This window comes from Barbus barbus (genome assembly GCF_936440315.1).
Source record: "Barbus barbus genome assembly, chromosome: 15".
Lineage (NCBI taxonomy): Eukaryota > Metazoa > Chordata > Actinopteri > Cypriniformes > Cyprinidae > Barbus > Barbus barbus.
The window spans coordinates 16,568,782-16,640,870 of record NC_136743.1 but is presented as its reverse complement, the minus strand read 5'-3'; the positions used below and the strand labels follow the sequence as shown (position 1 = coordinate 16,640,870).

Below are 72,089 nucleotides of genomic sequence, written 5' to 3'. Positions count from 1 at the left end.
TGCTCCTGAGGCCTCTTCAGTCCACGAGTCTGCCCCAGAACTTCCAGAGGAGGCGGCGTCCACTGCAGAACCACCAGAGGTGGCAGCTTCCGCTGCAGAACCTCCCGAGGTGGTGGCGCCCACTCATGAACTCACTGTTTGCCCTGTCACGGCCACGGAGGCCGTCCCTGAACTCGCTGTTTGCCCTGTCACGGCCACGGAGGTCGTTCCTGTACTCCCTGTCTGCCCCGTCACGGCCATGGAGGCCGTTCCTGAACTCACTGTCTGCCCTGTCATGGCCACGGAGGCCGTTCCTGACGTCACTGTCTACCCTGTCACGGCCACGGAGGCTGTTCCTGAACTCACGGTCTGCCTTGTCACGGCCACGGAGGCCGTTCCTGACCTCATGGTCTGCCCTGTCACGGCCATGGAGGCCGTTCCTGAACTCACTGTCTGCCCTGTCACGGCCATGGAGACAGTTTCTGAACTCACTGTCTGCCCTGTCACGGTCATGAAGGCCGCCCCTGAACTCACTGTCTGTCCTGTCACGGCCAAAGAGGCCGTCTGTGAGCTCACGCCCTGTCCTGTCACGGCTAAAGAGGCCGTCTGTGAGCTCTCACCCTGTCCTGTCACGGCTAAAAACGCCGTCTATGAATCCTCGTCCTGCCCTGCCGCGCCCCCTGAGATCATGAATGCTCTCCCTGTATTGTCTGTCTCTGCTCTCCCTGTGTTGTCTGTCTCCGTTTCCCCCAGATCTCAGACTCTGCCATGGTTTCCTGCCCAGTCTGCTTCCTGGCGAGGGTCTTCTGCTCAGGTCTGGTGGTCCTCTGCCCCGCCATGGTGGTCTTCTGCTCGGGTCTGGTGGTCGTCTGCTCCGCCGTGGTGGTCTTCTACTCCGGTCTGGTGGGCTCCTGGTCCGTCTACTCCGCCCTGGTGGGCTCTTGCTCGGGTCTGGTGGTCGTCTGCCCCGCCATGGTGGTCTTCTGCTCGGGTCTGGTGGTCGTCTGCTCCGCCGTGGGGGTCTTCTGCTCGGGTCTGGTGGTCGTCTGCTCCGCCGTGGTGGTCTTCTACTCCGGTCTGGTGGTCATCTACTCCGCCCTGGTGGGCTCCTGGTCCGTCTGCTCCGCCCTGGTGGGTTCTTGCTCTGTCCTGGTCTCCGGTTCCGCCGGGGTGTCCTGCTCTGCCGGTTCTGCCTCAGTCCCCGGTCTTCCCACTTCCTCACGGACCTGGCCCTCCGTCCCTCCCCCTGTTCCGCCTCCGCTCCACCGCCCTCCTGGATTATTTGGAAGCGTCTGGAAGCCGCTCCTTGGGGGGGGGCTATGTCACGAATCTGGTCCATGCTCTTCCGGACAATCACCACCAGATGTCACTCACTCACCACATTGACTCTCACACCACACTTCTCTGGACTGCAATACCCACAATCCATTGCACTGACGACACGCAGCTGATTACACTGATCACACAGCTGAATTCACTGATCACCCCATCACCACACACCATATAAGCCTGGGACTTGCTCTTGCTCAGGGCCGAGTATTGTTTAGCATTTATCACTCCCCAAGCGATAGCTACTTTACAGAGCCTTAGTCTTGTCTTGTCTTGCCTTGCCTTGTTTATCTTGCCGTGTCTGACCCTGCCTTTGTTTACTGGATTTACCCCTTTGCCTCTGCCGTTTGGACTCTGTTCGCTCCCTGTTTGGATTATTGCTCTCGTCTCTGGATTATCTCTCTGCCTTGCCCCTTTGGATATTGTTCGCTGATCGTTGACCCACGCTTGCTCCACGGATTGCTCTGTCTTGCCTCCACCATACCTGTTTGCCGATGTCTGACCCTGCCTGTTTCTGACCATGTTTTGTAATAAAGCCTCGCATATGGATCCGCACGTCTCGTCAACCCCGTAACAGAAATAATACTTCTTTTAACTTATTTGACTGTGTCTTACAGTAAGAACTAGTTTGACCAACGATCATACTTTTCAAATTCAAATTAGACTGATCTAGCTTTTTATGCAACTGACTTTACAAAGTTATGACTTGTCCTGAGGAAAATAAAATGACAATACTAACTCTAAAACCAGTCTAAGCAGTTTATCTGACTGACACCTGAACTCTGTGTATGTGTGTGTGTGTTCAAGTGATAGGTAGTGTGTGTGTGTATGTGCATGCAATGGATGTGCATGTTTATGTGGTTTATGAGGACACAAATTTGTATAATGACATGGGTATGACAGAGGTATTACAATATGAAGGTGGTTTATGAGGACACTGCCTATGTCCCCGTAATTCAAAAGGCTTAAAAAACATACTAAATGGTGTTTTTTTTGAAAATCTAAAAATGCACAAAGTCTCCTGTGAGGGCTAAGTTTAGGTGTAGGGCAATAGCACACACAGTTTGTTCAGTATAAAAACCATTACGCCTATGGAGAGTCCCCATAAACCACAAAAACCAACATGTGTGTGTATGTGTGTTTAAGTGAATGTTGGAAAGTATTCAGTAGCCCCTCACTGCAGAACAAAGATCCAGGGGGTGGGGTTGGATCCACATCTAGGGGGTGGAGATGGGTGGGTTTAGGGATCAGGGGGTGGAGACGGGTAGGTTCAGGTATGTAAGGTGGGAGGAGTTGGATCTGGATCCAACCACGCCCCCTGGATCTTGTGTTCTGCAGTGAGGACCATCTCAAAGTATTCCAAGTTTGTATTTGGATATGCAGGTACGTCATTGTTTGTTTGTGTTTGTTTCTGTATTTGATAGCTTATGTGTGCGTGACAGAGAGAGGGTAAGAAAGAAGTAAGAACTGATTTTTAAAAAGGTATTTACTTAACTTAAAAAGAGGAAATAACCCGACCATTGAAAGTGTTTCTTTATTAATACATAAAATTAAATTTTTGCAATGTTATGGCAACTTGGCAAACTTTTACATCAATGTTGTGATAAGGGAGAGCATGTTGGGAAGGTTGCAACACACTGACATCCATGATAAACTATCTTGACACATAGCTATGCCTGTTAAAAGCAAGGAAAACACTTATTAAAATGACATAAACTTACAATACTTCACCAAACAGTTTAGACAGTATGACAAAAACTGTAATCATAAAAAAAATATATATATTTTAATGTAGAAAAGTATTTAAATTTTTGTTTATTTTTTTTTTTTTTTAGAAGAAATGGTCACATGCAGCTGCTTTCTTTCAGGCAGGTGTTACGTTTTAACCGGTTTCCGTGTTATCTGGTGACCAACTTCCTGGTTCAGGTCCTTCGCTCCAGATGTGATGGGACGACCGCAGCAGATTCACCGATTCTGAAAGCACAAACTGACGTGATATTAAGCTGTCTAATAACACTTGCTCATTACACGATTTTGGTATTCTTGTAATGATTGCAAATTAATGGTATGATCGCCCGCAGTATCTGAATTACAGAACAAACAAACAAAAAGTCTGTTTGGCATGGGTTTCGAACAAGCCCAAAAATAGTTGCGCTGGGAGATGCACCGAGCTGCATTGATTCAATCGTGGATTTTTGGATTCAAATAGGATTTTACTCTCTGCGTAACATTATGCAGCATGGCTGAATCAAGGAAATGTGCCTGTGTTAACTTGTGACCTGTCTGCTAGCCAAAATCTAGTTTTACTGTCACAATAAGTTAACGCCATTCTCCAGCCAAAGCACTTCTAATGCTGCTGAATGAATATGATTTGATCATACGATCAGAAAAATTGCACATCGTCACAACGAATCCCATTAATGTAAACACTGTTATTGCATAACAACACCCCGAAGTGTAAGTCTAGTTCTATGTTGCGATCCAGTGGATCATTGGCAAAACACATTCTTACACTGGCAGGCTGCCCACATACACTTCTTGTTTTACAATGTTAAAAAAACACACACAAAAAAACCCCTAACATCTGCTAACTATCCAAGACAACCTTTAAAGTGTAACTACTAGTACTAGTAAAACACTACTAGTAATAATCAGGATTTCGACATGGACAAATATCTGATAGGGCATTTTCCCCATGCAACCTCTTAGCCACAATGTTTACTCTTTCTTTATTTAATAACTCTTTCAATCAATGCTCCTCCACAAGTTCTTTCACAGTCCCCTTTATTGCCAGATACAATGGGTTTACATGTACAAGGAATTTGTCTTTGTGTATACTGGACAAAAATACAACAAAGAAATTAAATTATATAAATAAATAAATGAACGTTAATGCTCTAAGCAAATCCTGCTACAAAAGACAGTGTACACAGACGTGGTTTATTCCACTGGTTAATACATAAAAATACATTTTTGCCTTGCTTAGTTGGGGACACTTGACTGATTGCACACTATTGGAAGAGAGCTGAAGTGGATGATGACGATGACATCACTAAATCATCAATGAACTGACTTTAGCTGGAAAATGACTGTTGTTGTCCTCTGTTTTCCTGTTGACACTGTAAAGCTGCTTTGACACAATCAGCATTGTATAAAGCGCTATATAAATAAAGGTGAAAAACAATTCAAGTTATACGTCTATAGCACTTTTCACAGCTTTACAAAACACACACACACACACTACACACAAGCAGGACAAAGAAGCACTTCCTCAATGGTACACTTCAAGTGGTTGAATTAGATTTTAGAAATGTCTAATAATTGTGAGCAATTCTAAAGGAACACAGATGTTTTGTGGAACATTTTCCCCATGCAACCTATTAGTATGAAAAATGAAATAGGTAAATAACTTAAAGAATTGAAGATTTTTAAACAATTTTATTTAAGAATTCTGTGCTACAAAAGAAAATGTAAACAAATGTGATTCATTTTACATGTGATTTTATTATTACATTGGTGTTAGAACAGTTTTTTTTAAAGGCAAGCACTGGCCAACACATTCCCTGTGAAACCATCACAGGTGCTACAAATCTGCATGTTGGGAAGACTGCATGTTGCACTTTAAAGCCAATGTGCCCATGTGTGAAATATCTTGTATCTCATCTAATTTGTTTAATAAAAAATATATGAAATAGGATCAACATTCAGCTGAAAAATCTGAACAAAAACAACAGCAAAGTTTCATGAGCTTTAATGGTTGTAATATATTTTTATTGTTTACTACATACGTTGTCTTTTACATTTTAGGTTTACTTGAATGAATTATTTTGTATTTTGCTGTAATGAAAATATAGGCTACCTACCGTGACAACATGCCCCACTATTGTGTTCAAAAATGATTTTCTAAATGATAGCGTTGGAAATGGACAGCATGATGATTAATTCATTGTATTTTCTGGTTTAGGCTACTCTCTCTTAAACATCTGGAAGATTTACGTAGGCCATAGGCCACAAGGGTCTTGTGTTTGTTCAATCTGGCGAGCGATTCAGTCTACAAAGTTTTCTAGGTTAATGTTTGACGAAACTTGACCTGTACAAAGGTGAAAAAACATTAGTTGTTACTGGGATGTGAGGGGCTCATTCCCTGCCCCCTTTTACGTAATAGCTCTGCTCAGAAACCATAACATTCGATCGACTCGCGCAGATATGAAGTCTGAAGAAGTTGACAACATTGAAGAATTAAACAGTTTACCTGTTGATTCAATTCGGATTGCACCGTATTTGTTTGAACTTAAACAAAAAGCAGCAGCAGAAGTTAGCATTCGACACTTGAATTTGACAGAGACTTTTTTGATACGGTTTCTGCAGGCGAGAGACTTTGATGTGGCACTGGCGCTCAAGGTTAGTAACTACTATTAAACGATGACTGAACTCAACTGATATTAACTTGTAAACCAATCCACGTGCTTTCTGTAGTGATAGTGATACCGCTGGTGATACGTGATTTGATTAGCAATAATATTTACTGGTGACTGGCCCACTGACATACAAACTTCACACAGTGTATGAGTCTAACTGATCATTTCTAATTCATTTATGCAAATGAATTGTGTTTATATACTTAAGTTCATTTAAAATGTACATTATAGCCTAGAGTCAGATTTCCTGCCTCTTCGTTGTTTATTTAATGCAAATGAATGTAAATTTCTGGCTCACCAACATGTTCTTTCGTAAGCGTAATTATTTAAGCCACTCTAACATTAGCTATTTGATTTACAATAATGAATGTACACATTTCTAGTTGACATTGCATTCAGAAGTCAACCCAACCATAATCAATGCAATTACCAATGCTTATTTGTATTCAGTGTTAAGATTTTTCACAATAATATTCTTAAGTTAAAAAACTTAGCTGAGACATATCATTGATGTTGTATTTTTTTATCCAAAGCTTTTGATTAACTATCATAAATGGAGACAAGAATGTCCAGAAATAACAGCCGACCTGAGGCCATCATCTGTCATTGGACTTCTGCAAAACAATTACCATGGAGTTTTGAGATCACGAGATGATGCTGGAAGTCGCGTTCTAATCTATCGGATTGGCAAGTACATATACAAACAATTTTTTAAGCATTGTTTTGTTCAGTATAATGGAGAATATCACAAAATGTCAATTGTTTTTAGGTCAGTGGAACCCCAAAGAATTCACAGCTTATGAGGTTTTCCGTGTGAGCCTCATTACATCAGAGTTGATTGTTCGAGAATGGGAGACTCAAAGAAATGGACTCAAAGCAATTTTTGATCTCCAAGACTGGTGCTTCGCACATGCCCTGCAGATAAATCCTTTCTTGGCAAAGAAGATATCTGCTGTGCTTACAGTAGGTATTCATCAAAACATTTTCATGAAAAATTTAGAAGACATCACTTATTCAGATTTTTGAAGAAGATCTGACTTTAACATCTCTCTGGAAATACTTGCTTATCAATGTCATGGTTTTTGTAGATCCTCTTTTTCTTATAGGAACCTTTTAGTATTACTAAAAAAATGGAAAATACATTATTACAGTATTGATTAACTTAAAATGCATTGAACAAAACATCAAATCTGTTTTGCAGGACTCATTTCCTTTGAAAGTACGTGGCATCCATTTGATAAATGAGCCTATTTTTTTCCATCCCGTCTTTGCCATGATCCGTCCATTTCTTCCAGACAAAATCAAACAACGGGTTAGTCACGTTTAAGTACATACATGTGGAATTTTAAGGTGATTCACTTTAATTTAATATATGTGGTGTGTTTTTATGTATAGATTCATATGCATGGAAGTTCTTATTCCCGAAGTCTCAGCGATTTCTTTCCCAAGGCTATCCTCCCTCCTGAGTATGGAGGAACCGGACCCAGAATAAATGAAGTGTGTTGTGATTGGACTGAGTACATCATGCAGTCTGAAGACTATCTCCATAGGCTCTCTATAGATTCAGGTGGAGGAGATGCTTCTTCTCAGTCTTCTGCCTATGAATGATTACAATGAAGGCATTTTCACTTAGGGGTGTACTCACTTTTGTGGCCACCGGTTGAGACATTATTGGCTGTGTGTTGAGTTATTTTGAGGGGACAGCAAATTTACACTGTTATTTAAGCTGTACACATACATCACATTGTAGCAAAGTGTAATTTCTTTAGTGTTGTCATATGAAAAGATATAATAAAACATTTACAAAAATGTGAGGGGTGTACTCACTTCTGTGAGATACGGTACATTCTTTGAAAATCAGGATAATATGGCTGACTTAAAGGAATAGTTCACCCCAAAATTAAAATGTATTCATCCTCAGGCCATTCAAGATTCTTCACTGGAAAAGATCTGGAGAAATGTATTATTACATCACTAGGTCAATAGGTGCCATCAGAATGAGAGTTCAAAGAGCTAATAAAAACATCCATGTGACTCCATCAAGTAACATATTTGGAAGCAAAAAGCTGCATGTTTGTAACAAATTAATCAATACTTTTTTTAAAAACTTCAAACTGTTGCTTCCAGATAAAATAAGGGTCCTCTATCCATAATATTGCTTTCTCCATTGGAAAAAACCATCTAATCTGAATAAGGAGAGACATGCATAGATTAAGCTCTTTTTAGAAATGAAAAAAGTTCAAAACAGTTCAAAACAAATTCTTGATGGATGGCCTGAGAGTGAGTGCATTTTCGCTTTTGGGTGAAATATTATTGTAAAGCATATTAGTGTAAACATGTATGCTTTACTTATATACTTTTTCTTTACTTTTTTGTCATATTGTACATGAACTAATGGTGCAGTTGTTTAAATTGTCTGCCTAGTTCTCCTAATATTCCAGACTGGAAAATAATTGAAATTCATATTATTGAATAATGTGATTTTATTGAATTCATAACTCACAGACATTCATTGCAAGTACATGATATACCTCTGAAGATACAATATAGCACCAGATATCAGATGTTCTGTTACCTTTAGAAGAAGGATTCCATTAGTGTACAATGTTGTGGTGCATGACTGAATTATCAAAGTGCCTTTCTTCTTTTCCTTGTGAATTGTCAATGCTTTATTGTTGTATTTTCATAACAATGGACATAGCTCAGGATGTTATCTGTGTCTCTTAAGTCTCTGTGCTTCTGGAAATTTGACATCAATCATCATGAACTGCTTCATTATATTGATGCTCTTCAGTCAAATGATCTGTAATGTAACTGTAAACTGCAGCATTTATTAACATTTGCTGCATTTGAAATAAACAGCTGAAGACGGACTTATTTAGTCTGCACCAAGTGGGATTATAAAATAGCACTTTGTTCTATTGCCTTTTGCTCTTGACTCTTAAACAAATATAAACATGACCTTACTGGGACTCTTCGTGTTTACAGATTTCCTTAAATGTGAATTTCTGAAACCATGTAGTTCAGTTTATTGCATTATTTTTGTCAGACAGTGTGTCTAAAGACAGTAGAAAATAATTGTTTTATTATTTAATTGTTATCGAACTATGACTATTAGCCTATTCTGTTTGTTTTTTTTTTTTATTTATTTTTTTATGTAAATTGTTACAATGATAAAAAAGATATACACAGACATATTAATACACAATGTGCAACTCGAATAAACTTGGCAGCAAAAAAAATTGTAAAGGTCATTGTGTGAAATTCTTTCCCCAACTGATTTTTGAAATCTGTATTATCTGCAAAATCCAGTTGGTTGGCTATGGTAAGCACTCCATTCCTTGCTTAATCTTAAAAGTTTATTTTTAAATTTAAATCTAAAAAATATTATTGGAGCCCACTATCTTCGTAGTCAATTAAATTGTAAGATAAAAACAATAAGGGGATATATCATTAGTTTTTTCTTGATTGCTTAAATACATTTCTTGAAATTATGCCTTTTATTTGCGAAACACAAATCCATAACTTCTAACTCAATTCTCCAAACTTCCTATATTCAGGTCAAAATCCAACTCTCCACTCAAAACAACTCAATCTTGCTGAAAAAAATAATTTTTCTCTCAGACATGACACACAAACCCTCAAAAATACACACACTACAACACAGTCTTACACACTGATGAAATAAATTCAGAACAATATGGCGTTATTTACTGCCAAATGTCGAGAGCGCATTTTTGTAGCGAGAAAGTAGAATGCGCGAGCGCGAATCTCCCCGCTCGTGCTCGGATATACGCTGCTCTTGCACAGAGAGAGTGCGCGCACTTAAAACACGTCTCTCCTCTCGCTCAAGTGTGCGTGTGCGCGCTCAAACGTTGTCCTGTGCACTCGCACATATCTCCGTGCTCTTGCGCTAGATATTAATTCTTTTCACACCTGGATTAAACGTCAAAAGTTATCAACCAATCAGATTTTTCTACGACCGACCCGATGAAAATACTAGGCCTACGTGAAGTGGGAACTGATCCTGGAATTTATCTACAATTTAATAATATTTAATCATATCAAATGTATATTAGAAATGGATAGGAATCGTGTGCTTGGATAATTTATAAAAAAACAAAACAAAAAAAACTAGTTTGTCTAATAGTTTGGTCAACCCCCTCTGAGCGATTTATCTAAACAAACAAACAAAAAATATTTATGTACAAATCATCTAAGCACCTAATTTCTAGCCATTTCAAATATACATTTGATTAACACTGTTAAATATTATTAAACTGGAAAGAAATGAAAGATCCTTCTTTGATTGTCGAAATATTTCACAGAAAAGAACAAAATACAAACATAAAAGATATAAAGTAAAACAAAGTAGCCTACAATAACCAGTGTGTTAAAACAAAAATGCAACAATTAAAAAAATCAAGGAAAGGCCCTAATGAAGAAATCTGTTTCAAGATATTTTTTAAAAGTGCATAATGATAACTTTTGACAACGTTTAATTCAGGTGCGAAAATAATTAATCTTCATACATATATATATATATATATATATATATATACAGGTGCATCTCAATAAATTAGAATGTTATTTCAAAAAGTGAAACTTTCATATATTTTAGATTCACTACATGTAAAGTAAAACATTTCAAAAGTTTTTTTGTTTTAATTTGGATGATTAGAGCTCATGAAAGTCAAAAATCAGTATCTCAAAATATAAAAAAATCAGTATCTCAAAAGGTCTGGTAAAATCACTCTGGACCGCTCACATCCAGCACACTCCCTCTTTGAACTGTTACCGTCTGGTCGATGCTACAGAGCTCTGAGCACCAGAACGACCAGACACAGGAACAGTTTCTTCCCTCAGGCAATCCGTCTCATGAACACTTGAACTCTTAACAACAAACATGAAACACACAACACTATCATACTTTTTATTTTACACTCATACTTATTACATTTCAAACATACCGAATTGTCCATTTTTGTATATTTGTACATTATTTATTTTATTTTTATTTTGTATTATCTGTGTCCTGTCCTGTCGCACTGTGGAGCAACTGTCACAAAAACTAATTCCTCGTTTGTGCAAACATACCTGACAATAAAGCTCATTCTGATTCCGATTCTGATATTCCTTCACGTCTCTCTTGATCCATTGTTTCAAAACTGAATACAGTTTTTCTCAGTCACCTTGGTGCATTTCTCGAATCATCCTTACTGTAATATTTGCAAAGAAGTATGTGCATTTCTCAAAACAATTCTTACAAACAGCACCACACAATGGATTTCCTGAAAAAGCCTGTGAGCTCAAAATCTTTAGTTCATCTCTCAAAAGTAAGTATTTATGTCAATAAACATATCAGTGCCTTCAGAATGAAAAGTCATTGTGTCATTGTTCACAAACAAGACAGTCAAAATGCTTAGTCATATTGTCAATATAACAGTGCAACAGTGGCAACAGTTTGGATGACAGTTACTGTACTGAAAGCAGAAGGCTGCGCTTCTTATTTATGTCATATATCCATTTCAAAAGTACAAATTTACACATTACTGTATGTGGGATATTGATTGAAAGAGACTATTTCGAAATGTTTGAATTATTGAGGATATGGCCGATCTCCCAATATTTGGCTGCACCCTTCAACCCGCCTCAGCCATTGTAAGGCCATGATTGACAACATGGTCCACAATAGTGGCCCTTATTTAATCTGATTTGCACATCTGTCCTTGGCCTCTTCCTCTGTTTAGCCTCTGTACCCTTCCACCACATATCCTTCCTCCTCTTCTTCCTCTCGTCTGTTGACCCTGATGGTTTTCTGGATGTTCATCCACTATCAGAATTTGTAACTCTTGTGTTGTCCTCTGTCTATATGCTTTCCAATTGAAGGTTCATGAGATGCACCTTTGAGCTATTTCAGAGAACTGGTTTATAATTGATTGATCTATATTCTCCTCATTAGTGAAAGTCAAAATTCACTTGGACAATTCATGGCAAATTTACAAAAAGTCTAATAGAAATGTGTAAAATATATGCTTGACAGTTTATGACAACTAGATCAACCATTTTTCATTTAATGACTTATACGATTAACTAATGACTGGATGTTTTGAGGGGTAAGACAATTGCACAGAGAACTATATACATTTTATGCAACATGACAATAGCAACTGATAATGTAGGAAACTGCAGACAAATGTACATCAGTTGCATGAATTTTCCAAAGCATTCACAACTTGTTCAAAAGAACGAGAAACTTAAATAGACAGTGACTAGATGATGTGGAGGTTGAACAAGTAGTTTTGAGAATTTCATCTCTGATCTGAGAAATGCACCAAAGCCACTGAGAAAACTGTAAGCTGACTTTGGCCCTTTATCCACCAAAGGTTCTGATTGGTGTGTGATAAATTTAGACTCCTAGTGTTTCCACTTGGGGAATTGTGTGCTAATTGAGCTCAAACTGTGCAGACTTGAGTGAACAATATTGAATGCTAGTGCTTTCTAAATGACCACATGGTGTAAGCACTGAGAAATTTTTGCAGTAATAGTTCACCAAATATGATGCGTCACGTGTCAAAGCAGCGGAATAGTGTTTATCGTTAGGGAAATGGGTGTACTGTTTTAGAAATGGCATTGTGGTTTTGAAATTTTTGGTCAAAAGCCTCGTTGGCAATCAAGAAAAATTGTAATAGTAACAATAAGAATGTCACTAAGAAATAATTTAAAACCCCAGCTTTGTAGTTTGGTTTTAAAACTTGAATGTTCAATCTCCAGGGGGAACCAAGACGTTCCTAATATAACGATATCTCCTTACTGTTGAGAAAGGGCCCTTATCCTGTTTTTCTAGGGGGACTATCTGTGCAACTACTATGCATTTTTATTGTATTCATTCTGTGCACATGACCAAATCACACTTAAAAAAGCTCCTGGTAATGAGCCTGACACAAAGAAATGACGACTTTTATACGCCTGTTCTGTCATACACTGTAAGAATATTGTTGAATCTATCGAGGCTACGTTTTAGGCAATAATTGCCCTCTGCTGGTAAAAATACAAAATACACTATGACAGTTTTTTTATATCCAATATCCAAAGCGCTACTGCTTAACATTATATGGTGACAACTACCACTTCAGAATGTATAATATATAGGCAAATGTATCCTGAAGATTTACACCGTGAATTACAATGAAGGACACTTTGCCAAATGGTGGGAAAGGCCCAAATGGTTCCTACACCTCTATCATCCAAGCAAGCACTCATCTAAGAACATGCTAACACAGCAAGAGAATAGTGGCGTTTATATTTGAGTAGCACTAAATAAATGTATTACTAAAAGTACAGTTAGTTTTGTGCACACAGCTGCAATCTTTAATCCTGCCTGTAAATTCCTGTTATAACTATCTTGACTTTTAATTTTTTGCCATGAAAACATGTGGGACAAATTATTCATCAACTGTTTCATCACTTAGGTGGTGATGGTTGTTAAAAATAGGTTTTACCATTAACACTGATCTAATTAAGTCAAAGTTAATCTTGCTTTCTAATTTTTTTAGTTACTATGATTGACATGCATATGTATGGCAGCAGGTTAGAATAATTCAAATTCAACAAAAGCTTTTGACAAACAATTTAATTACAAATAAATTAATTCAAGTAGACATATTATATAATATAATATATATATATATATTCTTAAATCGTCTGATTCTTTTAAGAAAAAGGCACTTTCCCATTTGACCAACAGGACCTGGGTGTGTTTTTCAGCTGAATTTTATCTTTACATTACATCTGAAAAACAAGTACTTCATTATTTGTATTAAACTAATTACTGTTAATAATAAATTATGTTTTGTTCTACAGTTTTAAGGATGAGGTGGACAATAGCAGAAAGGGGGGTGGGGCACAACTTAAAGTCAATGGAACAATTTGTACCAAGACTAAAGTAGTTTTCGTTATTAATTTCACCCCTCACAGTATAAAGCATTATTATGACGAACTCGGTTGAATTAGTAAAATATTTAATAAAACTAGTGTAATTGTGTTTCCTTCATTGTGTTTCTACAGGCTAGTTTTGCAAGTAAATTGGAGACAGAACAGATTGCAGTAATTTAGCAAATCCCAACCTACACAAGCTTCATATAGATCACACATAACACGACCAAATCATTCAACCGTTATACGCAACGATAAGAATGATGATAACGTTGTGAATTGTTTTGCATTCCCCGCACTGAGTGAAAACACATGAATCTCGCGATAAGTCCAACCTTCCATCTTGCCACGTTCCAGTGCTGCTAGAGAAGAACTGGGCGGTCTTACCTCGCAGGTATCCACACGATTGAATAAGTTATCAGCCACTGATCAACGATTGGATGTCATTTTCATGTGCCCCGCCCACAACGGCTTTGTCTGGACAGTATTGGTCGAATGTTCAGTCACTCAAAAGGGGGACGGGTTGCTATGGGCCTCGGTGTATGAAGGCAAAGGGATTTGATTTTTGCAGGGCATCAGTACCAGAGCTGAGACTGGAATTACAGTCAGTTTATTTGTTACAGAACAAGAAACGCCGACGAAATTTCACTTGCAATGGCTAAGAAAAATGTAAAGGGACCAGTCAAAAAAGGTGCGTAATGTTTACATTTTGTCGACAAAAATACGTGCGTTTCTGCGAAGGCCTGAAAGTTAATCGGACGGCAAGATTGATTTTTGTTTATCTAATTTAAATGCCAAATTATAAACAAGTAAAATAATAAGAATGACCCTATATTGTGTCGGCTACAGTCGTGATATGTGTAACTTGTGTTAGACTGTAACCACAAACAGTTTTTGAATCGTTGCTACATTTGAGCGAGCAATAACTTTTCTGTCCGATAAAGGGGTGCATTAAACCCCCCTGAACGCGTCTATGCACTTGAAAAACTGGACGAAATGGTTGCAGAACCACTGCATGCTTTTAGTCCTACTTGCACGAGTGCCACAAGGCCTAGTTTATCGCATTGTTTGTTTATTCCGATAGCAGACCTATATTTTCAGATAAATGTTTGCACATCGCTGGAGCCAGAATTGTCCCAGTGCGAGCTCTTAAATGCTCACGTGTCAATATTGGGAGAGCGTGGGAGGGGTTACACGTGGCCTCTAGGGTCCCATGTCCCCACACACTCTGTAATTAAAATGAAAGTCTGCCACACTGCAGGACCCCACTGCTGGTTAACATCGTCCGGGCGCTGTGTTTAGCTCTCTAGCTATTGTTATTGACTTTAGTAACTGCGTGGTTATTATGTAAGAGTGGTAGATTAACTATCTGACTGTTGAGAGTATATGAACCTCTACAGTGAAATTTTAGACACTGGTGTATAGATTTATCAAATGTGCTGACTTTAAACTGTAAAAAGGTTATTATTACTACAGAAACCGTGTTAAATTTTGCCTTCACCTTTAAATAGGTTAACTGTAAATTACCTTCCCATATGCGATTAAAATACGTATAAATATATGCAATTATACGGTAGAATTATTTTCAGTTATATTTTTATTAGGGCCACTGTGCACTTTCTATTCATGTTTGTTAACTGTTCATGGTAAAGCCTGTTTTGTTCATGGAAAAGCTTAATTCATCATGTATTATGGTGGTTCTCTTTATATTTAGAGCCAATAAAGCAGACCAAGCAGATTTGAATAAATGCAGTTATGAACTGTATACCTGAATACAGGAATCAAATGCCATCACATTTTTACATTGTTGGTGTCAGTGAGGTGCCACTTGAACCATAATTTCTTATGCGCTGTAAGAATTCCAATTCTCTCCAGGAAACTATTACATTTTATGGTATTTATCCATTATGAAAAACTTTTCCTGTAATGATAATAATCTAGAGCCACACCCATTTATATATCTCCTGAAGGTTAACAGTTACAAAACCACTATCCTTAGATTGATGCTTTGTAAAGTGAACTCAGCTGTTCATAAAGGGGTGCAATGCTCTTTTATCAAATGTCAAAATCATTGCTTTCAGGGAACTTTTCATCTGCACAGAATAACTTGCTGAGTGCCACAGAAATGGTAAAGAAATGACAGCCTGTCATGATGTGCTTGCATTTTGTTTTAGTTTTTTTTTTCTCAAGCATTTCTCCATTGATTCCACCGTTCTGTCCAAATAACCTTGCATGTTTGTTTTTCCAAGGGCATTTAATCCAGTGCCATTCTCTGATATATGTGGTTGTGTAGAAAAATATTTTATTTGATTTTAGCAAATGCAGTGTGAACATTTCTCACAATATTAAATGTACTGTATCATGCATAGAGTGAAGATTGCATTAGTGTGTGTTTAACAAGCAACACTATTCAGTCCAGATTTTCTTATGAATGGCAATAATGTTTATATATGTAATGTATTTGAATTCCTGTTGTGACATCAGACAACTCACTGGACTTTTAAACCAGTGTATGATCTATTGTTCTAAAGCAGCATCAGCTTGCTGGTCATTCAAGATTTCAGTCGGGGGTGTATATGCTGATAAGATCACATAGGGGTTAATGTCCAGGGTTTGTTCGTTTGACCAGATGGGAACTGCTTGCTTTACACAATGGGGTGTGTAGGTATGACAGAAGAAGAGCGGGTAATTCAAGGCACACATTCCACTACAATGTTATGCAAGCTAGACGATGGAACATTGTGTACCACAAAGGCATAGTCTGAGCAACAACAAAAGCTGTGCATGAGCTACAAAAAGAGTTTGAAGCACTTTTTTTCATAGCAGGCATAAATGGGGGAGGGGAAGATGTTGATTAGGTCACAATGGCAGCCATTTGACTGTGTAGATTTAGAGACGTTAAGCGTGCGTATCTAGAGGGGTGTGTCTTGTCTCCAAATTTTGCATGCAACTTTGATCTAGCTAAAAGATTCAAATCCACATCAATGCAGTTTTAAATATTAAAAGTCAAAGATTTGGGGCTTTGGTTTGCATTAAATGTATGTATATGTAAGAAATTAATACTTTCTTTTTTTTTGGCAAATATGTATTAAGTATTAAGCAACATAACTGTTTTCATAATTGAAAATATAAGAAATGTTTCCTGAGCACCAAATCAGCATATTTAGCTGAGTAAAGAAAACTGAGGTTTGCCATCACAGGAATAAATGTAATTTTAAAATGTATTAAAATAGAAACCAGTTATTTTAAACTGTAATGATATTTCACATATAACTGTTTTGACTCTATTTTGATCAAATAAATGCAGGCCTAGTGAGCACAAGAGATATGAGAGATCTTTAGAGTAAATGCTATTCTTGATGAGGATAGAGGGTTACGTAAGTACATCATGGTAGTTTTACTTTGCTGATAATATTAGTTTGATGGAGGTTTTTCTGTTTTAGATATATGGCTAGTTTGCAGAAGCAAAAGCCACCATTAACATGCTTATTATTTCACCAAGAAACTCGGGAGACCGGTCCTTGTATGGAAAATAAATAGCTCTATGGCAGGAGATTCACTTGCCAGGATTTAAATGCTTCTCTGCCTGGAGGCTGGAAAACGCCTTCCAAAGTTTGATTTGCATGTCATTAAAAAGCATGTGTGTGGCGAAGCAGTGTATCCTCTATTGCGTGCTACTCTTCTGTTAAGTATATTAATTTGGATGACCAATCAGCCTTTTCAGCCTTCATATGTGACAAAGAACAGCAGGATGGAGTGGGATTTGCCTCTACCCTTTCGTATGAGTGCTTTCAAGTGGACAGTTCTAAAAATAATCCATTTGCTGGTCGAGTTCTATATTAAGTTCCGGCTCAATTCACAAGGAACAAAAAGGCAGGAGACCTGCTGTTGTACAGGGGTTTGGGGTGAAAGACGCTCTCTTCTTCCCCACATTGCTTGGAGGAATGGGGGAGCCGAATGCAGAGGTCAAGGTGGTGAACGAGGAAACTGGTATAGTATTTTTATGATTTGGAATAACCTTTTATGACGAGAAATGACATTTAATAAATCATGGGGGTGTGAGAGAAAGCCTTAACATTTGAAAATGAATGTAATAATGTAATACTCAATTTTTATGATACATTTGTATTTTGTGTATATGAGCTGAAACATTTTTATATATATATTTTTTTTTGGGTGGGGGGTGGCTTAAGTACCTTAGAAATGTATTGTTATAAAAAAAAAAACAAAAAAAAAACTTTGTCAATCAGTTATATATGCACCTGTACAAACTATAAAAAGAGAATTTTTGTCGTAATACTTTAGTATTGTTATTGCTCTCTATATCTGTTACTAACGTTTGTAGTATGCGTGTGCGCATGAACAAATGTGTGGTTTGACCTAGCAGAACGTAGCGGACAAAACACCTGTTCATTCTTCCTAGAGCTCTGAATGCAGATGTATTTTTACTGTGGTTCCATGAGGAGTGTCAACAGACCTCAGAATAACTGCATTTTTTAGACTTGTCACCTTGTGATTACTGTAGATGTGATTTAATGTGGAATATTGGAACATTTTGGAGGGAATATTTAATCTGAACCAGAAATCCCTTGGAATTTATACAGCATTTGAATATAGAAAGAATTGATTGGTCTCCAGTTTTTTTCAGCTTTAAAGCTAACGTTACATAGTCTATTAACCAGTGGCCTTGAGTGTATACTTGTGTGAACCGTAATACTAAAGGACTAATCTCACTTTCAAAGTCATGGTTTAATTTTGAGCATGCATTCCTCGTTCACATGAGGGTTTTGCTGTGCTGCATTGATTTGATTTTGTTACATGAAAATGTTTTATATTTAGAAACTTTAGTTTTATATTTCTTCCTGACATTGTATATAATCTGATTATTTTATCTTTCAGAGACCAAGCCACAGCAGGCACATAAAAATGGAAAGAAGGCAGAGGTTGGAGGAGGAACCTCGTTTTTCACCTGGTTCATGGTTTTGGCTCTCTTGGGCGTCTGGACGTCTGTAGCTGTGGTGTATTTTGACCTCGTTGACTATCAAGGTGTAATTGGTGAGTCTTTGGTTTCTATTATTTTATTATAAATGGTTGTAGTTTTAAAAATACTTATTACATAAATGTTATATGTAATTTGTTTTGTGTATCTGGCCTTAATTTGCATGCAGCCAAAGCAAAGGATTTGCGCTATAATCTTTCAGAGGTATTACAAGGTATGACATCTGAACCAATGAATAGAATCACCACCATAAACCAAATTTTTTTTAACCTCTCCTCTTCAGTTACAAAGTAGGGAAGTGAAATTGATTGTTAGTTCCAGTTTTAGTGTCATTTTTCATACTTTAATATAAACACACACTACATTTATATAAATGTACACTAAAAGTTTGGGGTCAGTGAGATGTTTTGAAAGAAAGAAATTTTATTCAGCAAGGATGCATAAAATTTATCAAAAGTGACAGTAAAGACATTTATAGATTTCTGAAGGATCATATGACACTGAAGACTGGAGTAATGATGATAAAAATTCAGCTTTGCTGTTGCAGGAATAAATTAAAATAGAAACCAGTAATTTGACATTGTAATAATAATAATTCACAGTTGTACTGTTACTGTATTTATTTATTTTTTTTAAATGCAGCCTCGGTGTGCATAAGATACTACTTTCAAAAACTGACACCAAAACTTTTGGACTGTAGTGTATTTTCTAATCACTTGAATTTGATAAAATGTTAATGTAATGATGTTTGTTAATGATTTCTTGAGGAAAGTTGTTATAACATGGTACCATGCAGGTTTATTTGTTACAGAATTATATCTAGTACAAGGTTTCTTGTAATACTTTGAACTAAGAAATGTCTTTAATCTAATTTTAAATTCACAAATAAGAGCAATTTAATAGCGCTATTTGTAGGACCTTTAGTTTCATATATGGCACAATGAATTATTCACAACCCATGTCAAATGACTAAATGAGGTTCACTTTACTTTACTAGGTAAACTCGTGTCCTATGATGCTGATGGTGATGGAGATTTTGATGTGGAAGATGCTAAAGTACTACTAGGCAAGTGCAGTGATTTCCAATTAAATTTTTACCACATGATGTTTTGCATGACTGACTTTGGTTCACTTTTGTGCAGTTTTGAATTAAATCAGATAGATGCACGTGCATGGTACTTTCATCATTTTGTTCAAACAACATACCATTTTGGAGAAGAAGTGATGAGAGGTTATTGCCTTATTGCATGAGTTTGCAAATTAGACCAACTTGCCAGTATTACATTTAAGGCAAAGTCATGTAGTAAGGAGAGAAAATGAAGCAATTTATTTTCTCATTTAGCATGTAGTTTAACTGATTTCCCAAGTAACTGAGCCGTATCAAAAACAGCCCCATTGGTCCTTCTCATGCATGCCCCCTTTCTCCTTTACTTCATCTTACGCTTTAATAGCATCGTTACCCTCTTTTTTTTAAAGCACTGAATCCTTATCTACTAAACCTTGCAAACCAACACCACCCTCTCTCTATGTTCTTGCTCTCCCACTGTTCTCTCTTTCCCTCTCTTTCTCTTTTTCCTTATTCTCCCGTTTGCGTAGGGCTGACCAAAGATGGCAGCAGAGAAAACTCAGACTCCCTTGAGGAAGTCCTCGATATTTTAGCGGAAGAGAGCACTGATTGGTTTCAAGGTTTCTTCACCTTCCTTTATGACATTATGAGTCCTTTTGAAACGCTAGAGGATGAAGAAACCGAGGCAGCAGCGGAGGATGTTGCTGGCGCGTCACAGACTGAAGGGGTTCAGGGCCAAAAGACATGCGTTATTTTAGGCCTTCAAAATCAATAGTCGTGTTTTCCATCGCAATTGTGACAGAAGCACTTTATTAGATGAGGACTTGCTCCTTTGACGACTTGAGTCTGTTCCTAACTCTTGAAGAAATATTTTGTTGGGAAGATCGCCAACAGTCACTTTGGGACCTGTGAACTCTTGAGAAGATGATGTCATTATGAACATTTACATATTTGTAAATATTGAACTTATGTAGTTTATGCTTCATTGCAGCTCTTTTGCAATGGCTGTTTCCAGCTACTAATGCTCTGTTTACCTTTTTGCATATGACCTTAGTGCTGTAAGTTGAACATATCACCTTTGCTGCATGCCTCAGTTCCCTTATATCATGAACAACAGTATGTATTTCTATTTGAGTCTTGCAATTTAACACTGTACATGTGACATTGTTTATAATCTGATTATCATTTTTCTCTGTCTTTAGGATCTGAATAGTTTATATTGAGCCGTTTTGCATTTTGGGGTGATTTGCATCCTCAGCAACTCTGCGGAGATAGATCATCTTGTGTTTTATATTTCCTTTAAACTTGTTTTACTGCTCAATACAGAATAGGCAGTTTTATATGACATTGTCAGTTGTTACGTTGTTTTTGTTTCTTCATTGTCATGTGAGTTGCCTTTGCTCTCCTCCATCAGAGATTTGGAGAATAACGATAGCTTAGATATACAGTATGAATATATCCCACCCCTCTTTCAGTATTACCTCAATTAACAAAATTCAGGTAGGAAATTTGTTCTATGGTCTAAACGGATGTGTAGCTGATTTAAAGGGTTAGTTCACCCAAAAATGAAAATTCTGTCATTAATAACTCACCCTCATGTCGTTCCAAACCCGTAAGACCTTTGTTCATCTTTGGAATACAAATTAAGATATTTTTTTTATTAATTCCGAGAGCTCTCAGACTCTCCATAGACAGCAACACAACTGCAATGTTCCCAGGTCCAGAAACGTAGCAATGACATCTGTAAACTAGTCCATGTGACATCAGGGGTTCAACCTTAATTTTACGAAGCTTTAGGCGGTGCGCTACTGCAGACAGGATGAGGAGGATAAGAATTGTTGAATAAAGTCAGAATTTTTTTTTTTCTTTGCACACAAAGTATTCTCGTAGCTTCATAAAATTATGGTTGAACCACTGATGTCACATGGACTAGTTTACAGATGTCCTTGCTACGTTTCTGGACCTGGGAACATTGCAGTTGTGCTGCTGTCTATGGAGAGTCTGAGAGCTCTTGGATTTAATCAAAAATATCTTAATTTGTGTTCCGAAGATGAACAAATGTCTTACGGGTTTGGAAAAACATGACTGAATTTTCATTTTTGGGTGAACTATCCCTTTAATCAATGGGTGTCAGTTCAGGTCATCAGTTCATCAGCCAAGAACTAGTTCAGTGGCATGTGTAGGAAACGTCTCCTGAACCCCAGAGTTCTGTAACCGTCAACAATCAGTTCCTACCTGCCAATCTAAAGCACCTGAAATGGTGAGCCTGATAAGTAATAGTGTTTATATGGCTCCTGTAATACTAGGAGAGTATTGAGAGGGCTATGAATGTGAATGTTAAATATTTTGTATGCAAAAAGTACTGTATGCAGGAATTATGAAGAAATGGCTGCTTTTGTGTCTGGAAGTGTATTTTGAGAAAATAAAGTGTGTAGAATTAGAAATTCAGCTTAGATTGGAGTATAATTTAATTTATACTCCAATCTAATACCAATCTTTAATACCACTTATCACAATTATACCTTCAAATATTTCAAGTACAGTTTAAGTGTTCATTTTGGTAAATTAACAATTCAGATCTTTTGGTTAAATTTTTTTGCAATTGTTGCCATATGTTGTCAGTTGTTTTGGCTTTTTAATTGTTAATAAGATTGCTTATGGTGTACAAAAAGCCACTGCTTGCAGATAGTGATTTTGTAATTTTTTTTTTTTTTTTTTTTTTTTTTCAAAATCATTTTTACATAGATTTTCTATCAGATTTATTTGAAATTGTTAGACATCAACAATTACATGTTTTGCAGAGCATTGCGTGTGATGACTCGAACAATAGAATCAGGCCAGACATGGGTGAATGGGCTGGATACTCTCTGACATCATTAGTGTGAAAGAAATGTAAGAAGACCTCAAAGGCAGGACTTAGGCCTACATTGTAAAACTGTTTTAAGTAGCAGTCACTGACTTTATTTTTATGTCTCATTTAAATTAGATGAAAAGAAAGAGGTTTCCAGGAGAAAAGGAGGTATTTTGCACACTTGGATGCATGCAGCAGATTAGCCTCTCGTGTGGTTTGGGATCTTGGAAGGCGTTTACTTGATCAACTTGTTTCTGTTTGCATGACTGAGCTGACATGACATATTTTAAGCTACGTATAATTTTTCTGTTTAACCAAGGAGTGTTTAACAATACCACCTTTTGTAGTTGGAATTTTGAGTCTGCATGGACAATGATGACTTGGCAAAGATCTACATGTCTTGCATATACTTTTTCCAGGCTATTTGCAAGTAATATTAGGGACCTGTGGACTTGTTATAAACATCCTAAATGCATAATCTTCTAATATAATGTGTACAGTAGTGATTCTCAACCTGGGAGCCAGGGCTGTCTGGGAGACATTGCAGACTTCCTAGGGAGCCACAGGATGGTTTAGTTTTCTAAGCCACAATTGAAGCACATGCATACAATCACATGACTTTTGGTTAATTCATTTAATATATCAAGACTTACAGTTTCTGTTAATTTGTTTTGAAAATGAGCAGCGTTGTCATAATTACAGCAGAAATACATGAAATATTTTAGCCTATATGTGGGCCTTTGAATATTCTTTTGGACAATTGGGGGGCTGTCGAGTTAAACAAGTTGAGAACCACTGGTGTGGAGGATATCACAAACATACTAATGAGGGAGTTCTGATGTGAAATGATTTGCGTCATTACAACTAATTTTGTTGTGGCTTGAGGTGTGTGTAGTAGTGATAAGATTTAGTTACCGTGATTACATCATCAAACAAAGTCTCTCCCCAGAGCTTTCCCACACCAAAGATGTTGGGTTGAAGCTAAGAGAAGCTCTGAAACAGCAGCTCACCATCATCCACGAGAGAGTGGAGGCTAGGAAGATAGCTAAATTGGCACTGGCGGAAGTGAGGAACATCCTAGCCAAAGAGGAGCAAGAGATGACCTTGAACCGTATCAGGGAGGAGTCGGAAGCCAAGGCCTGGGAGAGAGCTGAGGCTCGGCTGAAAGAGGAGGGGGAGAGAATAGAGAAAGAGGATGTGGAAAAGGCCATGGAAAGAATTAGAAAGGAGAAGGAGGAAAGAGAGAAAATGGCAGAAGTTGAAGAAGCAAAGAAGACTAAGAAGGTGGAAAAGGATGAGGTGAAGGAAAAGCCAGAGGCTGAAAAGAAATCTCATGGGAAAGCCGTTGTTGATGACGATGCTAAAAAGGTTGAGAAAAATGGAAAAGGCAAAGAATCCAAGACGGCTGCAGCTAAAAAGAAACCGTAAGGCAGCACATCAGCTACTGTTAGATCTTTTTGTCTTTTATGTAATTTGTTAACATCTGGCTGAATTTGATCTCAGGCCATTGTGAGTCTCCAGAGACCACCCCTTGTAGACTGAATTGCAAAACCTTTTGTCTCTGTGAGAGCTAATCAGTGATGTACATCAGAACATTCAGATTAGTAGAAGCAAAATCAGAACAAGGTGCTATATGCCGATCGTCATGTGGAAGTTCTTTGATTTCTCTTAAAAAATGTCTTTTGTTTGAGGGTAGGATTTTGGTTTACTCTTACAAAATACTAACTATAGTCTGAGATTTCAACATTGATGTTCATCTGATTTTGTTTATAATAAATACAACAGGTAGTGATACTTTACTAAGAGAGAACGTTCTTGTGTTATCAATAAACTATATGAATCCCCTGATTTGTTTAATCAGTGCCTTGAGTGTTTGTCTTTTCAGTGTTGATTATTTCAAGAAAAACAAACAGTTGTATTAAAACTGGACAAGGATACATGTCTGTTCACGAATAATAATATCTATAAACTTTTCCTTTTTCCTCTCCTCTGCTTTCCTGTTGGTCTTTCATATCTCAAACGCATACCTTTGTGCCTGTAAAACAAAGGACAGAAAAGCTCTAGTGCAAAAGTAAACCAAAGGTCATAAGTTTGCTATGGAAATCCTTTTTTGCAAGTGTACTGCTCTTCATAGCGGGCTTGTTTCATGTGACTGTATTCTACACTTGCCTCATGTATGCACATCCACATGTAAAATCCTCAGGGCTGAAAGATAAATCCACCATTGAGACCAGTGAATCAGTTGAGGGAACCCCTGCTGAACATGTGGAAGAAGGTAAAGTAGAGTTTGGTGCAATAAATAAGGGTGCAGTGAGAATTTGTTAATGCCTAGAAATATCTTTGTAGGTCAATAAAATAAGATGCAGGGTTTTATAACACAAATAGACATTTAATGTTATATACAAGTTAGGAGAGTAAATGTACAAGTTACTGCCAATGTTATAAGATGAAATTGCCTGACCCTGAAATAAATAAATGCATATATATATATATATATATATATATATATATATATATATATATATATATATATATATATATATATATACACATACTTTTTTTTAAATTTGTCATCAAACCTATATGTTTAGTATATTTTAAAAGTATATGCAAAAAAATAAGATTAATCTAAGCATTAAACATTTTTGATTGCAGGGGAGATGGCTTTATCTAGTGGATCATTAAATATTAAGTGTTCATAAGGAAGGTGTTCTGTGTGTATAGATGTACCACCTGTGTACTATGTAGAAATCATTCTGATGGGCACGTTTATAACTGAAATGCCTGCCAGCGATGAACGATTCTTACCACATACCACAAACGTTCTTGCATAACATGACATGAGAGTAATCGCATTGACCTGTTACAGAATACTTGTATAATTGAGCTTCAAATCTTAGTAAAGCATTTTTGTAAAAGCGTGTTTTAGGACAGATAAATAAAAGCTTTCAATCCAGAAAAACAGAATGTTTTCCTTCACACTAAGTTGATTAGTTTTGTTTCTTAATCAGCTCCTGAATCTATCGTGGAGGAAGAAATCCAGGCCTCTAAAGTTGAAGAAGCAGCTCAGCCACCACCGGGTACGGCTTTTATGATGTGCTTTGAAATTACAATGTGCAATTGTTGCTATTTCTTTACTCTCACATATTGTGATGTATAGCTGTATACATGTATGTATATACTACAAAAGGATCCAGTATAACGCGATCTAACCACTGAATTTGCGCATTCACAAAGTTCTACACATCACATATATTGGCACCTACAAATAAGAGCATCGTACAATCTATTTAATAGATTTACTATAATTGTTTTTTTCCCTTGCAGAACCAGAGACTGTGGAAGATGAGGCTTTTCCTCTGGAAGAAGAACCTCTGGAAGTAGACGAAGAGCCCACTGCTGTAGAAGTTGAAGTAGCTGAGGAGGAACCAGAGGTTGAAGAGGAGCAAGAAGTTCCTGAGGAAGAACCAGAAGTCTTGGAGGAAGAGCCTGAGGTTACGGAGACTGTTCCAGTTGAGGAAGAGGCAGTGGAAGAGCCTACAAAAGAGGAAGAGGTCATACCAGTTGAAGAACTGGTTGAGGAAGCTGCTCCAGTGGAAGAAGTGTTGGAGGAAGAGGCTGCATCAGTAGAAGTAGTCGTCGAAGATGCACCACTGGAAGAGGCAGTAGAAGTAGTTGAAGAGGTTGCACCGGTGGAAGAAGCAGTGGAGGTAGTGTTGGAAGAAGAGGCTGCAGCAGTGGAAGAGACAATAGAAGTAGTAGTAGAAGAGGATGTATCAGTGGAAGAAACAGTAGAGGAAGCCACACCAGTAGAAGAAGCTGTGGAAGAGGTTGTACCGGTAGAAGAAGCAGATGAGGAGCTTGAACCAGTAGAAGAAGCAGTAGAGGAACCTGAAACAACAGAACCAGTGGAAGAAGCAGAAACAACCGAAGAGACAGTTGAGGAATCCGTCTCTGTAGAAGAAACTGAAACAGAAGAGGAAGCTATAGAGGAAACCGATGAGCCAGTTCAGGAAGATGAGGAAGTACAAGACTCCACATTGGAGGAAACAGAGAATATGGAAGAAGAAGAAGAAGAAGAGGAGGGTATGTTTTTTTTTTTTTTTTTTTTTTTTTTTTATTATTTATTTTAATTTTTTCGTAAGTTCATTCAGATGGTTGTTATACAGCAGCAAGAAATAATACCCAAAATGTCTTATATATTAAAATAGTAGAGTAAGTACAATAATGTGGATGCTAACATTATCTGATAATATCAGATACTACACAGAGATAACCAAGGAAGTTATGTTTGCTTTGTTGTGAAATGTGTCTGTCTTGTTACAGAGGATGCAGGTGCTGAGGAAGAGCAGCCTGAGGAGGACGTGGCGGGTTGGTAATTCAATTTTATGGTTCTATAAAAGATATAAAGAATTGGACGATTTCCTGATCTGTACAGAAAGTTGTGTTGAGTCATACATTCTATGCTCAATGTCTGTTATCTTTGTCTTTATTAACTGGTAAATGTGTTTATTCATTTAACAGAGGAAATGAACCAAACAGAAGAACAAATTGAAGTAGAGCCCACAGGTAATCAAAATTTGTCCATTGATACTCATTTTCATCATGGTTGAAATTAATTTTAATTTAACTCATTAAGGATGTTTTTCTCATGCAGTTCACTTCTCCTCTGTTTTCTTAGTTTTGCTTTGTATTGTTTCTATATATTTATTGATATTTTTTAGAGCTACTGCTTTTTCTTACATCTTTTATTAATGATTTGTTGGTTATATTTCCATGTCTTTTTATTTTCTGTATGTAAATCTTTACATATAAATATGTATGTATAAATGCTAAAATTGTGTTCAAGACAGTCTTTTAAAGGCAACTTAGTTCTCTCAGTAACCATATTCATAACCTCACCAAAATCTGACAACGTTACCATAAATTGTGCTGCTTAAGCTAAAAAAAAAAAAAGAAATCAGTTGAAAAATCAAGTTAATGCAGTGATGAGCATTGAGTAAATGAGCATTCACAGATGTACGAGTGGACTGTCTCTGCCTTATACAGTATCTGCTTCAACTGAAGACAAAACATCATACACCTGGTTAAGTGTCTTTAATGGTGAAAATTTTGTGTTTTACAGAAACATAAAACATTAGGCAGTATGTAAGATGCGGAGAGGACCAGCACCACGTGGCATTCCACTGGAAGTGTGCAACTGCCAATTCCCACCATGTAAAAAAAAAGAAAAAAAAAAAAAAGAGCGCTACTATTTCCCTTTCATTTTTTTATTTTTTGACATTCAAGTCTGTTTGTTAATTGATAATGCAGTCTCTTTGTGTACAAGTACACAATTATTTGAATGTTTTGTCAACTTTTGTTTGGTGGTTTGACCCTTTTTCCCTTTCGAATCCCTTTTATGTAATTACAGACAAAGCTTTTTCCTTATCCTCTAACATAGATGTGAAGTAGCCTTTTTTGAATGATCATGGATGATAGTTTGGTTGTAGTTTCCTATCCTATGTGTACAAACACCTTCATGTTGCTTTGTAGCTTAGAGATCTTCACATTCTACTCTGCACTGAATTCATCAGTGTTTCTCTCTTCATCAAATCTGACGTTTTGCTTTAATGTGAAGGTACTATGCAAAGCTGCACTGATCTTTCGCTATTTTTACCCTTAGATTTTGTACTACCAATATGTATTGAGTCAACATTTCCAATATTGCATATCAAGGACAAGTTTATGCTGGCAGGCTAACCAAGATAACTGCTATGTGAACTGTGTATGGAGTGAATGGGCGTGCATGTATGTGTGTGTCTATTTGAAAATTCGTCTTTAACTATGCGACACAATCATTTGAGCCATTTTTCTCACTAGTATGTTTTCATGGTGTTTTCTTATGTGTTTTCCACCATGCAGTCAACATTTTAGTACCTCTGTTGATATTTTCCTCAATACTGTAGCTGATATGCTAAGAGTTCAGAGAACTTGTTTTTGCATTTCACATTTTTAAACTCCGTTGCATAGCATTGCCCCCATCCTATTTTTTCATTTACACTTTTGCCTTTTTCAGTAAGTCCTGTTTCATAGGCTCATGATTTGACAAGCTCTGTTTCAGGTAGACACTCCAGCTGCTGTGCAGTATGCGTATGACAAACAGTGTTGTTTAATTGGGTGTCTTATATAATAACCGGTGAAGAATGCCCACATCAATATGGAGCAACCTACAATGTTTTGTTTTTAATAGCAGAGTAAAGATCTTGCCGAGTGCTTTTTGTGGGACATCATAAATCAGTATATACTTATTAATTTATCAAATGTCATGCACTGCCTATGTATTGACTTAACAGTGCATTTATTCTGGCCCTTTTATTTGTTGCAGGCACATCTGTAAGAATACAATACAATTTTGTTGTTGTACATTCAAAAAAGAAAACGTTATACAATTTTTTTTTTTTTGTAACTTTAATTTTATAGCAAGTCAAAAGTTGTTTTTATTTACTATTAATACTGTCATGGTTTTTATTACAACACAATGTAGCTTTCACTCTTGATGGAGAGTAGGTGGTTAAAAAATTGAAAACTTGCTTGATCTTTTGAAGGAAACCCAAGTCCTGGCTCCTGAATTGTTTCACTGTTGAATATTTTGATTTTTTATTTTATTTTATTGTAATGTTGTTACACTGTGGTTTTATGGGGCCTGCCAGAATAGATGTTGTTTTTGTGATAGGCTTTAGGAAATGCTGCAGATCTCTTCAAAACAATGGTTTCATAACATATACAGGTGGCTGAAATATGGTTTTTAGGGTTTGTTTTTCTTTTTCTACAACACTAGAGGGTGTTTTGGACCTCTAACACTTTTGAAGTCAATGTGAATTTTTAAAGTGGTATTAATTTTACAAAGTAACAAACTTTTTTTTTTTAGGATTTTTAAGGATTTCTTTTATTTAGAATTTGACATTTTATAGTCAAATGGAATGAATTTTATGAACGTGTTAACTTTTCAAAGCCATATGTGAAAGGTTGGATATAACAGCCTTACTACAGGTTGTGCTTCAAAGGACAGACATCTCACAACCAGCAATAACACCATTTGTGAAAGGAGGATTTTTGTTTTTTAAATCCAGATATAAACAGAGGTTTACATGAAATCCTGCTGTATAGGGTAACTCATTTTAAGTTATTGAGGCAATGCAATTTTAGGGAGTTTTGGGTGATATGTAAACAACTGTAAATGTTTTGAGTGCTGCAATAAAGGTTGGGTACAACACAATTATATAGTTTTCATCCATTTTCTTTTAGGTTAGGAAAACATTCATTACAATACAAGTAATACAACAATAAAAAGAGGTAAGAAGACGTTCATGTCTCTTTCATGAATGAAAAATTCTTACTTGGGTGTTATTTATTAAGATTAATCTGTAAAAAAAAGAAAAAAAAAAGTGGACTGATGAACTTTTATTTTGACACCGGGATGCTGAAAGTACATACTACGCATGCGCAAGATAATTTTAGGAAAACATTAAATCTGTAGGTGGTTAACAACATCGACACGTATAGTATTTATTACCTAGTTAAAAAAGTGGCAGTGGGATATTTCATTGTTTTCTGAAAATAACCAGACGTTAGGGTTAATCTCGTTTGGTCCCCCAAGAACCCGGAAACACACCAATCTGACAGCTTGACTCATATCGCCGGTCATTGGTAAGAATTTTGGGTGGTTCTTTTTTTTTTTGTCAGATTTGAACATGTTTAAAATGTCAGAGTATATGTGTGTAGATCAAAATGCGTTGTTTGCATGATTTTTTTTAAAATATTTGGCGTTACTATAAATGGTCAAGTAAGGAAAGGAAACAGATTTGTGCGGCATCTTCACTAAAGATGAACTAGAATTCATCTGTCATATAACTTATATCATTGCACATAGTCATATAATTATTTACGATGAATATGTAGGCTCATAAAAATACTTCAAATGGTAAAGTACCGTCAGATATGACTGGGTTTCCGTTGCTCTCAAGTACATTTCCATGAAATAGGATGTTCGGATTTCATATAATTTCATGTTTCAGGTGAAGAAAAGCTGACATATTACAATTACAAAAGATCAAATTAATATTGTCATTTATTAAGTTGTCAGAGATGCAGTTGCATGCCTATTTATAGGAAGAACACTTTATAAGGAGTGTGTGCAGTTATTAAGGGACTGCCAGCAAAGTGGTAAAAGTATGGAATTAATCAGAAACACAAACTACTTCCTCAAATAGGGAAGTAGTTTATCAAGTGCAACCTGCTACAGCGTTCCTGTAGCTGAAGTCTGAAATTGATGACAGTAATATGTTTTTATGTCTGATCAGAAAGAGGGTCCTTATATAAAGGCACAATGCCTGACCTTTGGCAGGATGCCATGGACCATGCTGTGACACTGGCCAGGAAAGCAGGAGAGGTGAGATAGCATCATTCTTTTTTTAAACAGCTCTTGTAATTTGTGGTCATTTTTACTAAAACCTTTTTATCTCTTTTGTCAGATTGTAAGAGGTGCTTTGCAGAATGACCTGAAGATCATGTGCAAAAGCTCTTCTGTTGACCTGGTCACTAAAACAGACCAGAATGTGGAGCAACTTATTATTACGTCAGTGAAGGAGAAGTTTCCTGAACACAGGTATTTTGTCCTTCATACTAACACAGGGTCAGAAGACCTTTAAACCTTCTTATACACCCAGTATAAGTTCCTAGATAGGGCATATTGGATCTGAAGTAAAGGGAATAGACCAGCACTGCTCCTGTGTATTTCAGTTTCATTGGTGAGGAGTCAGTGGCTGCGGGAGAACCTTGTGTTTTGACTGAAAACCCAACATGGATTGTTGACCCTGTGGATGGGACCACTAACTTTGTGCATGGGTAAACATTTTATTCACTGATACACTGGAGTCTGAATGTCTCAGACCACTAATGAAATTAAATAAAAGGTAAATGCAAAAAATAAAAATGAAAAAAAAGAAAAAAATGAAAATTGAGAATAATGTAATATTTAAATTGTTTAGTTACAAATTATTTTATCAGCTTGACAATTTTAGTGACAGTTAATTGAGTCAACATTTCTTATTCTTTTTCACCCATAACTTTATTTTATTTATTTTTTTCCCCTAAAACTTTTTATTTTATATACATATTAAATATATATATATTAAATATTAAATATATATATTAGGTTAAAATTAGAATTTATTAATATGGTTTAATTTTTTTGGACTCCACTGGCATATGTCAGGAATGTTAATGACTTAAACCCTTAGTGAGACATGGTAATCAGTTACCTGTTTAATTTTCATACTTTGAGACTTTTCACTTTTCTAGCATGAGCTATAAAAAATAAATATGCTTTTCTTTGTACAGATATCCATTTGTTGCTATATCCATTGGCTTTGCTGTCAACAAAATGGTAAGCATCATTTGCTTTCAAACGCACTCTCTTTAATTTTAGAATAACAAAGTGACAGCACTAGTAATAGATCTTTGCGTGGTGAGATGAAATCGGAAACTGCCGCTCTGCTCCCACTTTGTTTTCTTGCTCATTTATCATGCCTTTGGAAGGTTGGAAGTTCATCCAGTGGGAAGAGCGTCTGTCAGACTCATTCTTCTGTTGCAGTTAGAGTTTGGTGTGGTTTATAGCTGCATAGAAGACAAGATGTACACGGCTCGAAAAGGGAAGGGTGCATTTTGCAATGGACAGCTGCTGCAAGTGTCGGACCAAAAAGGTAACTGTTCTTCTGAGCATTCCGTGTTTGCTTGCTGGCAATCATCGTAATTCTCTAATTGTTTCCTCATCATTAACAGAGATTAACCAGTCAATCATCGCTACAGAGTTTGGCTCTAATAGAGACCCTGATGCCGTTGATAAGATTTTCTCTAGCATGAGGAAAATCTTATGCCTGCCAGTCCATGGGTATGTGCCAGGTTTCTTTCACACACAGCCTCACTGGAACAGATTTGCCCTTAAATGTAATATTATGTAATTATTCTAATACTTTGTACTCTACCATTATACTGTAATGTGCGTCAACAGATATCACTTGAATATTAATTCAGTTTTATTTCAAAGGATACGTGGCGTTGGATCTGCTGCCATCAACATGTGCTTGGTAGCATCTGGTTGTGTCGAGGCCTATTATGAGATTGGGATCCACTGTTGGGATGTGGCGGCTGCGGCTGTCATAGTCTCAGAGGCAGGAGGAGTTCTTATGGACGTTGAAGGTAAAGACAGCTCTTTTAAGTTGTTACATTGTGTTATTGTAGTATTAGTTAGCTGTTATTTTTATGTACTTGAGTTTTAATTTTAGCAATGTTATGTGCTTCTGACGTTTGTTTTTGTCCTATTTAAGTTTCATTTATTTGTATTTCAGTCATTTTAGTACTTCACTTTAAACTTATTTTATGTCAGTTAGTTTCTCCATCTGGTCTTTATAATGTATTTTATTTCAGATTACAATTTTTAATTATTTCCATTTCAGTTCAGGATAACGCTCTTATAACAATATAATTTCTCAAATTTTGTCAGTGGTTTGTTTTTCCAAAATATATTTTAAGACATTACTTTGTTTTAGTGAATTTGAATATGATTCTTATGTATTAGATTCTTGTGTATCAACTTTTCCAAAATTGTCCTCAGGTGGCCCGATGGATCTGATGTCTAGAAGAGTTTTGGCAGCTAACAACAATATAATTGGAGAAAGAATCGTTAAAGAGATTGAGGCTTTTTCAGCTGTTAGAGACGATGCACCTGTAAACCCGATCAAATAAACCTGGTTTTGAAGAAAAGCTCCTGTCCTGTTGAAATATACTACATTAGTACATTTGAAATAATATTTCAATATTTAATTTTTAGGTTGTGTATGACTTGTCTCACAATGTTGAAAAATGCGGTGTGCAAATGGTAAATTACAAATGACAAACATTTCCCCACGTTGAGCTACTATGTCAATATTCATTGTCATTAAAATATATTTAAAGCTTTTTACTAGTAATACTGTATTTTATACACAAGTTCAATAAACAAGTTAATAATGAATAACTTGAGATTAATGAATAACTTAACATTATTTGTTTATTTTTGCTATGCCTAAGATAAGTTTCAAACGATGGCAACTTTTTTTCAATAGAAAGTAACCAAAGCTTGCTCTACGTCATATTTAATTAGCATATTTATGGCGTCGTCATTATGTTACATAACAGCATAGTGTCAGCTCTTAAGGTTAGGTTGCTTCTCTCCTTTGCTCACATGCTGCTATATTAGAACACACCCAAATTCCAAATAAACCAGCTGTTCCTTCCAATCTGCTCTGAACTAAAATAAATAACTAAAAAAACTAAAATAACATAATTATTATTCTGCAAGTCTGACCAAATCACCATACAACTTGGATAAAGACAATGCTTGTGGTGTTATTAGGACTATATTTACATGTGAAAATATCATTTGGGTTATAAAACATGCTTGTAAGGCAGTACAGATGAGTCTCTGACACCAGATAAGCTTTGTCCAGATCAAGAAGTTGATTTTTGGAAAAAATATTATTTGCAATATTATTCGCTATATTTGCAACACTAAATGCCGAATGCCACACAGTAGTGTTCTTGAATGAATCAGCTGAGTAAATGACTCGCTCATAATACAACCTCCTACCTACTGGTGTAACGATTTAACCTGCACAAAGAGCCCAAGTATGGCTGTCTAGCGTGCTTCAACACTGTCAGGAGATGTTAAAAAATGTGAACAGTCCTAGTGCCAGCTCTCTTGGAATAACGCTCAACCGAATAAGTTGAAATACAAAGCAAAAGCACAAATATTCCTGGCGGCTGAAAATACACAAAAACACAAACACACAGGCTAGGTGTTAATTGCCATGCTATTTTGTAAACAGAAAAAATGAGGCTGTGAGAAAATAAATGTTTTATATTCACAGTTATTCACACAGTAAAATAACAGCAATATCAGCAACACATAACCTCTCACACCTCTTATGGATCATGCTAACACCCATTTCACAAAGGTCAAAAGTGCAAACTTGTGCCCAGTATAATGCATATACTGTATAAAGCCGATTTAATACACAATTTATATAAAACACTTAGAGCAAGTATAAGTAGATCCTCACTGCCAACAATTAGAGAACTTGAGTAGTTTTGAAAGCCAAAAACTAATGTGTTGTAAATATATTAAGTATGATACAGAAACTTCAGTGCTCATATTGTAAAAATTGATAAAATTCCTGCATCATTGCTGGTTTCTCTGCTCATACTTAAGCATAATTTCCCTCTGGCATTACATTAAAATTGTGTAGGGGTAAGACAGACGTTCTTTTTTCATAATAATGTATTGAAAAACAATTTGGCTGAATCCAGAGATGTCACTATGTTAATGTTAACAATGACAGGAGAGTTGCATATTAAGTCCATGTGCTCTAATATGCTCTTCAATCATTCAGCAGCAGTAATTGCTGGGAGTCCTCAGGAACGGCCCGGCTTAAGATGGAGAACCATGGAGCTCCAGCCACAGGAGGAGAAGAAGGTGACGGTGTGGGAGGAGCAGCTGCCATCAATCCAGTAGCTGCCCAACTGGTCAGACCAACCCTCTGTTTTAGGATCTGAAACGATAATAATAATTTTTATTTATAGAGCACCTTTCCAACACCCAAGGTTACTTTACAAAGTCAGGTTTAAGGAACAGAACCAAATAAACGTCAACATGAAAGCACAGTACACATACCAAGGACTGGAAGTAATATACAGAGGTTGCATACACAGTTAGGTTAGAGATACAGAGAGGTCCATAACAAGGTACAACTTACAGACAGAGAACTAAAGAGTAATATTCAAAGAAAAATAGGTTTTTGAAGGGAGAGAAGGGAGGATACAACACTTTATATTGAGAAACAGCATTCACAATCATCAAATTTACTGACTTAATGTCAGTGTTAATATGTAATAATATTTAATATTTTAATATGTAATCTTTTTAATGGTGCATTCAGTAGTTTGGTGCAGTTAACCCTCCCCTCCATCACCACCACCCATATTATTGTGTAGACAACTCTATAAAACTTACATTTACACAAAACACAAGATATGGTTTATGCTCTGATTGAAATAACTGTTATCATCTCAAATAACAGGATTTGACAGTTTAACAATACAGTGCTCAAATGAGGTTTTATTTTACAGACTAACCTGCCGAAGTCTGTCCTCGTACCGTTGATCTGGTTCTAAAGGTTGCTTGTCTGGGACAGGCACTTTCCAGCGGTCCATTTCTGCCCTCAACTCTACACCATCTAACAGTACCACAGGGTCTAATGCATTGTTGTTTATTAGCTCCACCAGACACTCTTTATAATGTACCCTAAAAGTAAGCATAACATTTAAGAAAATCTCTTCAGTTTGTTGTACTTATAGAAGAACATAGTTCAGTGAATGATAAAGAATAAGCGTTCCTTACATGCAGTAACCACTGTACTCTGGGAGAGCTGGTTGTCCACATGGCTCCTCCTTCACAGCTCCTGATTCTTGGAACTCCATTACGCCACAAATACCTACAAGGGACACATAAACATGTACTGTATTTCAACTGTGCTGTGACACATCTAAATTAGAGATGCAGCTAAATTCATTTTGTTATTGGAACACCAAAATTGAACAGTCAACATGCTAATTAAAGGTCACCAAATCTATTTCGGCGGAACCAAAAGATTGCTATGTTGGACGAAAATTTTCAGGTGCCAACATTTTGGTGCATCATTAACCTGAACATACAATATTCACATGTCAAAACAGAAGATGTACCTTTAGAGTGTCTCCCCGCTGTATTTTTGGGGCTGAACATGAGAGGATGTGATAACCCATAGTGCTGAAAAGACAAATAAATGTAGTTTAGCCAGTTTAACTGTGGCAGGGTATAATGGTGGCTTCCTGTTTATGCTAGACCACAGTAAAGAGGTCTGCCACCTGCAACAGGGTCCGTAGTCTCGGGACACTCCAGTCTCTCAGATGATATAGGCAGTTTCGAGGGTGATGAGCGTGTAACCCCTTAGCTCTGCACTCGGTAGAAAAAGTACAGTCCTGCAAGGACAACATATGCTCATTAATTGATACAGAGCTCTGTGGAAACTATAATGACGACTGCTGAGAGAACTAAACTTACAGAGCCTTGTTTAAATGGCTGACAGCAGCTTCCGCAGAATTCATGCTGGCACTGAGTGCATTTGAAATGCAAACAGCCTCCTCTGGCCAGGAAGAAGCGAAATTTGCATTTTGGACAGTCTGAAAGAAGCAAGGAGAACGTTACAACCTGGGAAATTTCCCAAAAGACACTTTGAACCACAAACCTTCAGTAAGAGTTTTTGTTTTACCTATTTTGTTCCTGCTGAGAAGCTGCTCCAGCCTTGAGTTTTGGTACTCGGGGTTGTTGAGTTGCTCCCACTCTTTGAACTTCTGGCATGAGATTCCGTCATGCTGTAGAGCCCACTAGACAACAAACACCCAGATCAACAGCCTCCATCAATATGAGATTACAAGTACCAGCACAAAGCAGGGGCTCAACAGTAAGAATTGTTTAGTTCAGATGTTTACATGTCTGGCCAACATTTTCAAAGACCCAAATTCTACTTTTTATTTCTAGAATGTTTGTTCAATATGTCCCAGAAACTATAACATTTATATAATAATGTTTTAGATTTTAGTAACAAATAAGCATTTATATATGCACCGCCATTGCATAGATATATTGGGAAACATTATTAAAATGTATTTATTTTTTACATTTTTAAAAGAACAAGGCTGCATTTATTTAATCAAAAACCATAAAAACAGTAATATTGTAAAATACAGTTTCAATCAAGAAACATTTCTTCGTATTATCAAAGTTGAAAACCTTTTTAATCAAAAGTTTACTTTTGATAAAATCTTATTGGTCTCAAACTTTTGAACAGTAGTGTAAATATTGGTCTTCATTAATTGCTAAGTTAATATTTATACAAAATATTCCGTTTTGAATATCCGCAAAATATATAGCTTACATCACAGAACTTTATATGACAGATACAAACCTCACACTTATGTTGTAAGACTAAGGCATATGATGTAAAGCATTGTTGTTTGTAAAGGCAAAACCTACCGGCCTTTTACATTGAAAGCATGTGCTTTTCCCACAGCTAGGGCAATCCATCCTCAGCCTGTCTGCTTCATGAAGGAGCCCAAAGCAACACTAAAAAACAAAGACAACTTTACAAAAATATAAACAGACATAAATCACTATCATGGTCAGACCTGAAATTATACTGTATAAAATATCTGCCAATAACAGAACTTACATGTGCACACCAACGGAAGTTGGGCATTTCCTGCAGTGCCTGGTCTCTGAGCTTCCTCTGGAAGAGCTCATGGATCTGGGGGTCCAAATAATACCTGATCTACAGATACAAAACCATTTACAGTTATTAATATTGTAAATTTAACTTCATATGCTCAAAAAAAACCCAACTAAAAAAACATGTTTGGAGCTCCACACCTGTGTGTCAAGTAAACTGAAGTATTCCATAGACTCCTCCCTGTGGCTTCTTTGTACATCAGGAAGATTACAGAGGGGACACACAGCATGTACTATATTCTTCTCCTTAATGACAGAGGAGAAGTACTTCTTAAAACAGCTCTCACAGAATGTGCAAGAGCAGTGTGTCATGGTGACCATCTGAAAAAAGAAAAGAGAGGCAGATACTACATTTAGGAATGAAGGATAGCCTACTGTGCATGATCCACATGTGTAAAAAACAAATTGACACAACAAGGGCTCAACAACAAGGATGGCTTATGTCTTAGTTCCAGAGAGAGAGAGTTTTATATAAAATGCAAAATAAAATGTAATGGCCCAGTGAAATACAACAACAAGTCCTGAGAAGCATTAATCACTTATGAGCACTAAAGCTGCATTTATTCTTTTAAAATACAGTAACAATGAATTTATTACTGTTAAATATTACTACAATTTAAAATATCTGCTTTCTATTTTAATATATTTTACAATGTAATTCATTTCTGTGATGGCAAAGCCAAATTTTCAGCAGCCATTACTCCAGTCTTCGGTGTCACATGATCCCTCAGAAATCATTATAATGTGCTGATTTGGAGCTGAAGAAACATTTTTATTTTCAATGTTGAAAACATTTATCCTGCTTAATATTTTTTGTGGAAAATGTGATAATATTTTTTGCGACATTACAAATATCTTTACGATTACTGTTTTGATCAAAGTAATGCATCCCTTGCTGAATAAAAGTATTAATTTCATTTAAAAAAATCTTACTGACCCCAAACTTTAGAACAGTAGTGTGTTAATTATTATCATCAAATATCGATAAAATCATATACAGGTACATCTCAAAAAATTTGAATATCATGAAAAAGGTCAATATTTTTTGTCACTCATTTCAGAAAGTGAAACCCATATATTATATAGATAATGAAAACCCAAAATTCAGTGTCTCAGAAAATTCGAATAAAAAGGATATTTTAAACCGAAACGTCAGGCTTCTGAAAAGTATGTTCATTTCTATGTACTCAATACTTGGTTGGGCCTCCTTTTGTATGAATTACTGCTTCAATGCGGCATGGCATGGAGGCAATCAGCCTGTGGCACTGCTCAGGTGTAATGGAAGCCAAGGTTGCTTTGATAGCGGCCTTCAGGTCATCTGCATTGTTGGGTCTGGTGTCTCTCATCTTCCTCTTGACAATACCCCATAGATTCTCTACGAGGTTCAGCTCAGGCGTGTTTGCTGGCCAATCAAGCACAGTAGCACCATGGTCATTGAACCAGCTTTTGGTAACTTTGGCAGTGTGGGCAGGTGCCAAGTCCTGCTGGAAAATGAAATCAGCATCTCCATAAAGCTTGTCAGCAGAAGGAAGCACGAAGTGCTCTAAAATTTCCTGGTAGATGGCTGCGTTGACTGTGGACTTCAGAAAACACAGTGGACCAACACCAGCAGATGACATGGCAGCCCAAATCATCACTGACTGTGGAAACTTCACACTGGATTTCAAGCAACATGGATTCTGTGCCTTTCCACTCTTCCTCCAGACTCTGGGACCTTGATTTCCAAATGAAATGCAAAATTTACTTTCATCTGAAAAGAGGACTTTGGACCACTGAGTGGTCCAGTTCTTTTTCTCCACAGCCCAGGTAAGACGCTTCTGACGTTGTCTCTGGTTCAGAAGTGGCTTGGTAGCTCTTTTCCTGAAGACGTCTGAGCGTGGTGACTCTTGATGCACTGACTCCAGCTTCAGTCCACTCACTGTGAAGCTCTCACAAGTGTTTGAATCAGCTTTGCTTGACAGTATTCTCAAGCTTGCGGTCATCCCTGCTGCTTGTGCACCTTTTCCTACCCAAATTCTTCCTTCCAGTCAACTTTGCATTTAATATGCTTTGATACAGCACTCTGTAAAGAGCCAACGCTTTCAGTAATGACACTCTGTGACTTACCCTCTTTGTGGAGGGCGTCAATGTTCGTCTTCTGGATCATTGCCAAGTCAGCAGTCTTCCCCATTATTGTGGTTTCAAAGAACAAGAGAGACCCTGAATTTATACTGTAGGGATGGTCATTTATTGAAACTCAAATGTAAATATTCAAATTTTTTGAGATACTGATTTTCGACTTTCATGAGCTGTAAGCTCTAATCATCAAAATTAAAACAAAAAACTTTTGAAATGTTTTACTTTACATGTAATGCATCTAAAATATATGAAAGTTTCACTTTTTGAAATAAGTTACAAGAAAAAATGAACTTTTTCCATGATATTCTAATTTTTTTAGATGTACCTATAATGCATAATAATTTGAGGTACATGTGGCTCCATATTTTAGGTCGAACACAATTAATTTATTCTCACCCTGTTGAAGGAAACTTGCTCCTGGCATATAGGGCAATCATGGCAGAGATATTTCAGGGCAGAGGGGAGGTCTCGGCACGACTGCACTGCTTCCAGGACATCTGTAGAGCTGAAACTGCACCCTTCCAGACTCAAAATACTCCTAAACATCTCAGCTTTCTCACCTTGGACACCACCTGGGATCTGACAGTAGGTTCTTTGTGTAGTGCAATCCTGTACAAAATGAGTGAGTAAAAAACGTTGAAGGGCTATCCTGATTTGACCTCCTCTTACCTCCATGTCTTCAAACCTCTTCAGCTGAATAGGAAATTGCTGCTCATTAATGCTAATCACCCTGTCAGGATGCCTCAGAACATGCTCTGCATCTGGAAAAATAAAAAAATAAACAGTAAATCTTTCATTGAAATAGTACCAGTACATTTTTCTTTAGTGGAGGTTATCAGTGATGCCCCATAGTACCTCTCTGTTGTCTGAAGAGCACCCAGGCCTGGTCTGGCAGTGCTGCAGGACACTTGACATCCAGAACTTCTCCTCCTGTATTCTGCCTCCGCTGGATAAAGATAGTGAGCTTGTTCTTCATCTTGCTGGGAGAGACGCCCACAGGAAGCCTGCTCACCACCACCTTGTGACGGTCATCCACTAAGCCTGAATGAACTTCACCACCACAATCCTGCAACGCTCCTCCAGTATGATGAACATCTTCATGAAAAAATTTAAGTCTGTTTTAGTTCAGTGTAACATTGCATTGTGTAATAATCATTTACATGCTACGCTGAACATATGTTTAATACATATGTTTTTAAATTCAGATAATGAAAAGTACATCCAGCAACTGGATGTCTAGCTCATTTATAATTTTTTTATAGATCCAGTGAAACTGCTGGATGATTCCTGCGTTAATGTATTTTTGACTGGATTTGTGTGGAACATATTTGAGCTGCTTGATTTGCTACTTTTTAGTCCGCAAATGATGGTACAGAAGACAATTGGGTTCCGGAAGTGAAATCCCATTGATCCCATTCAGTTCAGCTGGGTTCCGGAAGTGAAATCCTATTGATTTTCTCCACAGAGTAATTGATTTTTAACAATGCCTTATAAACTGTTTAAGAAAGACCTGCGTTGAGCTTTCTTTGAGGTCCTTATTCGAAAGTATATGCTTTTGTTAAAGCCATCAAACGGTATTATTTCAACTTAATTTACGAATAATCATGGTAAAAAGTCAAATTTCCAGTGTAAAACTACCTGACCAGTGATTCTACAAATAAATAGGCACCATTCAGACAACTGCAACAAGCAAATCATGTTGAAGGAACTCTTTAGTGGCCCCCTCCTAAACTCCCATGAAGCACTGCAAATTGAATTGTAGTTCTTTCTCTCATTAAAGTCGTCAAGTACACAGTATTGTACCTATGTCTTTTTGTCCAGTTTTCAAAGTGTCTAATGTTGTGATTCACTTGGTAGCTGGTTGGGGTTTGATTCAGGTTTACTCTTTATTGAAGACTTTTTTTTTTTTTTTTTTTTAATCTCTATGGAAAAAAATACTTCTGAACCAAGGCTGCTAAAAAAGTGGGCGAGCACTATTGAAATCTTGTTATGAAAAGGACATTTTCACTGTAGAGATCATTTGATTGAACAAAAATCTGTAGATGAATGGTATTTTTTTAGTTTAGAGAAAGGTTCTTTTATGGAAAAATTATAAATGCAAACACTGGCAAGTTAATTTTGTCTCCCCAAAACTCTATTTTTTACTTGCTTCACAAAGTCTTAAAAAACACTGTTAAATGATGTGTTATTTACCTCTCTCCCTGTTGCGCAACTGGTACATGTTGACAACTCTTTGTAATTGAAGGTTTTTTAACTGGTCGTCTATGTCATCAACATTAGAAGCATTGCTGGTGGGACCTGAAGCAGAGATAATCCTTAATTAATTAAAAACATTAAGAAAGGTGTTTTAAAATATTACAGCTGAATAATTTTTGAAAAACCAAAAACATATTACCTGAGGCAGGAGAAATAAATGGGTTTGTTTGGTGGTTAGCCTCCAAAGCTTGTGCACCAAATGTGATCCCGAAATCCAGCAGCTCTTGCGTGTATGATCTCCTTACCCTGCTCATCTCTGTTTCACTGGCTTGATTCAGGTTCATCTGGGACTTTTTACTCTCGGGTAGGCCTAGGGAAAGAAACCTTATGGTTAGCCAGGAATAGAAAAATTTAAATCTGAAACAATTTATGGCACTAAACCAATAAATTTAAACATTTTATTAGATCAGCATGCTTTCTGCATCCATGATGGAGATTTCAGCTTTGTCTACCAACCCACTAAAGATCATAGATTCACACATGCTCTGACAAACTCAGCTGTGGTGATCATTTGGCACAAATATATATATATATCAGCTAGTTGCCAAGGCAACATTTCTCATTTTCATTTAGTTGAACTTGATGTACTAACTGAAAATAAAATAAAAAAAATGAATAAAACATTTTAAAATAAAGAAATAAAATGAAAATGAAAAAAGCTTACTAACACTTTAGCTAAAATAACAATGGACAACATAAAAATAAAAACTAATTCAACATATTAAAATGTGGCACTAATATTGGTATATAGAGAGCACTAAATATTTTTTCATAAAACTGAAAATCTGAAGTAGTGAACAATTCATGCAAGACTAGTATTCAGGAGAAAATCAATGTTTACTGTTGCTGGCATGCTGAGGGACAGATGAGATGGATGCTCCATGTTGAGCTGTTGACATTTTTTGCACTGAACTGCTGCCTGTATGAGGCCAGCTGCAGAACAAACAAACAAACAAAAAGGAAGACTGAAGATTACATAAGTATCCACTGATCATTAAAAAGGGACTAAACTGAGATACTAGTGTCAAATGCTTTTGATAAGAACGACTGAACTGAAACTCAAACAAGCACTGACCTGCCATAGGACGAAACAGGATTCGGTTGAACTACCAGTTCAGCTGGCAGGTGTTTTTCTTGAGAATCTATTGGAGGGGTTCGGACTGGATAGGCGGCAAAAAGAGGAGTTTCACGTTTAAAGGCAGCAATCATCTCTTCCAAAACTATCGACAAGTTTGACCAGCCCTGGAAATCAAACATTTAAATCCAGAGTGAAATATAAAAATGATTAACTTTGAGTAAGTAAACGTGAAATAACTACACAAATGACTTACAATCTTCCAGTTGCTGAGACAGTGGAGAAGAACGCGACCATTGGCATCAACATTGCTTTTAGTATTGATGATCATGGAGGGTGAAGGGCAGACGAAACATCTGGGTGGGTTTTTGGGATGGGTCTCATGAATCCAGATGCAAACTGGAATGTTGTATGTAGCACCTTTGTAACAACATGATACATATTTAATGAGCTTCAGAAAGTAATTTCAAGCACAGGAGGGGATTAATTACAGGTTATAGCAAAGCTACAGAAACCAGTTACCTTCATATGTTACAGGAACGGTGCCACCCAAATAAACCAACTTCTTTTTATCATTGTTGGGATAGACTGAAGAAAGAGAAGAGAACCAAACTCAGGAAATACACATTCAAGAAAATGTGCACTGTAAGCAAAATGTCTACATGGCAGTTAGACACTTGTTTTGAAACTATTTTTATGGATTATATAGGAGACAGGGACTTGTCACAGTCTGTACACCCATGAATATTTGTCAGTGTATAGTGCAAGTCTATTCCAGGATAGGCACAAACAAAGCCAATTCATACCAAAAATAAAAACCATAACGATAACCACATTACCATTCAAAAGTTTGGACTTTGGAGCCAGATAAATAAAATAAAATAAAAAATAACTAAACACATGAATCAATAAAATATTAATACATTAAATGTTTAATCTGCAAGGACTCATTAAACTGCTCAAATAACAGTAGAGACATTTATAATTTTATTCATTGTATAAGTAATTAAATAATCTATTTGAATTAAATACTTCTTTTAAACTTTCTATTCATCAAAGAATACTGAAAGAAGCATTAGGACTTGGTAACAAAAAATGGTATTGAACATAGCTTTGGGAAAAAGAAACCAATTGTGGGGTATGTAGAGCCTTTCAGCAAAATATAAACAGTACTTATTATGACACAAAAAGAAATGCATGAAATTTCATGTTCCATGTTTGCTGGTCTTAAAGTGGCATATAGAAGTAACATAAACTACTGTTTTAGGGATTTTTTTTTATTGTTTAAATTTATAACATTAATTCATGTGATAACTTGCCCTGATCTGACATGAATGAAATTTGGTTAAAATTGTCTTTTGTCTGCATGTACAAACCCTTGTGGTTTTGTTGTGTTCACTGTTATTGCAAAAGAAATTATGATATTGAAGTATCCGTTTCAGTTCAGAATTCGAAAACATTTTAAGAGTTTTAAATTAAAATAGCTTGATTGGACCTAATTTTTAAAGACAGCCTTGTGACAACTTCCTAATGTGACAACTTGCCCCAATATCAATTCCCATACAGTGAAATGACAGCCACACACTACTTCATATACTGCTTAAACTACACAGGTTCACAAACATCTGTTGCCAGACCCCTGGTGTGCTTTCAAAGATAAACTTACGATAATAATCCACATGTAGCTGCAGGTGTGGAAAATCTATCGACACGTCTTTGATGTCATCAAGCACCTCATTGGGGTAACAGTAATTACACTAGTGAGAAAATATGAAGATAGTCATCAGTAAACAAGGTGATCCTGATGCACCACAACCTCAACAAGACAAATTTTACCATGGTGACCTATAGCATAGTTACGACAGCTATTGTGTTTACAACAAACGTGTGGTAACCTGGTATTAATCACCACTGCCAAAAACAAAATGACAGAAGATTCTGAAAGGAGAAACAATATCATTTATAAGGGAGTTTATCATGATTTCCGACCTGACAGCTATACTAAAATATCTAGTTCTGTATGACATCCTTAATACTGCAGTACCGGTAACCTAATTCGCTTATTATCTCATTAACAATTACAGTCTGGTAAACCATAGCTGCCTCGCTAGTAAACATACCTCGAGAAGTGTTTGATACACCAGATCAGCTGTAACGCGCGACATCCTCTAACTTTAACTGCACGAGCACCGCTCATGCATTCAGCGTCAAGTAATTTTACAATAAAAGCGGGAAATCATATCTGTTGCTTCTTCCATCGCTTAAGTTTACATGTAATTCAGCCGGTTTAGGTTTCTTTTGCCACGAATGTCAAGACGTCCGAAAGTTCAAATGTGGATGCAGAAGTCCGCCATATTGAGTGTGGCAGGAAGTTAGCTGTTTGAGTTTTTCTTGTCTATTATTTTCCGGTATTTGTTTTTCAGCTTAATTTAATGTGTGTTCTAGATAACGGAGTTGGTATAGAGGCAAAGGTCAAACATTAAAACAATATTCCTGATTGTCGAGCCTAATGCGGATGTAAACACCGTCCACTGATGTAGTAATATAGTAAGCTAGTACCGCTGGATGTCAGTATAACACATACAAGTGAAATATAAGTACTGAGCGGTTTACAGCAGATACAGTACAATTCAGCAATACACTTTAAGAAACGTTTACTTTCATTACACGACTGTAAAGATATCTTGAAGTTGATGAAAAGCCCTAGAGAAAAGTTCAAAGACCAAACAACTGAATGTAAACACACACTGGAATATACTGTCAGTTACTGTAAATAAATAAATGCATTCATTCATTCAGCATCCACAGCCAAATTGCATTACAGTATATCCTTATTTGTTACAGTTTTTCTCGATTGCAAACACACAATTCATGAAACCATTTTCTCTCAACTATAAACACAATTTCAAAACTACACACCAACTTGTGCAAATGCAAACTTCCAGGTCAAACAAAGTCAAACATTTTAGTCAAAAACATATTCTCTTTTGTCAGAATCTAATCTTTGGCCTCAGATGACACACAAGCTGTCAAATACACAGACTACGCATTTTCCTGACTAGAGAACACTAGTGAGATCAATTCAAAACACTGTTACAAAAACCTCCTTGTGGGAAACAGGAAACATCTTGCAAGTCAATATCTGTTACAGTATGCAGCATAAATAGAGTTGTGCAGATACAGTACGATTCACCAATAAATTTTAAGAGTTTACTTAAAAGTTTACTTTCATTACACTACTGTAAAGTTATCTTACTGTACTAGAAGAGAAAAGTACAAAAAACAAACAACTGAATATACAGTAAACACACATTGGAATATCCTGTCAGTTACTGTACAGCAATAAATAATTAAGTAAAAGTGATGTGACATACAGCCAAGTATGGTGACCCATACTCAGAATTTGTGCTCAGAATAAACCCATCCAAAGTGCACACAGTGGAGTATTGGTACTGTGATATCCTTATTCGTTATACTATAGCAGTTTCCTAGTATTCTGAGAAAATACTTTCTCTGCCTCCCCTAGACGGGTGACTCTCAGTTCTGCACAAATACTTGTAAAAAGTACTTGGCTACAAATCAATTCAACAGTAACGAGTTTGAGGGAGTGTGCTACAGTAGTTACAGTACAAAGAATAGTGAAAGTTCTCTCATCTCAAATACTGCTTATATGTACTTCAAGTGTAATGTGTAAGTAGTGTAAAACATACTGTAGATGAGCCTGCAGGCCAGCTTTCCTTATGATCATTCCATGCACAAGAACATGGTCACCTATAATGCTTTATATTTCATCAGCAACAAATGACCCTTGACCTCATCCCCTTCATTTTTCTTTTCTCCTCCTATTCCTCTTTGTATGCTATTACCAGGATTCATTTTCCAAAACAACCTGTGCTCTTGTTCATATTTTCCTGAGATTCTGACTGCTGTGTCATCAGTCTTACTACTTAAGGTTCACACATGGATAAATGTGTGCTATTTGTGTTCATTTTGTGATTCTTGAGCTAGTTATATTGTGTGTTTGTGTTTTCTAAATGAGAACATGGTTAAACCTGTGCAAAATGATGGCGTTTTTTTTGTGCAAAGTTTTGCAGAAAACCTGAGCAAATTAGAACGTGTGTGCAAAGTTTTATGAAACGTGTCTTTGTTTTGAGAACTGTGTGAATGGTTTGGAAAATTGGGCCAAATGAATCAGTTATAGTGTGTTAGCAATCGAGAAAAACTGTAAACATAGAAAGTATAGCCTACAAAATGTATAATGACACATTTTTTTTAAGTTAATAAAAGGAAAGTCCAGTTGCTTGTAAATTCATTCTACCACACATTTAGTTTCCAGAGGAAAAATGCACACTGCAATGTGTTTGTATGTGCAATAATGACACAACATGGGCCTATTATGAAGCTACAAAGCTGAAAAACACAAAAACTTGTGTAATAAGGAATTATTTCAAATTTGTTTTTCTTTTTATACATATCTGAAAATGTTGACAAGAAGTTGTTGCAAAAGAGATAAATTTTTTATTATTTATTTATCTCTTGCTTCTGTGAGGAAATTACAGTATTTTTTCTTGAAAAGATATTTGTTTATAGCCTAAGTTTAATTGAATCTGTTTGGTTTTGTGGTTTTGGGGGTGAATGTAATGGGATTTTGAGAAAATAGAGTAAAAATGTAATGAAATGGTATATTTGCCTTTTTAAAAACTTTTCAGGTAAAGTTGTAGAACATACTTTATCCCAAAAATCAATAAAGATCATGCTTCTTAAAACCTTGTAATTGTATTTCCAAACCAATCTTCCTTCATAAAACAACTTTTCAAACATTATGAGAAAGAAAAAGTGTGATTCACTGGCCATCTCATGGTTTTATAGTGACAGACAGCATCTAGAATTTAAGCTCCATGTAGTTGGCCAAAACAATCTTGCACTATCCTACTGAGATAACACAGACTAATTTTCTGACTTATTTCCCATCCTCCAAGTTAATTTTTTTCTGAACCCATGAGGTGACCAGAACACAGGGCTGAGTGGGTGGACAGACAGGCCACAGAAAAGAAAGAAATAAACCCCGGTGATTTATGATGGAGAAGCAGAGATAAGAGAAGCAGTGAAACAAATGTAGTTGTCACTCAATTGTGATGGCATGACCCGGGTTTCCACTGATGACAATGTCTACCTGCCATGCGTGATTATGCTATAGTGTGAAGGTGACCCCCAGGAGAATGAGCAAGTCCTCTGAAAGTGGGGCAATGCACTGGGGAAATAGACATTCTGATAGAGGTTATCTTTTGATTTTCAGTATAATTTCAACTTTATTTTCTTTTAGTTATTCAACCAGATGTTTTAAATATAAATGTTCATTGTATTTTCCTTATATGCTTACTCTCTGAAATAGCCTTCTTCTTATTGAGTGGTCAGTTGCAGATTTCAGCAGTCAAATATTTCCTACTGTTAGCAGCTGCCCATAAGAATGCTATATCTTTATGTTAATATTTTAACACATTACATTTCAACACTGAAGTAGGCTACTTCCTATGAGACTTCTGATTCATTAGTCACTATAGGTAAATAAATAGAAGAAAAACAAAGTGCAATAAATGCTAACAATATTTGCACAACAAACCAGTTTGTTCAAGATTACGATAAGAAATTAATACATGCAACATCAAGCAACATAACAGAATGTTCATGTACAACAAATATAACGAAGTGGCTGACACCGGAAGCCTTGCACAAGTTACAAAGGGTCGCCCCTGTGCTTTTGATAAAAATAACTAAACTGAAACAAGTGCTACTTTCATATCTGTCGTATCACATCTCAAACTCATTTTATACAAACACAGCTTGTACCATCTCAGTTATTGTTTCTGACGCAAAAATGATGGTGTTCGACTCGATTTATGCCGACTTGTAATGTACTATAGCGTAAATAATAAAACAAATATTTAAAGTCGGTATTTCATGTGCACATATTCATTTATTTAGTGAATAGCTGAATAATAAGTACAGTCAGCCATTCATTATCACAAAATAAATTCCTTCAGGCTCTGCATCGTGGTTTTGAGATAATGATCAACTGACTGTACATTGTCATTACATATTTCAGCACATTAAAAATGCCAGTGAGCCTACTAACAAGATTGCTTTTTCCAAAGCATTGCAGGACACAATAAAGGTAATCGTTTCCCAGACACACTCTCAAATATTTGGTGCGAATTGCCTGGTTGTAGCATAACAGCTTTCTCTAGCCAAGGTGAGATGGTCTCTCAGGTCCAGGCCTCATTGTGCCACTGCCCTACTTCCAGACAATGGAAGCACACTTCATTGCACAGGCTCTCCATGCATTTCACTTTGGCAACAGCAGGCCTTCTTCGCTATTGCCCCTGGAGTGAATTTACCCCAGCTGTGCATTAAGCCTTGCAAGTCCCCCTCTCTCATCACATACACGCACACAACCACAAAGTGCGCACACAAGGCTTCACGGTCTTTATTGGTTCAGGGTTAGCCTGTACACAGCTGCTGCGCACACTTGAAGCCAGGCTCAAACAGACCGATACTGTCTGAGGGCCCATTTGAAAACCTCTCTGAGGTTCAATAATGGCGACATTACTAGCAGCTAAGTCTCTTTGTCACATGTGAAGTTTTCCACATGAAAGTGGGCATGCGTTGCACACTCCTGCCTGGAAGGATATAAAAGTCCCGCAGGCATCAAGATCTCTTTAAATTAGTAGGCGTGCAAGACTTTGCGGGGACTGAGAAAGCTAGTGTATTGGTCCAGACAAAATAGCTCTAATTAAAACCTGGTGCAGGGTGGAGGGCTGTCAGGGTGGGACTGTAAAGTCAAAGCATTCCAAATGGAAAAGACCCCAAACTCCCCTTAACAAGGTTTTCGATCTACAAGCTTTAAAATAAAGCAGGCAGACAGAGTTTAATGCATTGATTTATTACATACTGCACAAAGACAGTTTCACAATTCAAAATCCACACCTAATGATTGTACCATTTGCCATGTCAACTTCTATGGAAAAGTAGTTTAAAAAGCTAGTACCAAAAATAAAGGAATTAAAGAAAAAACCCTGCTTGTTCTTATGTACTGCATGACTCCACCTTATTTTGCAACACGGAAGTAAGCTATTTTCTGTGAATGTATAAGACCTCCATTTCATTATCTGCTCTGCTACAAGAATAATAAGCGTAGTAAATGGTAAAACTATTTGCACTACAAACCAGCGTGTTTATGAACATGAGGTTACGCTTTATTTTGTGTCCTTGTTACAGTGTAATTATACATTTAAGTACTGAGTAATATTAAAGGGGTCCTATAATGCTTTTTCAATTTTTGAATTTTAGTCAGTGTGTAGTGTGTTTGGGCATAAAAATACCTACAAAGTTACAAATCTCAAAGTCCACTCCAAAGGGAGATATTCCTTTTTCAAGAACTACAACGAACAGCTCGTTTGGACTACAGCGTTGTTTTCCGTATTTGTGATATCATTAAAATACAGCGTTATCGGGGAAACCTTGATCTCTACCACTCCAGCAGAGGCTCCCGCTGGCAGATAATGAATTTGCATAGGGTAGAGTGGGGGAAAACGCCCCCTACTGTTTTTCCCAAAATAACCTCAAGATAATGTCAAGATAAATTTTTGTTGTAACTATGGACTACGTTGACAAGAGTAATGTAGAAGTTTTCACCATGAACCTTACACTGGTGATGTACCGGATTTCACAGTAAATGATCTAATTTTCAGCAGTAAGAAAAAAAAATGTTTTAAAGCTTGTTGTTGTCAGACCTTTGTCCTGTCTTGTGTTTTGTTTTGCTCTCCTTGTGCCTTCCTTCCCTCTATTTCCTTATTTGGTTAGTTTCCTGTTCCTGTCCTGATTATGTTGATTTGAATCCAGCTGTGTTTGGTTAATTATCTAGTTTACTCCTCATTTAGTTCTCTTACTTAAGTCCTGTGTTTTCCTGTCTTCAGTGTCCGCTGTTATATGTCATTCTGTCTACATAAGTGTATGTTCCTGCCTGCCTGTGTTCCCTACCTTTCTGAGATAAAGTCTGTTCGTTGGAAGAATTCCTGGTCTCCTCATTCCCATGCTCAGTGTAATGTGACAGTTGTTTTGTAGAACATCACAGTTATATATGACATGAGAACAGTAAGGCCTGTAGATAGGGAGTACGTGTTATATAATAAAAATATAATTATATTTTCAGAATGACATTCTGAATGACATTTTTTCATAAACATAGTCTGTGGGGTAAAACGCCCACAGGGGCACTGGGCAATTACTGTAGTTATTCTGTTCTGAACATCAAATTGTTTTTCCATCAAATGTATTCTAAATAGTTGGTTGACTAAAAATATTTGGACTTTATATTTAAAAATTACTTCAAGTTAGCATCAGGTAGCTAATTAGCTAGCCAGTTAGCATCAGCTAACAATTATTTTATCAAATAAGATATTATAATTTTGTAATTCATAGTTATTGATTATATTGTTTTTTTTTTTATTGTAATCTAAAGCTGCCTTTACTCTGATTTTGCTGTAAAGGTTTAAAGCAAATTGCTTTGTCAGACTGGGGGGCATTTTACCCCACCCATGGGGGCGTTTTGTAAAATGCCCCCTTGGCACATATTTAATTTTTGTTAAAAATCTAATAGCATGAAAACTCTGGACATTTTTCATACTTGGTTTATAATTTATGTCATTGTCACTAAAACAATGATAATTTTGACTTCTAATTAATTTGACTTTTGTTAAAAAAACACATTTGACTTTTGTTTCAAAGAGAAAAACTTCCTTAAGGGGGGTGTTGTCCCCCACTCTACCCTATATATGCCCCCACAAATAGTGTAAGTCTGTGGGACTATGGTATAAATAAATTCAACTGTATAATTGTTTCACTGCAATATGTTATAACGTTAGAATGTTACAACGCACTGGGACAGCTAACCAATCACAACACATGTCGTTTTTCGGAAGGCTGGCCTTCATCAAACCCGGAACTAATCGAGCTGTTTGTCCCAGGCATGAGATCATGTTCTAGTACACCCCCCAAAACAAAATCATGACTTTGTAAAAGAGCATAATAGGACCTCTTTAATTAATTAGATGTACTTACTAGGTTTCGGATTAGGGTTTGGTTTAGGGTTATTGCATGTAATTATGCATACATTTGTGCTAATACTTTAGTAAGTACATGTAACGTGTAACAAGGACACCTTAAAATAAAGTGTTACCGAATAAGATAATTAATTAAAATCATTGGAAATACTAGTTTGCAATATCAAGCAGCATATCATTCTTTTTTTGCACTGCTAAAATAACTGGAAGCAGAAGACCAGAAGTACAAATTGCAGCACACTTTTGTTAAAAATAAGGTGGGTATATAAGCCAGGCTATGTGCATACGTGATAGTGTGTAAATATCTCAATGTTGTTGAGTTTCTATGTGAGTGTATTTACTAAAAAATAATTTTTATGCATTTTTTTGTGCTTTTGAACTGGTTGAAGGCTAAAGAGGGCTTGTCAGATCCACTCCAGCCCAAAGAGGGGGCACTCTAATGGGGTTTGTCATCTGCTAATGATAGCTCACTGCCGTGAGCCGCCAGAGGTTTAGGGGAGCTTTGTAGGAAGGGAAGGGATCCATAATGATTTGGCATCTCTTAATGAGAGCCAGTGGGCATCCCTGACCAGTGCTCAGCTTGCTTTACTACAGGGAAAAGGCAAGAGAGAAACCCCCCACTGGAAAAGAGCAGTCGGCCGTTAACCCTTCAGCCTGCCGCAGCACATTTCAATTGCAATTTATTTTCAATGGAAACAACTTACGGCGTAATTTTTGATCATAAAGGTAAGAGTAATACATCATTCTGAACTGTAAAGGGTCTACTTTTATTTGTGTGCACTCACAATATCAACAAAACGTCTGCTTTTATCTTGAACAGGAGCGCTTCCCAAAAATGAACCTAAAGTCAGCGACTACATGCCTCACAGACATGATAAATATATCTATAGAAAGCTTTAAATTACTACTTACGAAATAAATAAAAACGAAAACAAAAACTATTTAATATTATCGTTATCCATGAAGATGCACTTCTCTCTAAAGGCGCGTCTAATGAGGAGATGGCCAATCCTTACTATTTCTCCCAGACACATTCATGGTAATTACTTTTGCTGGGGCTTTTGCTTTATTGTGTGTATTTGAACGCAGAACTCTTCAGCTGCGCTGCTGCTGCGGGACACTAAACACCGTCAAGCCACTCTTGACAGTCGCGGTAACACGGACTCATGTTGTTTCCACCAGCGCGGCAAGTTTTTCATCAATAATTGACAGATGTCTAAAATATAAAGATAAGGAGAAGTGAAGTGAAGTAAAACAGGCCCGAGGCCCGGCCCGCCTCTGAACTATACTATGACTTGAATATTGCCCCGAAGCCCGGCCCTAGGGACATAAAAAGTCTAATAGTTTCAAAAATTTTAAAAATAAAAAAATTTTAGTCTAAAAGTGTGTTGTAACTGAACATGTACTGAGTAAAATATTACTGAAAATTGAGTTGTAATGCCTTACACTACTGTGTTACATCAAAAAGTAATCCGTTACTGTAATACATTACTTTTGTAACGCGTTACTCCCAACACTGACAGGTACTATATTATGAATGAACCAACCTGTTAACTGCTACTCTAGATATTTTGCTTCCCATTCAGGGCCTTATGTTTAAACCTTTGCATAGTTTAAATGGTTGTTGTTTCGAATTTCAATAGTTCAATAAACAACTAGCTACTATTGATATGTCTATTTTTGTTTCATTGATGAAAATATCTTCTAGCGAATTTAAAATGGAATTATATCATTGTGCATCTCCAAGCAACACACAGTAGCTGTGTTTTATTCAAATGAATCAATGCTGAATAAAATATTCAGCTTTTTTTTTGTTCTCTGAAATGTTTTATTTGGACATTCATTGAACATTTTTTGAATGTTGCTACTTGTTTCAGAACGTTCAGAGAACATTCAAAAGTAACGTACAGTGTAGCATCATATCTCTTTAAATTTTTACAGAAAATCACAATAACTGATCTTGCATTGTTGCTTCAACATTTGTTGACATGTGACAATATTTTTTATTGGTCTGAGTCTTTTAAGGCAGGCAGGGCAGAGTGTGACATGAAACTTGTCAGTGAAGTTGTAAGGTAATTGAGCCTGACATAGAAAATTTAATTAATCACTAATAAGGGTACTAAAGCAATTATGAGTATGCTTACCAGCAAAGCAAAAGTTTATGAACAATGTTTTGACATGCTCTTTCAAATGAAAAAGTTTAATTTATAAAAGAAACTAAATTTTTTGTGAAAAAGGCAATTTTTGGTAGAAATGGCTGGTTAAGCTAAAATGAGCCACCATCTATTCTGCACACACACACACACACACTTTTAGACAGATATTGAGGGTGAAAATAGGTTTATAGGCCTACTGTAGATATGTATCCATTTAAAATCTTAACAGTCTTTAAAAAAATACAAGCATACACACATACAGGCACACAAAAGACACCAATGCACAGAGCACACACCTATACAACATGATCAGTTCATTTTTAATTGCATTGTTTAATTAAAATATTCATTCAACTTTCTATTAAATGAAATACATTTATAGTCTTGCTATGGCACACTAAAGACAATAGAGTCAATTTACTGTTAAAAATAAAATGATTTAAGCTGAAATTACCTGTGTTGTTCTCTTTTTATATTAGCCCATTTTAACTGAACAGATGGGCCATTTTACCTGAATGTTGTGCCGTGGCTCAAGAAGTAACCTGCTGATACTCCAACTCTCATAATTTAAAAACTTTTATACTTTTTCACATTTAAAAAATATTAAAATATTTAAGAGACCCATGAGAGATATTTAAGAGACCTCATTCATAGCTTAGTTGATGGTATTATAAGTCATTTACCAAAACATGGCCCATTTTAGCTGACTTCAAGTCAAGTCACTATTATTTGTATAGCTCTTTTAACAATGCAAATTGTGTCAAAGCAGCTTTACATCAGCTTGATATAAAGCTGGGTGGCTTTACATCAGCTTTACAGTATTTAGATGGGGAAATAGTGTGTCGAAATAGTGTCATTCTCCTCTGGCCAGACAAAATCACCAGTTTAAATCTAGGCTGCAGCAGAGTCAGATTGCAAAATGACTCATGCAAAGGACTCATCTGGTTGCTGTGGTCTTGTCCCGATGGCCGTCTAGGAGACAGGGTCCTCACTGGGGATCAGTCTCTGGGGTTCATCTAGTTGTCCTGGTCTCCGCTGACGTTCAGGGCTGTAGAGGTCATCTCCAGGTGCTGATCCACCGTCTGATCTAGATACGGACTGGATGCGGGTGGCTGCAGTGACCAGCTGATCTGGATGGCCAGATCAGATAAATGATTTGAATTATCCATTGAATCCATTATCCTTGAAAAAACAGCTCCATTATCCTTGAAAAAACAACTAACGCGTTGGTGTTTATGTAGATGGCTGCCCAGTGTTGACCCGGTTCTGTGGACGGATCAGTATTAAAAATAAGCATAGCCAGTAAATTCTTTAACGGTGAAAAGAGATGCTGATACGATATTGAGTTTATAAGCGGTAGCATCATCTTGCATCAGACAGAACTCGTCTTTACCCCTCGTCATCCGTATTTTTATATCTACACCGTTCAACATAATTTTTTCTTGAAAGAAAATGTAGCTATGAATGGGGGCTAGTAATTCTACAACATTGCTAGCGTTGGAAAACCCCGCTCGCTTCATTAACCCCGTATTTCCCCCTGCGGGGTCAGTAGAGTCCATGTGACCCGGTGTATCTCTGTAAAACAAACCAGCTGAAAAGACGCTTTCGAGGGTATCTTTTCCAAAATTTATCAACGCTTCGATCAAACACCTGTAAGGATAAGTGCTAGAATTCTGTGTTATCAGACGATCGCCTAGAGAAACATCTACCTGCGAGAATATACACGCACCGGGGTAATTTATTAAACCGACAGGTGCGCCGCCTGCAATATCGCTGCCATCTGGCCTGGTTATTTTGATCCGTATATATAACAGTGTGTTATTTAGATCGATGTAATCCTGTACCCGCAATAAAAAATTCTTGCAGCGACGAATCCGTTATTGCTGATAGAGTTGGTATTTCGACGTAGGTATTTTTTTCAATAGACGTCTGAGTCATAGGTACGGTAAATAAATCTAACTCGCATTTAATACACTCCTCCGACATATTATGGAATAGAGATATGGTTTAGAAAATTGTGTTGCGCGGCCTTTTACCCCGGACAGTTTTCTTCACACGTTTCGCTCGGGGGCTTCGCGAACTTTTTGCGATCGTACGCTTCTTACTGCTACGTTTAGCTTTCTTCACACGGACACTACCCCTACGCAGCCGCACTCAACCATAACCATTTACCCGTTACTGTTTTGACCGTTGTTGTTGTTATCGTTATACGATTTCGATAGGGCTGTGGTTACAACATCGCTAGCTATATTTCTCGCAGCAGCTTTTAGATGCGGTTTTTCAATACTAAAACCTCTTTTCAAGAGAGGTAGTGCAGTTCTGAAAAACACACTCTGTCAGTTTAAATCTAGATTAAAGACCCATCTCTTTAACCTGGCGTACACATAACACACTAATACGCTTCTAATATTCAAATCCGTTAAAGGATTGTTAGGCTGCATTAACTAGGTCAACCGGAACAGGGAACATTTCCCATAACACACAATGTACTTGTTACATCGTAAGAAGATTGACATCTACGCTAATATTAGTCTGCTTCTCTTTTATTCCGAGGTCACCATAGCCACCCGATCCGGTCCGTATCCAGCTCAGATGGTCACTGCAGTCACCAGATCCAGTTCGTATCCAGATCAGATGGTGGATCAGCACCCAGAGACGACCTCTACAACCCTGAACGTCAGCGGAGACCAGGACACCTAGATGAGCCCCAGAGACAGATACCCAGTGAAGACCCCGCCACCTAGACAGCCATCGGGAAAAGACCACTGGAACCAGTTGAGCCCTTACAATCTGACTTTGCTGCAGTTGGAACAAACTGCTGGTTCGTTTGGCCAGAGGAGAACTGGCCCCCCGACTGAGTCTGGTTTCTCCCAAGGTTTTTTCTCCATTCTGTCACCGATGGAGTTTTGGTTCCTTGCCGCTGTCGCCTCGGGCTTGCTTAGTTGGGGACACTTCATTTCCAGCGATATCGTCGACATGATTGCACAGACAGTATTTAAACTGAACTGAGCTGGAAGATGCCATTACTGAATTCAATAATGAAATGCCTTTAACTGAAAATTGAGTGTTTAATCTTGTCATTTTACATTATTGACACACTATTTTCCTATTTGATATTGTGCAGTTGCTTTGACACAATTTGTATTGTTAAAAGCACTATATAAATAAAGGTGACTTGACTTGACTTGACAGTAGCCAGTACAAATATCACAGGGGATTTATCATTAACACTTCTTTCTTTGGATGATGTTATATGAAGCACCATTACGTCAAACAAATTATACTTGTTATAATTATACTTGTTATAATTATATACTTTACCCTATATATAAATTAAAACACTTAAAAATTTGATTTGAATGTTCAGAGAACATTCAGAAATGATGCTTTTATAACTTTCATAACTAAATGGGAACATTAGCAAAAAAGGTCAATTGAGTAAATGATTGACTCAAACAAGACACTGGGAATGTCCCAATATCCAAACTTTTCTACTTGCACATATTTACACATATCACATACTTCCTGCATATTTTTACAGAACTTTGTTCTGTACACATTTTTTTAGATAGTTAGATAATCCTTTGCACTTTTTTTGCACTCTCCAACAATAAAATGTGTTACACTTTACACTTTCCTATTACATTATATGTAGTATCTAATTAATCTAACTCACATACTATAAGATTCCTCAAAGGCCCAGATTTACAATTGGTGCCAACTGCTTTGTGAGTGTGTCCATTATATCCACTACACAGTACGGTAGGATATTTACGTTCAAAAGCTCACAAAAATAGAAGTAGAACAGATTGTAAAACTAGGTTGTGTTGAGGTTTAGGTGAGTGTTATTGTTCTTTTGTAAGAGTACTAACAAATGCTGAATGACAGCAAATTGCAGTGGATGTCGATGCATTTGCTTCTTATAGTTGGGCAAATATGGTCCAATTATAAAGTTGTTGACTGAAAAAGTCCTTGGAATATGAAAAAAGATACAGTTGGTGCATAACATGCTAGCCTGAAGGATAAAAAATATCGCCAGAACAAAAAAATGAGCTTTCACATTTCATACTCACTGGACTTCTTTCAAATTCAACAATTGCTAAAGATCTACTGTATTAGAAGGATATATATAATATAACCTATCCATTTTGGCCAATCAAAAGCCATTTCAATGCAGGAAACCTTGATACTGTGCCGTCCAGTGCTGCTCATCAAGTCCAAACAGTGTTATCAAGCTTTCAATATAGCAGTGGGCTATTGTATCACATGTGGCAATGCATGTGGGTATATCTTCACTCTTCCTCTGTCTGAGGTTTTGTATGAGGAGTCAGACTCTAAGTGGGTTTCTACAGTCACCTGAGAGTTGAATGAATAAAATATGCTAGACATTGTACAAACTAGGCTACAGACGATATTGCATCATGCTTTACTGCAAGCTTTCACACAGATAAAGCACCATTTAAGCATGAAGCCGAGCAGCACCACTACCATTTGATAAAATACAGTAATCATGATTTGACCTCAGGCCATTTATAGGTTAATTATACACTGGTAAAATGAAAACCGAGTTCTGTTGACCGAAGTGAATTGCTGCTCCACCAGTGCCTTTACTATGAATGCAGTCTGTTGTGCTGATTATGTTCATAAAATACTTGTCAGTTGCCTTTATGTGTTTTTGTTTTAGTTAGGTTTTTACGTTGATTGTTTATGTTTTGTTTCATCATATGCATATGTATATATGTATCAGTACATGCTTTAACACTTTTATCTTTAATATGTTACAACATCTAGTTACTCTCAGGTTCCCCTAAAAGTCTAGTTATTTGCTATTGCTTATGATGTATTTACCATGCAAATGCATGATATAGTATGATAACTGCATGATAACTGGGTTTCTTCTCTTGAGATGCTTTGGCAACACAGATCCCTCTCTTTTGAATGATTAATGAGATATATCTCAATCATTTCACTTTTTACCTTCATTTTTTGTTTTAGTTATGATTGATTAAACTCATTTAATTTTATCAACAATTTTTATTGCCCTTTTTTTACTGTCTGTTGATTGTACTTGCATCAGCTGACTAACAAGAAAAATGACTTTACTAGATATTGAGAAGATATGATAAAAAAAATCAGTTAATATGAACAAGCTTCCTGCTAGCTGTACAAGCAAAATGAATGCTGAATTAGCAAAAGCATACATCTGACGCTATAAATATGACAGCTGCCATTTCATGACATTTAGCTTGAAGAAAACTGTGAAAAGGGTGTTAAAGCTGGTCCACATTCCTCTATAAATGAGATTACATTGGACTGCATCATAAATCATAGTTCAATTTGGAGGTTCCACCAATAAAAATGGCAGAATCTTTCAAATCTTGTGATGGACAAGTTCAATTTATTTGTAAGTGCAGGGGTGACATGCATCTAACATAAAACATGTAGGATCGCAAGAGTAGGTTTCTGGTAAATCTTTATTATGAGTATAGCTGCTATATGTGAGCAGACACTTTCATGAAAATGCTGTTAAATGCATTTATTATGAAGATTATTTTCAAAAGTATCAAGGTTGTACCAAGGTAAAACAGACAATGTGAATGTTAATCCCGTCTGTAATTTCATATGCCTCCCCCGTTGCGTTAATCCTGCAGATAGAGAAAAAATTAGCAGGACTGCTGGAATTCTACTGATTTTGAGAAATAAGAAATACGCTTCAGAAATCAAATCTGTGCATTATTGTTATTAATGCTATTTCCAGCATGTACATTCTCAAAGCAAGATCAAGTAGTTATCTATGACCTCAATTTAAATGATAAATCACCTCTTTATCAGCTAGTGTGCCTTTTTGCTATATGCTTTGCTTCAGTCCAGCAACCCTGAAACTGATCAGGACTGAAACAAAATACATTTTAATCAGCAAAATTTGCACCCACTGCTATTCCTTCCCGTAAGTTGAATGCAGCTGTTTAGAAAAGCAATGATATTTATAGTGCATTTTTATTATATACAATATCAAACAATGTCATTTCTGTTCCATGATTTGAGGAGGGTGAGGAAAAAAATAAATAAACGTAAGAGTTTCTTACAGTGCATCAAAACATGGTTTAATCACTTTGTACTCTAAAGTTTTTATGATTTTTAAAGGTGCTATATATGATTTTTACATATTCATTTCACAACAATGTTGAAATAAAATCCAACTCATTTGATTATGATTACAGCAACTGTGCAATATTTGTTAATCTAGATTTTATAGGTGTTTATGTCTCCTCCTTCCTTCATTTAGATCTAATCAATCTATTCTCCTTGGTCTGGGTAATAAGGATGGATTGTCTGTTTGTAATCTATTTTAATTCGAGCTGATTTGCTGTATTTGTACATTGTGAGGCTCTTTCAGTTTTCCATCCTCACAGTTGTTAGAAAAACGGAAAGGCATTTTGTTTGATGCAATATTGTCTGCTTAAATGAGAGAAAAACACAGCATGACATTGTGTGTATAAGACATCAGAATCAAAGTCTTGATACTAAAAAGGGAGTGACTGCATTGACTTACACTCACATTCTATCTTCTAACCATCTTGTATGATGATCAGCAGAATAAATTACACAGTTTCCCCTCAGAGATCAATAAATTATCTTTCTCTTTTTTATCTTTTTGTGTAACTACAAATTATTGCAGCTGTAGAGGACACTGGATAGAAGTTGGGGTACTATTAATACCCTTAGTTTGCTGAATGGTCTTTGAGTTTAATATGTCATTGATCCCTAGGTGGCTTACAGACATGAAATATCCTGGGTTTCCATGGTAACCTACCACCCTCCTTCCTTGCAGATCTCTGTGACAGAAACTGGGCAAGTCAGCAGCAACTTCTGCAAAGTACAAGCATTGGCCCTACTTGAACTAAGGCAAGGTGGCTCTGTATTCTGTCCTTTAATACATTTATAGCACCAGTATTTTAGGAAAATAATAACCACAGGAATGAAATAAATATATCACAGCTTCCCTCTTGTATCCTAAGAGGGCAAAGTTTATTAATTTAATAAATCTTTCTCACTAAATATCTGTAACCCACTGTTTTGCTTGTCTCCTACACCTCTTGAACTCCTCTCAGTATGATGTTATCGCTCCTTACTGGGTTTTATGCTTGCAAAAGAAAACATTAGCTTTACCTAAATGTTTGCGCAGAAGAGGAGGAGGTGTTCCTGAAGAGAAATATGTCCTTTTATTCCCAAACCAGCAGAGTGAAAATGCAAAAGATGACCAAAGGAATAAAGTGTGGTTAAGAAAGCTTACTTTGAATGTTGCCCTTTTCTAAAACAACAATTTTATCGCCACAATAAGCCTTTGGTGTTAATAGTGCTGAAGAAAATCCATTTAGATCAACGATCTAATAAAACATATATCCATCAATGAGATTTTTTTTCTGGATCATAATACTTTTATTCAGCAAGGATACATTAAATTGATCAAAAGTGACATTTATAATGTTATGAACATTTTTATTTAATATAAAGCAGTTCTTTTAAAATTCTGTTTATTTAAATTCTGTTTTAAACTGTTTTCAGCATTAATAATAGTAATAAATGGTGATACTTGAGCAGCAAATCAGCATTGGAATCATTTCTGAAGGTGTGACAATTTAATGATGTGACTTCATGTGACACTGAAGACTGGAGTAATGGCTGCTGAAAACTCAGCTTTGTCATCACAGGAATAAATTACATTTTAAAATATATTCAAATAGAAAACAGTCATTTTAAATTATAATGATATTTCACAATATTAATGTGTTTTTGAGCATAAAACAGCATAAAACAGTTAGCTAGATTTAATGCTATTTGTCACTGACAGATTTGACCAACTCTCCTCTGCATGATGCAGCCACAGTTTTCTTTGCTTTTTGTGAAATTATGATCTCAGAGAATATTAGCTACAGGGCTTTCTCTCCCACCTCTAATCAACATATCCTATGAACAATCCTGAAAGAAATGCCCTGTGGATATTCTTCATTGCCAGGCAAACCTGCTTTGTAGATGTTGTGTGAGACATGTTCTTCATTTTTACGTGTGAAAATTCTTTGTAAGCCCTGCCCATGGGTTTCTACTTGATTTGTAAAACGTGGTGTAAACTGATCACTAACACCTTCCAGAAGCTGTTAGTATAGCTAAGCTCCCATCACCAGCACTCTTACTTTCTATAAACATGTTCACAGCGGGCTCATGGTGATGTGCCTCACAGATGTGCCTTTTTTTTTCAGCAGAATTGAATTTTTTCTCCCTAGAAGCTTTAAACACCACAGGCATCAGAAGAGAGGAACAAACTCGGCTTGTTTGTTTTTTGTGCTTTTAATTTCCAGCCCATAACACAACCCGCCTTCCCTGGTGGAGTGGTTTTGGTGAAAGGTGATTAAAAGTTTTCTTCCATGATCCATACAGTCTCCTGGTGCCGTCCGGCCCGTTTCCCGAGGCCTGGCCCTTCCCACCTCAGGGAATCTGCCATAATGAGATTTTACTCACAGGCCAGCACAGGGGTATGTGAGAGGGGGAAGCTTCATGGAAGGTGAAAACAAGAGCATTATGAATTTCTAATCCCTGATACATTATTCATTCATATTACAAGCCCAGAACACAAAGGCGGGCAGGAGAGCACTCACTTCAAACGTTTCTCTGATATCTCGGTGTGGGTAACCGCTGCATTCTTCAAATGAAGGCAAAGCCTTTAAAATGCATATATTAACGTCTGAAAATAACCGGCGCATGCCATGTAGCTCTGCTCCTGTAAGGGGGATGAATGGAGTGAAATAAAAATGGGATGAATAACAAGAGGTAACACATCTGTCAGGAATGTGATTCTGCTGAAGAGGGAAAGATTCAAGGAGATTTTTATTGAGTCCTTTTATCTCCTCTTTCAAAAACGGCCAGATGAAAGAACTCTTATTTTTACCTCAGCCACAGTCCTGACTTAGCATAGCACACACTGCTACGTGAACCCTGTCATTTTTTTCCCCACAGCAACAACAGGGAATGTAAAGGAAGTCTATAGGTTTCGAACAGGAATAGTCTTTTAAAAACTCTGAGGCATTGCAGCCAACAGGACACAGTTGGTTGGATAAGTTCAAAATATTTTTTGTATATTATTTGGTATGACAGTAATGTACAGTATGCCATGATATATTTGAAAGACGAGGCAGATATCCTTAGTAATATATTTAAAATACTTTTATTTCCTAGCTGGTCTCATGGCATAAACGTACCTGGTGACACTTTTTAGCGAGACGCAAAATACGTACCAATAAGTACATATCACTGCAGTTTCCAAAAAAAATGAACACTAGAGGCAGTAAAACTCAGACACCTTTTATTCCTTTTCATACAAATTTACAGTTTCGATTAATAAAGCGTAATTATCGCACAATTACTTGAAGAATATCATGTTATGACTTCAAAACAATATTAATATGCTGGGAGATTTGAAAACTGATGCTTTTGAACGTTAGTATCACACATATTTTTACAAGTTAATGATGTGTGAAAATTATATAATGATCCAGAATTTACTTCAAAGTTCAACAACACTGAGATTTTTCACTGATTGTGTTATTCCGCTTGCCGTTCGATTTATCAGTGTTGCGTGTTCTGTGACACAGTGGTGTTTTTTTTTCAGTGACTCTTTATGCCGGTTACAATGTTTAGCCAGTAGGTGGCAAGAAGTGAGAATCTTTATTAATTAATAATTTTAATCACACTGTAAAAAAAAAAAAACCTGTAAAATTTACGGTAAAATAACGGCAGCTGTGGTTGCCGGAATTCTACCGTAAAAAATACGGTAAGAACATTTGAGGTTTTACGGTTTTAACTTAAATTTACTGTTAAATACCATAATTTCATTAACTGACATAATGTTAATATACCAACCTATTGAAGTACTGAAATCTGTTTTGTACCTTTGAAATACACTGATAACCACCAAATGCAGGTAGTGGTGAGAAAGTCACATAATGAACCAAAGCCCATCACAAGCTTTTAAATAATAACTTATATAGAAGGTGCACAGTCTCATTCACACAAACACTAAACACCATCATGGTGAGACTCAATAAACTGAAATATGCACTAAACATTAATTTAACAACATTAGATGTAACATACAACCCTAATAAACGTAACTGATAAGAAAAAACAAAGAAGAAACATAGTTATTTCAAAGAAAAAACATAATTTTCAAACTAAATTTGAAATGCAACGCAAGGAATTCTGGGAACGTCAGTTTACGGGTTTTCCCTGTACATTTTCCCTGTACATTTTATAGGAACTTACCGTTAACCATTTAACAGGTTTTTACTGTAGCATTTTCACATTTGTTTTACCGTTAAAATCACAGACATTTTTTAAAGTGTATACACTCAACCGATTCCTAAATGTATCATTTCCATTTCTACACATTTTACAGCATTAGTCCTGATAGTGGGATTTAGAAAACAATCAAGCACACAAAATTAAAAACAATAACAACAAAACAACACAATATGGTAATAATTCAGAACCATGGTATATGTATAATCATATGTTATTCATCTGATTCTACATTACTGCCACAGCACCTTTTTATTAGTGTTTGATTTGAAACTATTTCACAGGGAGTGTTCATCAATTACTCTTCCTCATTACAAATGCATAATTTCCATTTCTACACGTTTTACAGCATTAGACGTGATAGTGGAATTTAGAAAACAAAGCAAGCACACAAAATTAAAAACAATAACTAATAATAAAACAACACAAACAACTTCAGAAGTAGTACATCCACAATTAATGAAGCATGTAAAGACTTCCATGTTCGGGAAAGCCCCTAATCGCATTTTGTGTTATAAGATGTTTACAGTTTGACGACTAATTGTGACCATCCTTTGTGTTAATCTCCCTGGTTATTGCTGTCTGTCTGTTAATCCCTTGAAGGAGGACGGTAGATGAGGCGTGCGCAAAGAAGCCTCTCAGGGCCTGCTAATGCATGCTGATGATTGCACCTTGACAACACCTCCACAGGACCCTTCTCCTGTTTGGCCTGATTTAATTCTATTAGTAGGCAACGGAGAATGGGTGAAATGGGGGAAAAAAATGGGAGAAAAAAAAATCAATTACCTTCAGACTCTCTCAGAGGATGCCGTTACACACTGTCAAATGACTCTGAGCCAAAAGAGTGATGGGTCTTTTGTTATTCACTTCTACAATCTTATTTGCCTGAGTGAGACATTAAGTCAGGTCATTGGATGCAGATGTGTTATGCAGCAAAGTGTGAAAAGAGAATCTTAGGGGAGGAAAGACCTCCAAGAATACTGCCGAAAATATGCTTTCACACACACCAACACTCGTAACATCACCTCATTTCAGGAGACCAGGTTGTCATAATGCGCACGCACACATCCAACATGGATAGATGTGCAAATGCAAACATATACAGATTTCACACACACATGCTTTTTTGGCACGTTGACGGAGAAGTGTGTTCACATCTGTTCCCTATGGCTGTCAGTCATCATGTCATGCCTCTCCGTTGCCTCATCCATCCAGACCGCCTGCACCCACAGGGTTCCTCCAGAGCAGGAGAAGGTTGGTCAACTGTCTTTGGGGATTGAAAGCACTCAACTCTGTCAACATTTGACACTGTATGCTGGCTTTAACAATATCTTTTAAAAAAGTGCACTGCGGAAAGTTATTTAGAAGTGAACAAAATTTCCATGATAGAGCAAGTACAAAACTGTGTTCACTGTTTTCCCTGATTCAATATGGTGGGTCTGAATATTTTGAGTAGTTGTCTTATCTCATCGTATTTGGCAGGTAATTTCAGGTTTTAATCATTCATCTTTTCATGTATATTTCATGTCCATTGTTGTTATTGTTAACTAAAAACTAAAACTATTAAAAATAATTTTCGGTAATTGAATTAAGTTTGAAATACCATATAAAAATGTTGCCTTAGTGACTAAGGGAAATGTTTAAATACAAAAACTAAAACTGAAATAAAAATAAAGCTAAATAGAAATATTTAAAAAACAAATGCTTATACAAATGCATATGATTTAATGTTAGTTTTTCTAAAACTTAAATTAAAATTAAAAACTGAAAATATAAAATAAATGTGAATTCAAAAGAATAATAAATGTAATGCAAGACCATTTCTGCCACATTAAAAAGTCTTCCTTTGAGAAACCATTAATTATCACATAAAAAGTCAAAATTACAACATACCAAGTCATAATTATGGTATAAAAAGTAAAAATTATGACTTTTCTTTTTTTTATTTTTGTCATAATTTCAAACTTTGTCATCATGATTTTTTGTCATAATCTTTATGACTTAGTATGTCATGTTTTTGACTTGCTCACAATTATGATTTAGTAAATATCTCCTAATGTAGACTTGACATAATATCTTTGTAATAATTATGACTTTTTGTTATAATTATGATTTGCAAAACCATGTTTTTATCCCCTTTATATGGAAATGGTCTTCCACAAAAAACTAAAATCCCCCCAAAAAACTATAATGGTAGGCTATATAAATAACACTGAAATAACACTGGTCATATCCATAAGGAAATAAGATCCGGATAATATGGTGACAGATGTTTTTTATTTGCTCAGACCATGTTTTTTCATTTCTAGCCTGTGCCTTGTACTTTCTTCTTATTGTCATTTTACATTCATCAGATTATTATCCAATTTGAATTCTGTTGGTGCTGAGGGTTTGGGTTTGATCAGTCAGGGGTAAAGGGCAGGACAGGGTTGAGTCCACACTGGTGGGATGGCTTTTTTTTTAGCTTCAAGGAGTTGACAGCGCTGCCGCAGGTTGGAGTGGTTTGTCAAACGGTTGGGAGTCATTTGCTGGGAGGACTTGTGACTAACAGGCACAGATCCCTCAAGGTGAAAGTCACAAGTGGGGCTGCCAACATGAAGTGACAAGAGGGAGCCCACCCATAAATCTGTTTTTCGCTTTAATTAGCCTCAAAAAGCAAAGGAGGGAAGAGGAGAGAGAGGGAGAGAGAGCAACAGGGATGAGCCCCCTTCCCTCAGGTCCAACTTAACTCTTTAGAGCTTTAAACGTAATCAAAATGAGAGTTTTGTGGATTTTAGTCCATGTTTTTGCTTTGAGGTTAATTATATGTTAGTGTGATCGTAATATTCACTTTTAGCAGATTTGTATTTATAATTTAACATTTTTCTGTTTCAGGAAAATGGGCCAAAAATATTGATGACTGATCCTGCAGTACATAGAATTTTGGCCAATCAAATGCTGTCTAGAATGAGAAAGTCCTTCCTATCAATGGCATCTAAAACCAAGTAGCAAGTAGGTCCATGGTTGTGATATAACTATTAGCTATTTAAAAAAAAAAAAAAGAATAAGCACAGCTTTCTAGATTCAGTATTAAATACATCCATCGAATGGTTTTGTTTGCATTGCAAATTTACATCTAGATTCTAGGTAGATATATGATTAAACCAAATAGGAGATTTAGTGAGCTTTGAAAAAATTGGGAAAATTCATTCAATAGACACAACTTATAAATCACAAGATGTGGTTTGTTAGGCGTTTCATTTATTATTATTTGTTCACTTTGTACAGTATTGGAAGATATTTGTTTTGCTCCTAACTAGTGCTTGATAATCACTTTCTCTTAAATAGAATTTTATGGAATGGTTTTTGCCAATATTAATGATAATAAAAACTATATTAAAAAGCATGATTGTAGCACATTGGTTATGGTGGATTAATCATACCTGTTCTTATGAAGAAAAGAAGAAGAAGAAGAAAAAAAAACCCTCTCTCGCAAACTTTTTGTCTTAATGAATAAAATTTATATTCTGGCTCTGGGAATAAGGTGCACAGAGAGAGGCTAATTTGTTGCTTTAAAACAACCTCGATTTGCGCTTCCTCATGAAAACAGCAAATCAGAAGAGACATTATACAAGAATAGATGTAAAAATGAGAAATGGAAATTGTTTTTAGCTCTGCGCAATATCGTGAATCCATGGAAATGTTTGTAAAGTTTAAAAAGGTTATGGTCAGCTAACCTTTTAAAATCATCTTTAATATACAGCAGTTTGTACATAGAAAAGAGAGGCGTCTGTTCCTTTGCCGCTAACACCATCAGAAGGTGTAGGGGGTGTTTGACTTTGTTCCTGGCTCACCCCAGGAGTGCTCAGCTGTAGAGCCTTGCAGGTGTGATTCAGAGAAATAGTCGTGCTGAGGACCTACAGTCTGATCCAGCTGATCCACAGCCTGGTGCTCGCCAACTCGCTAATCTCACCAATGCCCCCTGGTGCTGTTGCCTGGTAACAGAGCAAGCTTGGCTGCCTCTAATTAGCTGTTTGGGTGAGTCACATGAGCGACAAGTAGATGCCAAGATAATGCACTCCAGCCCTGTTCCCTGAATTTAGACCTTCAGCAAAGCACCCCTTGCGTACTGTACCTGCACTTTCGTTCTGCACGTCACATTTCTGGAGGTTTAGAGATTGTATAATACTATTCTGAATTTATAGTTACTTTTGGGGTTGAATTTATTATGTCAGATAAGATTAACTTAATGAAAAATTAAACAAAAATGATTTATCACATAATTAGTTGCTACACTATGCAACTTATTATTTAAAAAAAAACAAACAAACAAACAAAATATTATTAATGAGAGAGTGCAAATAGAATCCATATTCTAAAGCGTCAACCAAATTCCCAGACACACTTTGATAACATAATAATAACTTATGTTTTAGAGTGGTTGGGGCAGATTTAGCAGGAAATGTAATAAAACCCGAATCAACATTGTCTTAGCTTTTCAGAGGCAGCGAGAACTCTGATGGCTTTTTTCTTACCCAACAGGTGATATTTTATTGAAATGATATATAGATTTTACCAATAAGAATACAGATAATAATTTCATTTTGATATCTGATAACTGGACCGATATTAATCTACATAAATGGCCAGAGGAGAACTGGTCACCTGACTGAGCCTGATTTCTCCCAAGGTTTATTTCCCCCTGTTTCTGTCACCTGATGGAGTTTGAGTTCATTGCCACTGTCATCTTTGGCTTTCTAAGTTGTGGCTTTAAAAGAGCCCTAGAGGATTAGTTCACTCAATAATTAAAATTTCCTGATAATTTACTTTCTTCAGTGGAAAAGAAGTAAAGGTTTTGGAGGAAACATTCCAGGATTTTTCTCCATATAGTGGAATTCAATGGGATCAACAGGTTAATGGTCTAGCGGTAAGATCATATACCTTAAATATCACAGAAAGTACAAACAAACAAACAAACAAATAAACAAATAATTTGATGAAATTTTGTGGCCTTCAAATTCTTACGTACTCTGTAAGAGTAACATGAAACATACAGTTACACTGAAATGATCCATTATGTGACTGGTGGCTACTTTCAGCGCTGAAAGGGTCGGGGGCTAATTATTGAAAGTTACAATCTTCAACACTTGGGACTAATTGTGCAGCCAGTAATTACAATTGAATGGCTGGAATAGCTATGAATAGCTTGATTTTGTTTAATTGGTGGCCAGTGAAAGGGATGGCATGTTTTATTTTACCCTCAACTAGAACCTGTTATTTGATACAGTCAAGACATTTCAGCCGTTTTAGCAATGCATGGAAAATTAAAAATCTCTGGAAAGAATTTCTAAAATATTACCCCCCCCACACACACACAGACATGTTCATCTCTTTAATTTTGGAGGTGATTAGCTCAGAATAACCCAAACTAAACAAACAGCTCCTCCCCGTCAGATCATTTGCATTGTTAGGTTAAGTTTATGTAAAGTATATGCAACACAAGAAACAAATTCTCAGTGATGACAAAGGAATGACAGCTTTTTAAATGCTAGATGTCATTAACAAACACATTCCTTTGTGGCACAAGCTTTAATTGCTCGCACAAAAGCATCAAGAGAGAGAAAGAAAGCGTCCAAGCTCAAACTGTGCGCCGTATGATATTCAAATAATGGGGTGGTGCAGCCATGTGCAAAACAACATCAAAGAATGGTTTCTCTCTCTTGTCTTTCTCTGCAGTTCTCTCTGTCAGTCTATTGTAAACTTTATAAAAAGCAGATGTATAAAAATAAGAGCACAGTTAACTGCTGCTGGAATAGCAGGCTTTCTCAGCAACAGACCTGGTGAATGTCACAAATCAGCCGCAAGAAAAAGTTACTTGCGTTTCTCGCATTCAGGTGGAAAAAACATAACTGGGTCATTCCTAATTTGCAGTATTGCAGTAGTATTTTATGTTTCTGTTATAGGTGCCATAATATAATAATGGATAAAATATTAAACTCCCAATTCTGCACAATGAAAACCATAGTAGTTTTCTTCTTTATCATAATAAAGTTAACAAGGCAACTAAACCATCTGACTTTTTTATTTTTGTTGCGATTTTGTTATGTGTTTCTAACATGAAAAACTGAAATGTTTTCATAAATATTTTATTTTTTACTAAAATACAATGGTATGCCCTTTTTATAAACTTTTTATTGGATAATTTCTTCTTGTGTATGTATAATTATTATTATTATTAATATTATTATTATAGGAATTACACACGCACACATGAAAATGATAAATCTTGAATATAACATCTGTTTTCCTTCTAATAAAATGTTTCCATATCTAACTTTATTCAGAAATATTTAAGGTGTTTCTTCACTTTCCCTTTTCTAATCCAATTAAGATTTTCCATATCCAACTTTGTTTATACATTATTTTAGTGTTTCTTCATTTTCCCTTTTATAAGAAAACAAATGATATTTATTTATTTTAACATTTTTAAACAATATTATTATGTCCTCAATATCACAGTCTGAACTGTAATATTTCTTAAGATAAAAAAGCCAGTTTCTTGATGACATCATCCTCCAGGAAGTGACATAATTTTAGTGGGAAAGCAACAGTATGAACATATGTAAGCAATAGCAATGAAATTAATACATTTATATGTTGTGGTATAAGTTTGTCTTACTGGAAAATGTTCCATGTTGTCTGATGAAATTACAGATCTTAATATGACAATATCAACAACTCAAATAATTTTTAATATATAACTGACTTGAAGTTAACCCCTCATGTAAATGTTAGTTCCTCGCTGATCTATTGCTAACTTTAGCACTTTGTTTCAGTCCTGATAGATAGGCTATCCTGTAAATAATTTTTTTCTGACATTTCGAAAACAAGTGATAATTCATTGGGTTAAAGAGCAAAAGCTTGACCTGAGTATATTTCTGAAAATCTGGTATATCATTTTATACAATAATTTAAAGAGTAAAACTGAAAGGCTCATTTGCTTTATGCCGTTTTTGGACTATCAGGAGAAGCATTAGCAACAGAAACTTACAT

General features: G+C 36.4%; 4 protein-coding genes across 13 annotated transcripts; 3 read left to right on the top strand and 1 right to left on the bottom strand.

The window, feature by feature from the left end:
* Positions 1–5,472: 5,472 nt before the first annotated feature.
* Positions 5,473–8,953, top strand: LOC306881084 (alpha-tocopherol transfer protein-like). Its single transcript, XM_079434990.1, has 5 exons — positions 5,473–5,709; positions 6,260–6,413; positions 6,496–6,689; positions 6,928–7,038; positions 7,122–8,953. The coding sequence occupies exons 1-5, from the start codon at positions 5,515–5,517 to the stop codon at positions 7,332–7,334; spliced, it is 867 nt and encodes a 288-aa protein (XP_079291116.1). The 5' UTR covers positions 5,473–5,514; the 3' UTR covers positions 7,335–8,953.
* A 5,073-nt stretch (positions 8,954–14,026) lies between these two features.
* Positions 14,027–29,837, top strand: LOC306881889 (uncharacterized protein). Of its 8 annotated transcripts, none has more exons than XM_079436232.1 (10): positions 14,167–14,352; positions 18,561–18,716; positions 18,830–18,874; positions 19,658–19,726; positions 24,781–24,852; positions 25,589–25,657; positions 25,905–26,663; positions 26,904–26,948; positions 27,102–27,146; positions 27,703–29,837. In XM_079436232.1, the coding sequence occupies exons 1-10, from the start codon at positions 14,316–14,318 to the stop codon at positions 27,708–27,710; spliced, it is 1,305 nt and encodes a 434-aa protein (XP_079292358.1). In that variant the 5' UTR covers positions 14,167–14,315; the 3' UTR covers positions 27,711–29,837. The 8 variants fall into 8 exon arrangements, with proteins under 8 accessions (XP_079292364.1, XP_079292361.1, XP_079292358.1 ...); XM_079436236.1 differs by having other exon boundaries at positions 26,904–26,952; positions 27,703–29,833; XM_079436231.1 differs by lacking the exon at positions 14,167–14,352 and adding an exon at positions 17,463–17,651.
* A 198-nt stretch (positions 29,838–30,035) lies between these two features.
* LOC306881891 (inositol monophosphatase 1-like) lies at positions 30,036–33,654 on the top strand. The gene is made up of 9 exons (XM_079436240.1): positions 30,036–30,266; positions 30,920–31,008; positions 31,091–31,224; positions 31,359–31,463; positions 31,959–32,004; positions 32,212–32,320; positions 32,400–32,508; positions 32,665–32,816; positions 33,232–33,654. The coding sequence occupies exons 2-9, from the start codon at positions 30,946–30,948 to the stop codon at positions 33,360–33,362; spliced, it is 849 nt and encodes a 282-aa protein (XP_079292366.1). The 5' UTR covers positions 30,036–30,266; positions 30,920–30,945; the 3' UTR covers positions 33,363–33,654.
* Positions 33,655–34,495: 841 nt separating this feature from the next.
* Positions 34,496–45,793, bottom strand: LOC306881117 (uncharacterized protein). Of its 3 annotated transcripts, none has more exons than XM_079435033.1 (21): positions 45,550–45,793; positions 45,096–45,186; positions 43,952–44,017; positions 43,686–43,849; positions 43,430–43,596; positions 43,196–43,287; positions 42,494–42,664; positions 42,292–42,396; positions 40,954–41,193; positions 40,828–40,859; positions 40,495–40,707; positions 38,122–38,301; positions 37,925–38,023; positions 37,729–37,818; positions 36,965–37,079; positions 36,757–36,875; positions 36,561–36,674; positions 36,399–36,462; positions 36,055–36,148; positions 35,790–35,958; positions 34,496–35,206 (listed from the first exon to the last, which is right to left on the bottom strand). In XM_079435033.1, exons 1-21 carry the CDS (start codon positions 45,592–45,594, stop codon positions 35,036–35,038), a joined length of 2,601 nt encoding a protein of 866 aa, XP_079291159.1. In that variant the 5' UTR covers positions 45,595–45,793; the 3' UTR covers positions 34,496–35,035. The 3 variants fall into 3 exon arrangements, with proteins under 3 accessions (XP_079291159.1, XP_079291158.1, XP_079291157.1); XM_079435032.1 differs by having other exon boundaries at positions 40,495–40,677; positions 40,768–40,859; positions 45,550–45,792; XM_079435031.1 differs by having other exon boundaries at positions 40,495–40,859; positions 45,550–45,792.
* Positions 45,794–72,089: the final 26,296 nt, after the last annotated feature.

Bases quoted from the DNA above. Each gene is read 5' to 3' on its own strand.
- LOC306881084 (XM_079434990.1), top strand. From the start codon at position 5,515: ATGAAGTCTGAAGAAGTTGACAACATTGAAGAATTAAACAGTTTACCT. The intron at 5,710-6,259 runs GTTAGTAACTAC...TTTTATCCAAAG, and splicing joins ATGTGGCACTGGCGCTCAAG to CTTTTGATTAACTATCATAA. The intron at 6,690-6,927 runs GTAGGTATTCAT...TCTGTTTTGCAG, and splicing joins AGATATCTGCTGTGCTTACA to GACTCATTTCCTTTGAAAGT.
- LOC306881117 (XM_079435031.1), bottom strand. From the start codon at position 45,594: ATGTCGCGCGTTACAGCTGATCTGGTGTATCAAACACTTCTCGAG. The intron at 42,397-42,493 runs GTAATATGTTTT...TCTCTGCTTCAG, and splicing joins ATTTATTTCTCCTGCCTCAG to GTCCCACCAGCAATGCTTCT. The intron at 37,819-37,924 runs GTAAGTTCTGTT...TTTGTTTTTTAG, and splicing joins ACTTCCGTTGGTGTGCACAT to TGTTGCTTTGGGCTCCTTCA.
- LOC306881889 (XM_079436231.1), top strand. From the start codon at position 17,606: ATGGGGGAGCCGAATGCAGAGGTCAAGGTGGTGAACGAGGAAACTG. The intron at 17,652-18,560 runs GTATAGTATTTT...TTTATCTTTCAG, and splicing joins GGTGGTGAACGAGGAAACTG to AGACCAAGCCACAGCAGGCA. The intron at 18,717-18,829 runs GTGAGTCTTTGG...ATTTGCATGCAG, and splicing joins TGACTATCAAGGTGTAATTG to CCAAAGCAAAGGATTTGCGC.
- LOC306881891 (XM_079436240.1), top strand. From the start codon at position 30,946: ATGCCTGACCTTTGGCAGGATGCCATGGACCATGCTGTGACACTGGCC. The intron at 31,009-31,090 runs GTGAGATAGCAT...CTCTTTTGTCAG, and splicing joins TGGCCAGGAAAGCAGGAGAG to ATTGTAAGAGGTGCTTTGCA. The intron at 31,225-31,358 runs GTATTTTGTCCT...TGTGTATTTCAG, and splicing joins GAGAAGTTTCCTGAACACAG to TTTCATTGGTGAGGAGTCAG.